Source organism: Gymnoscopelus braueri (assembly GCF_963280865.1).
Source record: "Gymnoscopelus braueri genome assembly, chromosome: 15".
Taxonomy (NCBI): domain Eukaryota; kingdom Metazoa; phylum Chordata; class Actinopteri; order Myctophiformes; family Myctophidae; genus Gymnoscopelus; species Gymnoscopelus braueri.
This window is the reverse complement of record NC_137620.1, coordinates 41,963,247-42,035,335: the sequence shown is the minus strand read 5'-3', so window position 1 is coordinate 42,035,335 and position 72,089 is coordinate 41,963,247. Positions and strand designations below refer to the sequence as shown.

The 72,089-nt window shown below is 39.3% G+C and overlaps 2 protein-coding genes across 2 annotated transcripts; both read right to left on the bottom strand.

Annotated features, from left to right (window-relative positions):
• Window positions 1–24,139: 24,139 nt before the first annotated feature.
• Window positions 24,140–31,091, bottom strand: LOC308102155 (E3 ubiquitin/ISG15 ligase TRIM25-like; the record flags this gene model as incomplete). Its single annotated transcript, XM_080451757.1, has 3 exons — window positions 24,140–24,379; window positions 28,545–28,913; window positions 30,852–31,091. The coding sequence occupies 3 exons, from the start codon at window positions 31,089–31,091 to the stop codon at window positions 24,140–24,142; spliced, it is 849 nt and encodes a 282-aa protein (XP_080307883.1).
• Window positions 31,092–37,538: 6,447 nt separating this feature from the next.
• Window positions 37,539–59,956, bottom strand: LOC308102154 (E3 ubiquitin-protein ligase RNF135-like; the record flags this gene model as incomplete). The annotated part of the gene is made up of 8 exons (XM_080451756.1): window positions 37,539–38,136; window positions 42,704–43,059; window positions 43,695–43,725; window positions 45,070–45,438; window positions 47,376–47,669; window positions 58,175–58,408; window positions 59,440–59,535; window positions 59,897–59,956. The coding sequence occupies 8 exons, from the start codon at window positions 59,954–59,956 to the stop codon at window positions 37,726–37,728; spliced, it is 1,851 nt and encodes a 616-aa protein (XP_080307882.1). The 3' UTR covers window positions 37,539–37,725.
• Between the last annotated feature and the right edge of the window lie 12,133 nt (window positions 59,957–72,089).

Genomic DNA, 72,089 nt, shown 5'->3' with positions numbered 1-72,089 from the left:
TAGGAGTTGAGGCATAACATTTTGTTTGACTTCATACAGATACCCTGTATACACTATACATACTGTATGTTGGTTTGTTTACTGTTGAGTAAGAAAACAATGTTGCACATTAAGCATACTGTATAATGATTGTCTGCAGCAGGCTTATTAAAGAAATGTAATGAGCGGAACACAATGGATTGATTGATCATGATGGTGTAGTATACTGTACACATCATTCTTACACCTAGAAGAGAAAATCTATCATCAAATGAAGAAAACAAAGTTTTCAACTGAATATCATCATCAGTATTCTTAACATGTCTACCATGTCTTACACAGCTCTGCTGTATCGCCATAGTTACCAACCCTTATCCCTGGATAGAGAGGTTGTGTGAACGTGGTTTGAACTGTGTGTAGGAGGGTCATTGTGTCAGAAACACTGTAGAAGGACAGAGTACCTGCCTTGTGGTCCAGGTACACCCCCACTCTGGAGGAGAGAGGCCCTGACACTTCAGCGTTAACACTGTTGTGTCTGAAACTGTAGTTTTTATCATAACACCCTAAACACCAGGATTTATCATTGTTTCCAAAGAGGGTTTGTCTGCTGACGTCTTTATAACTGACTGCTATATGAACCCTTTACCACTCCACTCTACTTCCCAGTAACAACGTTCAGACAGACCCTCTGTACACAACACATGACCGTACACAGTAAATCTCTCTGCATGATCAGGGTAAGGTTGTTGTTCATGTGTTCTAGTCACCTTCCTCTTCTCCTTTGACAGAGAGACCTCTGTGTTTATTGTGTTCATGTCCAGAGACAGAGGAGAGGAATCTGTGAGAAAACACGACAAAAGAACATTCAAACCTCATGAACCTTATTGTGTTTAGAGTTAGTCTCTCAGATCAAACTCATTAGAGCTTTAAATAACAACATATCAGAATGAAACTTCAACGTTCAGAACCTGCATCAACATGGACTCACATTGTAAAAAGTCCTTTCTGGTCTGAGGCTCCGCTGGATGTAAAACATCACCTGGAGACACAAGAAAACAGTAAAGGTCATCATGACATTGTAAAGGATTTCTATGTCCACACAAAGGGTCAAATCCAATAGACTTTACTGCTGACTTCGGGCATGTAAAACATACAGCGTGAGCCTACAGGAGGTCACAACATACGACTGACGTAAAAGACAACAGACCTGCTTTACGGCAGTGTCATAACGTAGCTCTCTTAAAGGCACAGTCACATATATAGCATATATGACAGACATCATACTGAAGAACGGATTAAACTGAAGTTCCAAGGGTTTTGTCAAAAGGTTCAAGCTATTAAAGCTTTATAGTCATTGCTATTATATAGTGTTTGTCTCCCCAGCTCTTCAGAAAATACATTTTCAGGTGGGTTTCACATTTCATTCAATCAGGAGAGAGATCTCCTCAAGATAATTTATTAAGAACGAAAATATAATAAAAATGATAATAAATAATAATAAATATTAAATGGTGCATTTATATACTGTAGCGGGTGACATGAAACACAGGTCACACTAATCTACTGCCCGCCATACTACAGGCTTTAGTAGCCTTCCCAGACATACTTCCACCTGTACAAACTGTTTCAACACTTACAATTGTACTGTACAGTATAGACCGCCGAAGTCTGACGTCATTTACACATCCTTTGTTTGTCTACCTGGTTCGCAGTTTTCCACCCCCGTTCTGAATCCCATAGACGTATTTAATATCGCGTCAAATAAGAACTGTGTTCCAAAAATAAACAAATGACCACGGCGGGTTGACTCTTATGGATATGAAGCATCAACTGACGGTGAGAAAACGCTAATGTTACTTCCGCCGAATTAGTTACATTTTCGCCAGAAACAGACTGTATCAAATATAAGTGACTGACTATCATAAACGATACAGAACCTCCTCCCTGACAATAACGCCGACACGCGGTGTTTATTTTTGGACCACAATTCTTATATGAGACGATTCTAAGATGACCCAATGTTATTCTCCATAGAGAAATTACTTCCGCAAACCTGGGGATGAACGAGTGACGTCAGGACTTCGGTGCTCTATAGGGGCCGGTTAAAACACAATAAAGACATTTAAATCTGACCCTAACCTCTCCTTTGAGAAATATTCTTGCTTAAATTCTTCAATGTTTCTGTCCAATCTGACAGACAGCCAACCTGTGTACCATCAGTCTGCTCCAGTTCAAATATCTCCAGTTGCTTTCTGACTTCATCAATCCATGTTTACTATGATGGCTGGTTAGAAAAACAAGAAACACATTTAAATCTCACCTCTCTTTGATATCTCTGTGCAAGTTGTCTTCAGGATGTTGTCTAGTTGGTCTCTCAGACCAGACACCACATCAATCACATCTGTGAAGGACCTCACAGGACAGATGACCACACTGGGTGAGACTGGAGATCCACTGGAACTGGAGAGAGACTGGAAACTCTGGAGAGAGACAAGTAAACCAGTATGGACAGGGATGGAAGATCATTAAACCAAGAGATCAATAAATTGGTACATTGACCACACACACACACACACACACGCGCGCGTGCGCGCACGCACACGCACACAAATGATGATTTAATTTGTCTCTAATTCTCATGCAAATAATTGCGATTAACAATGTGATTGTGTTTTTGGTATTGAGCATATCAATAAAAATATACATTTCCGTTCCAATCTATGAACACAAATTGTACAGGGCAGATATTGAATAATTTTATACTTTCAAAATATTTTACAAAATAGTGGAAATAGATAATCTACAAGCTCAGAAGCTGAACTTGTAGATCTGCTATTTTTGGAAAATGTTTACAATTATGACAATTGTGGAAAATAATTGTGATTATCTCTAATAATTGTGACAGGCCTAATTCTGACAATATTATTGTGGTCTGTACAACTACTGTATCTAGCAACTATATTAGTATTAGTAACTACCAGCATTAATAATGTCATGTTATGTAATATACTATGATGTAATAATAATATGACATGATGGAATGAGATGAAAGAGATGAAATATGAAGCTGATTTCTCCTAAATGAGTCAAAACCAAACAGTAAAATGCCATGTGTGGAACCTGAATGAAAGTGATGATGTCATCAGTGTTGGACAGCTCCTCCAGGTCAGCATGTCTCCTCTCCAGCTGCTCCATGTGGTCCTCCAGCTGCCTCAGGAGAGCCTCAGTCTGAGTCACTGCAGTCTGCTGCTGATCTCTGATCAGTTCTTTAAGCTCACTGCGTCTTCTCTCAATGGAGACCATCATCTCACTGAAGATCCTGTCACTGGCCTCCACTGCTGCTTCTGCAGAGCTCTGCTTAACACACACGCACACACACGCACACGCACACGCACGCACACGCCGAAAGGAAGAAAGAAACTCTTGGTTATAAGTTCTCATGTAAGTGTAGAACTTTGTGGGGAATACATTCAGTCACAACATAAGTATTGTTGGCCATTCCAGAAGTTCCATGATATGATGGATTCTTTACTGACACTGTTCTTTACTGTCATTCTGGGTACTTTAGTGCAGGGACCCCCAGGGGTCCTTCAGGGGGTTCCAGGGGGTCCCCCCAAAAATATGTTAATATACCATCAACATCTGTTTAACCAACCAAAAAATAATAATATCTGTTTAACCACTTAAAATAGCCTAAAATTCTACAAGTTCACAACACATGGCGAACTCGTCGTGACGCGTTGTGAGCTTGTAGATCTGCTATTTTCAAGAACATCTTGATAGAATGTGAAAACGTTTGAATAACACAAATCTTATATATTAAAATCTTAAATATTTTCAAATGTGGGTCTAAGGATAAGGATAAGGATAAGGATGAGGTCTGCAGCCAAATACATATTAATTGGGGGTCCTTGACATGAAAAGGCTTGAGAACCACTTCTTTAGTGCTTCTGATGACACAAGGCACTGTCTCATCCATATACAGTAGCATCACAGTAAGAACAAGAACTATTATCATAACATCAGCTCACGTTCAGGGCCTCCATGACCTGTCTCAGGTCTTTCAGCTCCTTCTTTTTCTCCTGGATCTTCTGCTGGACTTCCTCCTGAATTGTCACCAGCTGTTTCTTTAAGAAACAGGAAGAGACAGGTTGGCTTGTAAACAAAGCACATTTTCAAGTCGGGATACCAATTCTATCCAATCAGGAGAAAGAGAACTCATATACGAGGTAAAAGCTAGTGAGATTTGGATCCACACATCATCTTAAATCAACTTTGTAACTTCCTCAAAATACACTTTTGCAGGGGCAAGATGAATTAACTCATTCAATCTGGGAACACATCTGTGTCATTTTAGATTGTAGCTATAACCATTATTTTTTATAACTTGGCTATTAAAAAATAGCAGATCTACAAGCTTGTAGATCTGCTATTTTTTTTAAATCTTTAACATTTGTGCAAATCTTTGAATACATTTTTTGAAACAACATTTTTAACTCAAATCTTTGCTTCTGGGGGTCCCTGGAACAACATATTTTGATGGGGATCGGCGGCCTAAAACAACATTTTGGGGAGTCCTTGACAAGAAAAGGTTTGAGTGCCACTGATATAGCAACGATAGTTTTTCAGGAAATTAAGACATTTGTTGAGACATTTGACAGTTACAAATGTTCGCTTTAAGAAATATGTATTCAAAGATTTGCACAAATCTTCACGATTTTTCAAAATGAGCAGATCTACAAGCTCATAGCGCTGCACTCGGTGCCACGCTATGAGCATGTGTATCTGCTATTTTTTAATAGACAAAGAAATCTAAAATGACAGAGATAAATTCCCAGATTGAATGGGTTACCATATGAAAAGTGATCAATTGCGTCTGTTTTTCATTGGGTCCAAAAGGAGTGTACTTCATCCTTTAATACTTGTTATTGTACAACACCCTGGTTTGTGCTTTCATTGTCTCTGACATGGTCATTTAGTTCTGTTTCTATCTTTAAAACATGATCTCTCTCATGATTTGTCTTCAAGTGATGGTGGTCCTACCTGTTTCTCTGCCTCCTGTTTCAGGAAACAAGATTAAGTTCTTACTGATTAAGTGAGAGAAATACCAGCAGCATTGTCAAATTGAAGGATGATGAATGAATTACCTTCAGTATTGTGACCTCAGTGGACAGGACAGTGGTACAGTCGACTGGACCTTTGGTTTAACAGCTTTAACTGTCAGAGGACACGTGATCTCATGGACACACATGAACATGTAACCTATAGTTTAGTACACTTGACATTGGAAGCAAACTGGATTTTGCTCAAATTCATCTTCTGAGTTGCATTTCATCCTATCAAGTGTAGCCTATAGTTGATACTGTTAATGTAATTGTTGTACTTTGCACAATATTTTTTTAACAAGCATGATGCGTCTGCCATAATTTTGAGATATGTATTTCCCAGGGAATCATTTTTTGAAATATAATCATTAGTCTAATTCGCACATATAATGTCACATTCTGAGACATTATGGTTGAATGATGGACAAAATATGTTTTCCCCCAGATTATTTGGTTATTTATGTCTTGACTTCACTGTAAAAAACAACAACATCTATGACATTGTGTGCTATAAAACCTCTCCTACAGTAATTCATAACTGTGTTATGTACATGGTCCAGATGAAAAAGCTCAGAACACACAAGTTTCAAATTATACACACTTTTAGGCATTGGCTGTTGGTTTACATGGAAAAGAAAAGCATATAGGTGTAGAGACCAAATTATAGGCCTATAATCTTGTATTGTAATTAAAATACACTAGAAGGTAGACTGACAGACTGACAACTTACTGTATGACGAAGAAAAGGTCAGCATTAAAAGGGGAAATGGAATATAGTAAATCTCTGTTCAACAACGGAACGGTCAACACCTCATGTTCTTTCACAGCAAAGCAACAGGCACTATGCAAGCAGGCTACTGTATTCTGGAAGGAAAACAGGGAACCATTCATTAAAAACACTCTCAGACCTCGGAATAGGACCTCATAATAATCACTAGCTTTTCCCTTTCCAAGCCTCACTGTAGCAATCTTTTCCAGTGAGAATTGAATGTACGTATTTGTTAAACTTGTGGAATTCTAAAAACAAAACAAAAACCAAACAATACTGTGAATGCAAAGTTACATTATATGAGATTCTGTTTCAGGTTATGTTTCACTTTGGACACAAGGGGGCAGCGTTCACCATTCGTTTGCTTATAGCCATGCAGGATTTTGCTGTCAATACAAATGAAACAATTTTTTTCTCGAGCAAATATCAGAGTAAAGGCATAATGATTTTGTACAATATTTAGTTTGAGGACACTATCAACCCAACAGAGTAGTGTTTCATTAATCTCTTGGTTAAGGTCCACTGCTCTTGAAAAGGACTATGACATGAAAAGTACCACTTATTATATTAATGTTTTATTGGATAAACTTAGGCTTGTTCAAGCTCACATTCAAACTATCAAAAATACTGTATTGTCGCTGTTATGCAGAAAACCTTTATCTCCATATTTTCACTTTATATGATTTTCTTCTTAAAATAATAATGCCCTACTTTGTGGTGTGACACTGTTACACAAAGTTAGTGAAAACAACACATTTTGTTAAACATAGCAAAACATAAATCATATTTTTGTTTATTGGCCAAAATAGGGACAGCAGAACTATTTGGAGCGTACTGTGACGGCCCTGCCCCCTCTGCCTTCACTGATGGCTAGCCGGCAGCCTGAGTGAGTAGGGCGGAGTGAGGCAGGCCGTTAGACCAATTGGGTGCAGCTGGGTGAGGTGGTTTGGGAGAGTATATAGGGAGCTCTCCCACAACCTCTCATTCTCTCTCTCTCCTCCCTGAAAGCAGGATCTCTGCTACCTGGCCTGTGGGGCCTAACTCTTTTGTTTTCAGTTCCTTTACACACTTTATACAACACTCGCACAGCACATTCCACACATCCATACACTGCATTACATTACTGATTACTGACTTACTCACATCTCATACTTGTTTTGCTTTTGATTATAATTACATTGATTACATTCTTTAATTAATTCTGAATAATAAATATAATTTAAACGTTGACCTTGTGTGGACTCCCTCTTTTTGCCATGTGTTACCCTAGTGCATGACAAAATGGGGGCTCGTCTTAAAAGTCATTCGTTTGTTTGGAAATTTAGATTTTGATCAGTTGATTTGAAATTGCTTTGGAATTTGTTTGTTTGGGGAGCATTCCTCATGCTCGGGTGCCGACTGGTAGGTTAAGGTAGCTAGGTAGACTAGTACTGTATATTAGATAAGTTAGGGGGGGGTTTGTTCCTATTTTTGTGAAGTTCATCTGCACCTTGTGTTACACAGACCAGCACTGAGTTTTGTTTTGAGTACCTTGTGTTACACAGACCAGCACTGAGTTTTGTTTTGAGTAATCTGCACAAGAGTCATTCCACGAAACCGGTACGATTTGCGGTCCCTCTGACCTTTTTGAGTGTATTGTATCCAACGGGTCACCAAAATCAAATTTTAAAAGCTTTTTAGAATCAATTGAAATGTTACCTTGAATATTGTGTAAACAATTTACATACATTTTATCTTTATATCATAAATTATCTTGCTTTTTTCAGTAGACACCACCTATTTTGTCCATTTTTTCATGTCCCCCATGGCCTTCGATGAAAGTGGACTTGAGATATGACTATTAAAAATGTAAAAAATATATTACATTTTGTCATTGACATACAATTGTATCCATGCTTTATTGCTGGTCATGTTTTGTTTTTTAATAAATAGATGATTAATCATTAAAATTGCATTATATAGATCCGTCCCCCAGTCGCACTCAACCCCGTTACACAAGTCATTCCACCCTCCATAAAAATAATGAACTGGTCCTTTAGTGACATCACCAACAGGAAGTGACATTCTACAAGTCGTCTGAACAACATGCTGCAGAGAAAGGTAACTTCCCACCTTCTTTTACAATGTTTTATAGTCATTTAAACTTGCATAGTGTGGTCGTAAAGCTTAACAGCTCAACTCCGTTACATGTAATACATATAGAAAGCAATTGTTTTGGAAAATTATCTTTGTTATATCAACAATATATTGGATTTCTTACTATCATGCATGCCATGTGGTCTCCTCTTAATCAACACAGGTAGAGTAGTGGCCATCTTGAGTAAAAAATCACAACCCCGTTACACTCAACCCCGTTATTAATTTCATCGTAACAGGGTTGAGAGATTGTGACGGGGTTGCGTTTTTAACACTTTAGCTGTGAAGTTGAATATTATTTAAATGAATTATTATATTACATTAACATTCTTATTCTACATGCATATTATATACTTCATAATGTCTATGCTAAAGCTGGGTTTGCTGTTTTTTTTTTTTACTGTCATACAGTAATAGCTTATCAGAATCACATCATTGGAAAAGTTTTCTATTCTTCTAAAAGTTTCTGCCTATAGAATAGCTCTGGAAGTATATTTGATTTAATTATATCAATGTAATTATCTACAGACATCTATGAGTCCAAGATGGCACCAACAACAGCGGCAGAAAGGCAGAGGCAGTACCGTGCCCGCCTAAATGCTGATCCTGCAAGGAGAGAGCAATACCTGCAGAGAGAACGACAAAGATGGGAAAAACAATGTTGAGGGAAAGGGAAAAAAAGCAATCAATGACAGCGGCACCAGCGTTTATCCTGGAGATGAAAAAGGTGGTGAAAAACTAGCCAGACCAGTCGCCTTTGCGAGTAGAACCCTCTCTCATTCCCAACTGAACTACCCCGCACACCGGCTTGAATTTCTGGCCTTAAAATGGGCAGTATGTGACAAGTTCAGCCATTGGTTGAAAGGCAGACACTTCACCACATGGACTGACAATAACCCCTTGACATACATTCTGACCAAACCCAGACTTGATGTGTGTGAACAGCGGTGGGTGGCGAAGCTCACTGCATACGACTTTGACTTGAAGTACATCCCCGGCCCAAAGAACATCGTAGCCGACGCCTTGAGCCGTGAGCCGTTTGTCCAGTCGTGTGTCAGTCATCGCCTTGTGACCGAGCCTTATACCTCGCTGTTGGACCAGGTCAATGACGTGAACGACAGAACCGTGCAAGAGGTGTTCAGAGTGTCCAACAACTGTCAGGCTGTTGTGGATGAAGGCGGTGAGACATCGAACATGCCAGTGCAAGAGGCAGTTCCACCAGACACAAGATGCTCAGTCGCATCAGAGCCATCCTCAATGCTCAGTCCACTGGGGGTCTGAGTCACGTGATGGGAACAGATGCTGACTTCAATCTTCTGCAGTAGGAAGACCAGTCCACTGCACTCCCGCAGAGCCAGCTTGTCAGTCAACAAGAGAATGACAAAACAATAAGCAGGGCCATGTACTTTGTACAGAGGCACAAGAGACCTACCAAGCTTGAGAGAGCTGTTGAGTCACGTAGCGTGATCAAGCTGCTGAAGCATTGGAGTAGACTCACCATACAGAATGGCATACTGTACAAGACAAAGAAAGATCCCCACATGAACAAGAAGATCTTCCACTTCATAGTGCCCAACTCCACGGTCTCCATGACACAGCGGGTCACCAAGGCCAGCACTGTACCTTGTCTCTGGTGAGGCAACGGTTCTTCTGGAGTGGCATGGAACGTGATGTTGTGTACTATGTTAAGTCCTGTCAGCGCTGCATAGTAGGGAAGACACCTGAGCCACACAGCCGTGCACCACTCAAGAACATAGTCACCTCTGAGCCTATGGAATTAGTCTGCATAGACTTTTGGACTGCTGAGCAAGGAAGCAAGTCTGTGGATGTTCTAGGCGTGACTGATCATTTCTCCAAGATGGCACACACCTTCCCATGCAAGAATCAGACTGCCAAGCAAGTCGCTCGTCGTCTCTGGAATGACTTCTTTCTCATTTATGGTTTTCCCCGTCGCCTGCATTCGAATCAGGGAGCCAACTTTATGAGCAAGCTGATTAAGGAGCTTCTAGAGATGGCCGGGGTGCAGAAATCCCATACAACTCCGTATCACCCCATGGGAAATGGTGTCACAGAGCGATTTAACAGAACGCTGGGAGATATGATCAGGTCCCTTCCCCCTCTATCCAAAGCAAAGTGGCTGCAAATGCTGCAGTTGCTCACCTTCTGCTATAACTGTATGGAGCATGAGACAACAGGGTTTGCACCGTTCTACCTTGTGTTCAAGAGAATCCCTCGTCTTCCCGTCAACGTCATGTTTCAGCATGCTCTCACCAATGACGCTGTTGTGCAGAGGAACAGTCTCAAAGAACAGACTCGCCATGCTAAGCTGTACAATCGCAAAGTCAAGGGCTCACCCCTCGTCGTTGGAGACAGAGTGTTGATCGCCAACAGAGGTGTGCCAGGGAAACGCAAAGTTACAGACAAGTGGGAGTCGACTCCTTATGAGGTCATGTCAGTCAAGCCTGAGATCAATGTCTACAGAGTCAAGGATTGCCTGACAGGCAGAGAGAGAGAGTCGTCCACAGGAATCTACTACTCTCTGTTAGCTTCTTGCCCTGTGAGGGTGAAGTGGACAGTGGATCTGCACACTCAGAATGTGATGCTGCTGCACATGGAAGTGATCTGTGCCCTGAAGTGCCTGACGTGATGGAAGACAGTGATGTCCGTACAGTCAACTGGCTGATGCAGGCAGGTGATGATGAAGTTCATTCAGAAGAGGATGACGACTCACTTGACCAAGGGTCTGATGTTGCCCAGTCTGACTCTCTCACAGTCTGACTTTCTCCAGCCCCTGAACAGGATGTTGTCCATTCTGCTGTTGACAGTGCGGAAGGCCCACCACAGTGCTCTGAAGACATGGTCCCCCCGGACTTTGACTGCCCGGACACAGACTTGGCCCCTCCCGAACCTGTCCATCCAGACATGTCCCCTCCTGTCAAAATCCCCATGGACATAGCCCCTCCTGACAGTAACCCTCCAGACAAGAGTCTGGATTAAGTGGATCTTTAGATCATTAGCAAACTGCTAGTAGAACTGCTACAGTATATTACATATCATTAAGACCCTGGATTAAGAGTGTTAATAAAATTCAGTTAAATTAAAAGGGATGTCTATTGTTCTTCTTAAATGGTTGCATAATGAAATACAATGTTTATAGAAAATATTACATTGAATTTGAGATTAAAAACAACTATTTATGTTAAGCTGTATTTGTCTCTTCAACCCCGTTTACCACCTTCAACCCTGTTATCCTAGTCTCAACCCTGTCACGCCTATATTTTCTGTGATTATTTCTTTAATATTTTATGAAAATGTATGTGATGTTTGTTGAACTCTGTCAGAAATGTTCAGAGCAATCATAACAATACCTTGTTTAGTTAAAAGTCAGATGCTAAAGTAGATTTATGATAAAAAAGCATCAAAGAATTTTAAAAAATGGCACATTTAAGCCTTTAGTATAACAAAAGTGGGAGAATTGATGTACTTTTTATATTTCCAATTATTGAATTAGTGTGAGGGACATTTTATGAATAGGAAAATGTTTGTTTAATTACAAATACAGTTCATAATCATATTCAAACGGCTTCCAGAGTGTCCATAACGGGGTTGAGAAAATATAGTGCCGTATCATATAATAATGACCAATAATAATATGGATTTAATGCCTGAGATGGGAAAATAGTTTTTTCTGCAAGTTAAATATGTCCGTAATGTTGTGGGGTATTCAGAAAAGTGAAACATTTGGGTCATTTAAAAAAAAAAAAAAAGTGCAAATCGTACCGGTTTCGTGGAATGACTCACAAACAAATTTTAGTCATGGAAAATTTTGTTAAAACTCCATCAGTGGAACTGTTGAACCTCTGTACCAAGGAACAGTTAATGTTGGTAGCCGCTTATTATGACATTCCTGTGACAGAAAAGCTCAAGGCACCTGTGAAGGCCAGTATATTGACAGGCTTAGTGGCGAAGGGGATCCTTCAGCCAGTTGAGGAAGATGAGGAGGAAGATGATGAGGAAGATGGAGCTGTGGGAGAATCCAGTATGGGGTTCAAAGAGAGAAAGGAGCTTTTATTGTTAAAACAGCAGCATGTGTTGGAAGTGGAAAAAATTAAACAGCAAATTGAGACGGCTAGGTTGGATGTGGAATACAAAAAGCTAGACATGATCCAACAGGGTATATTATCATCAGACGCACTGTTCACTGGTAATACTGAAAGGAGAGGGAGTGTAAAAACTTCTGACATTGGCATTAACCTCAGACTACTTCCCAAATTTAACGAAAAGGATCCCTGATAGAGTCATTTCATTTGATCTCTTATCTGAATTATCATAATGTGTCTAGGGTCCTTAACATTACTAAAATGTCATATTAATTATGGTCTCATTATGGGCCTGTACTTTGTCATGGTAAAAGTACTCTGTACTCTCAGTCTCTCTGTCTGCCAACCAAGGTCAAATCCAAGCTACAGGCTTTCTCTGCGGCAATCTTGTTTTGGGAACACAGTATCTGGGTGTTCTTTTCTCTACAGCTGTCTCCCTTTAGTGTCACCAAATCTCCACTGACCAGTGACAGGTCAGAGATGTCAAACGTGTTTGACCCAGACATGGGGACGCTGTTGTCCAGAGATACTGTCACACAATCATAATCTACCATCATCTACCATCATCAGACGACGACGTAACCATCAGTCTCATCCAATCCGAGAAGTCCACCTTCGACCGGAACCTCATCGATGTCACATCCTATGATGTCATATGTTTATGTTACTGGACAATGTTAAAAGCTCGTGCTTGCTCTGTTACACGGCGGAGAGACGCGACCGATGATGCGGACACCTGTGATATACTGTAACCTTCTAATGTCTCTCTGATCTGAATACAATCAATTGTTTCATTATACCCAATGGCTGCCTGTCTGAGTTTGGTTTTTTCCTTATTGTCTCCGTGCTACAAGTATCTGTACTTTGTGTGGGTCATGAGGTGAAATTAAATTCCAACAATTGGTCCATTTCGAGCCAGGATATGTTTGAAATATGGTGTACGGGGGGGGAACTGAGCTATTATCAGACTCTCTTTCCCCGGCAGACCATATTTTAATACGTATCAAACGAACCAGCCTTGGGTGTAACGACTTATCACTTCTATTCAGATGAAGGTTAACTTTGAACAGTATCACAATTTATTTTGTTTTGGACCTGGACGCGATCGCTGGACCTTTGGACTGGACCCTCGACATGTCTCAAATTCCACATGGTCCAGCCATCGGGGTCGGGATCCCTGAACCAACATCAGATTTGATGAGTATATATTTTTATTTTTATTGTACCATGATCCAGTGATTGGGATCTCCATGTAACTTCTCCCTGTGAACCTTGATCTGATGAGTATACCTTTTTCTTTATTGTCTTTACCGAACCATTTGTCTCATAATTATCAGCCTGTTTGTAAATTACTGTTTAACACAACTCCGCTAGGGAGTGAGTCAAGTAAAAATGTTTTATCACCTTTTATCCCTGGGAGAACATTCCTGAATGTCTCATAAATTCTCTTATCTACCTGGGTCATTATATAGTTTGTCTTTGTCTCTGTATATGTTTATGAGACCACCGGAGATACCCCGACGTTTTTTTACACAGATGTTTGACTATCAGCTGTTACTATCAGTTATTTGTCTTTATTTATATATATATTTATGTCAAGGCTCTAGAATAACCCACGATTCAACTTGGGTGTTCGAGCAATGCATGGCTATATATATAAATATATGGATTTATTTTTTTTGTACCTCGAAATACCACTTTTTCACGCTTTGGTTTTCGGTGCGGGTGAATTTATCTAATATTAGTTTTACACTAGGTACGGGGGGTTTGTCTGTGTGCCTGCATGAATATATATTACCTTTGTTACAATTGTCATAATGTACTAATTTTCCTTCTATACTGATATTTGACCTAAGATTAACCCCTGCCCTCCTTTTTCTAACACTGCCTATCGGCTGTATGTGGGTTAATGTTCTAGTCTTAGCGATAGACAGGCATAATACGACCAATTTATCGGGTCTCAAATCAGGTCAACGAGAAGAGTTCTCCAGTGTGACTCTTCAACAGTTAACTATCCCCTGGCTACATGTAGTCTTCGCGCTACAGGTATGCAGCTGTATTTCAATGCCGATACAGCTGCATAATGGACATTGCTATGTTTGAATGTCCAAGCCAGGTTATCTCCCATTTAATTCAGAAACTTCTGTGAAGTTTGTGTTTTACTTACTTGTCAGTACATTTTTTTGTTTTGTCTTATATGTTTGTTTTATTTTGACCACTGTAGTTAAATCATCCATCCATTTAATATATTGAGCTTTAACAATAACTTTTAAATCCCTCTTCCCTACAGCCTCTCACTTCTCCCATGTCTTATCTGTTTACATTCTCTTGTTCCGAGCTGGTATCATAACAAGGCTATGCCCACAGAAGAATACATTCACACACTATAACTATGAAGGCTTGTTTTAAAAGTTTAAAATATATATATTTTTATCTGTTCTAAATTCATTGAACCATCAGTATAATTATTTTTGCCTTAATAATACATTTTAATTTATTTAAAATATTTTGAATATAATTTAAAATAATAAGTAAACCAATCAGGTTAAAATCTTTTTCATTCCAAAATTAGTTTGTTGCTGGAAGATATCTATGTTCGGTATGTTTGTATGTCTGTCTGTGTGTAGTAATGAACGGTTTCTCTCTCTATCTCTCTCTCTCTCTCTCTATGGGTCAGCAAGCTGTCGTACGGTGTGTGTGTCCGGGCGAGCGAGGGAGCTAAGGAGGGAAAGTTTCTCTCTTTATCTTTTTCTCCCTTCTATCTATGTGAGTGATATGCAGGCATGCGTGAATGTTTGAATGCGTGTGTCTGTCTCGCTAGTTCTAACCATTTTAGTCCAAATTTCATTAATTCTCCAGTCAGTTAGAACAAAGTAAAAACTCAATTTCCCATAATTCCTTCTGGTCTCTTAAAACTCAATTTCCCATAAATCCTTCTGGTCTCTTAAAACTCAATTTCCCATAATTCCCTCTGGTCTGAGACTCCATTTCCCATAATTCCTTCAGCAGGAAGTGTTAGTGGTATGTTAGACACGTTTCTATGGCAACGTAATCCTGTAGCTGAGTCACTATTGAATTCCATTTAAAACATAGATCAGTTAAATTAACACACAATAAGATTCAATTTGTTCTATATCAATATTGGGAAACATTAACTATAATATTAAGTTTATTATAAAGTCATTTTGATTTATTTTAAAAGTTTTGAAAATATTTTATCATTTTAACTTAAGATTTTTTATGAGCTTGTAGATTTGCTAATTTGCAGATTTGCTATTTTTCTGTACTTATCTAATTTCAATATACTCTTCAGAACAAAGATGTTTATTATTATTATTGTTATATTTTAATTTTAAAAGTTTTAATTATAACTTTTTAATTTTATTTTTTTTGATTTTTTTTATCCCCTTTCTCATCAACAAATCATCTGACACACATTATATTATAGATATATGGGTGTCAAATAGAGGGGAGTTTGATGAATATCTGATTTAAATATTTGATTTAAATGTTTAATTGCTGTGTTTTGTGTTTCATTTTCATTTTGTGTTTCATTTTAGAAGCCACCCCATTAAATCCAATTCCTGGACAACTATAAGGTCACATTACCTGCTAATTGTACATACAATTGTACATACAGGGCTAAACTTTAATTTTATATTTGATTACAAACTGTTTTAAACTCTGCCAAACAGTAAATTTGATTTCCATTCTGTCTTACAGATTTCAACTTGTGTCTTGGATAGACAGATGTTTGATGCCCACATGCCAAAGAGGAAAAGTAGGTCCTATACGTCTGTGTGAGTAAAGGGGCATCACGTGAGTTTTTCCCGCCATAAATTATTTTGCTTAGGGTTAACATATCTACCCACAGTATTGCTTCAAGGAGAAGTAGGGCTAAAATTCGAATGAGCCTATACACACTTGGGGGCGGGACCTGAAACAACAGCTTCTTGGAAACAAGACTATGCTGGCTAAAGTTCCTGGTGGTACATACATTGTGGGATTTTCAGGAAAAGTTAAAAGTTAAAAAATTCAGATCCTGCCAAGGGATGGCCTTCAAAATAAAATAAAATAAAGAAAGGTTTGACAGATCTGTTCATAATTATAATACCTTATTCTGGGAACTTATGAGGTGATGTCATTTTTCTCATTTAACAGCATATAGAACCCACTTACCATTTTAATTATTCTATAGTCTATGTAAGATTTCATCCTACTAACGCTGATTATTTACTCATGAACTATAAACCCTGTTTTGCTTCCTATTTGAATAAATAAATTATACAGTCCTTTTGAAGAAGTATAAATGTGTATGTTATCTAACTAAGCATTTATTTTTACCTTAAGTCCTTTAAATCTTTGCCTGTCTGATTTGATTTTGAATAATGTCACAAGGTACAATCAGCTTGACCTTTGACCCTATCCAAATCATGATAAGATGTAGGCTTGATAGAGTCATTTCATTTGATCTCTTATCTGAATTATCATAATGTGTCTAGGGTCCTTAACATTACTAAAATGTCATATTAATTATGGTCTCATTATGGGCCTGTACTTTGTCATGGTAAAAGTACTCTGTACTCTCAGTCTCTCTGTCTGCCAACCAAGGTCAAATCCAAGCTACAGGCTTTCTCTGCGGCAATCTTGTTTTGGGAACACAGTATCTGGGTGTTCTTTTCTCTACAGCTGTCTCCCTTTAGTGTCACCAAATCTCCACTGACCAGTGACAGGTCAGAGATGTCAAACGTGTTTGACCCAGACATGGGGACGCTGTTGTCCAGAGAAACTGTCACACAATCATAATCTACCATCATCAGACGACGACGTAACCATCAGTCTCATCCAATCCGAGAAGTCCACCTTCGACCGGAACCTCATCGATGTCACATCCTATGATGTCATATGTTTATGTTACTGGACAATGTTAAAAGCTCGTGCTTGCTCTGTTACACGGCGGAGAGACGGACGGCCGATGTTGCGGACACCTGTGATATACTGTAACCTTCTATTGTCTCTCTGATCTGAATACAATCAATTGTTTCCTTACACCCTTCGCTGCCTGTCTGAGTCTGGTCTTTCCTTATTGTCTCCGTGCTACAAGTATCTGTACTTTGTGTGGGTCATGAGGTGAAATTCAGCTCCAACAATCCCGATACATTCTTTTTATTATTTGACAGAGTTGCGGATGCACGTAACTGGCCAGACACCGATCGCGCTTTAATGTTACAGTCTATTCTCACAGGGAAAGCTCAGGAAGCATTCGCTGCTTTAAGTCCTATGGATAGTAGGAGCTATGTAAAAGTCAAGGCAGCAGTGTTAAAAATTTATGAGTTAGTGCCAGAGGCATACAGGCAGCGATGTCGTACCTGGAGAAAACGTGACAAACAGAGTCATGTAGAATTTGTAAGAGATTTGACTACACAATTTACACGCTGGTGTTCTTCATCAGAGGTTGAGAACTTCGAACAACTATTTGACCTAGTGGTAATGGAACAGTTCAAGAACACTCTACCTGCTAATGTTGCTACGTACGTTACTGAGAGGAAGGTAAAAACTCCAGCCGAGGCAGCAGTTTTAGCAGATGAGCACGTTTTAATTCACAAGAGTAATTACAGTGGTCAAAGTACAGAGAACGTGTACAGAGAGATTTCCCCGGGTAAAGACCGGAACAGAGTTTCATGGCCACAGGTTCGAGAACAGGTTCGACAACCGAGTTGAAAACAGAGTTGACAACAGGGTGACACCAGGCACGAATGACAAAGCAGTGGGCTTATGTCATTATTGTAAAGAAAACGGACATTGGAAAAAGGAATGTCCAGTCCTTAAATCTAAGGAGAGGTTCACCGGCTCACAGGTTAAACCATCTGCCTTGACCAACTCACTCAGCCCAGTGGCTTTGCCGGTAGGACAGCAGAGTGCGCTATTGAAGCCTAAGACTGCTAATGCATATTTGCCATTCATTTCCAAGGGGTTCATATCAGTAACAGGAAGTGACAAACAGGTGCCAGTGAGGGTGCTACGAGACTGTGGCTCATTGGATTCCTTTGTAAGAGAGGGTGTTATACCTTTTACATCGGAAACTGATACGGGGGAGAGCATTTTGATTCAGGGAATGGGCATGTTTGTGTTTCCAGTTCCAGTGCATAAAATGTCTCTCATTTCAGACTTGGTTAAGGGAGAAGTTCACATGGGGGTGCGGCCAGAGTTGCCTGTGGCAGGGGTGGACATCATTCTCGGTAACGACCTCTGTGGGGAACGAGTATGGGCAGATCAGGTACCGAATGTAGTAACTAGAAAGTGGCCTGGGTCTGTTCAACAGGACAATGTGTCTGATGTGGCAGCCCCTAAAAGTCTTCTTGACTATGTCAATGGGTTTCGACACAGGTTGATTTTGGCGGTGGAAAGTGCAAAAGAGAAGTTAGGACAGTCACAGAGGAAAATGAAGTCCCTTTATGACAGGCGTACAGAGCCTAAGCAGTTTAAAGCTGGAGATCAGGTTTTGCTCCTTCAACCTATAGTGAGTTCTCCTTTCCAGGCAAAATTCAGTGGGCCTTACACTGTTGTGAGACAGGAGACAGAGCAGAATTACATCATAGCTACTCCAGACAACAGAAAGAAGACTAAGCTGTGTCATGCAAATCTGCTAAAATCATATTACTCCAATCAAGCTGATTGGGAAACAGTGAATGCATGTCTTTGTACAACCAGGGTAGCTGGGTCTTCATCTCTGGTAGTTAGTCCAGAGGAGGGCGAGACTCCTGAGGTCATTTTACAGGGTCGGTTGAACAATACTGAGTCCTTGAGGAAACTTGATTCTAATTTGGCCTATTTGGATGATGACAAACGTTCTGAGTTGTTGGCTCTTATTAACGGTTATCCTACTCTGTTACAAGATGTCCCCACGGTTACGCATCTCATTAAGCATGATGTGGAGTTGGAGGATACAGTACCTATAAGACAGCGTTTTTATCGGGTGTCACCTGAAAAACTTAGACAATTTGAACAAAGAGGTCCAGTATATGCTGGACAACCATATTGCTGAACCATGCAGCTCAAGCTGGGCATCGCCTTGCCTATTGGTTGGTAAGCCTGATGAGACCTATAGACTGTGCACAGACTATCGGAAGGTCAATAATATCACAAAGCCAGATGCTTTTCCCCTTCCACGAATGGAAGATTGTATAGATGAGGTGGGATCAGCTACTTATGTGAGTACATTTGACCTTTTAAAAGGATATTGGCAAGTCCCTCTGTCGAAGCGAGCACAGGAAATATGCGCTTTCATTACACCATCTGGTTTATACAAATACACTGTTATGCCTTTTGGTCTGCGCAATGCGCCCGCAACTTTTCAGCGCCTCATGAATCGAGTGGTGGCTGGTTTAGAGGGATGCGCCGTATACCTTGACGATGTGGTAATCTACAGCGATACCTGGTCTGAGCACGTGCAACGTACGAAAGCCCTCTTTGAGAGGTTGGTCTGGGCACGATTGACAATCAATTTGGCTAAATGTGAGTTTGCAAGAGCAACTCTAACTTATTTGGGCAAGGTGGTCGGGCAAGGAAGTGTGCGCATGGTTCAGGATAAGGTAAAGGCAATCATTGAATATCCTCCTCCTACGAAGAAAGAGTTGCTCCGTTTTATGGGACTTGTAGGATATTATAGGAGTTTCTGTAGAAACTTTTCGTCCGTGGCTGAGCCATTAACCAGATGTTTAAAAAAGATGCAAAATTTATCTGGTCAACTAGATGTCAGTTGGCGTTCAAGAATCTCAAGGCTCTGTTGTGTTCAACTCCTGTACTGGCCGCTCCACGGTTGGAGGAGTCCTTTTCATTACAAGTAGATGCTTCAAATGTGGGTGCTGGAGCTGCGCTTTTGCAAGCAGATGAGCAGGGTTTGGACTGAGTGGTGGCTTTCTTTTCACGAAAGTTCAATACGTATCAACTCAACTATTCAGTTATTGAGAAGGAGGCTTTGGCCCTAATATTAGCTGTGCAACACTTTGATGTATATTTGGGTTCTGGTCTAACTCCACTGGTGGTCTACACAGATCACAATCCACTGACATTTTTGAAGTCTCTGCAAAATCCAAATCAGAGGTTAATGCGATGGGCATTATTTTTGCAGCCCTACAACATGGATATTCGCCATATTAAAAGGTTCACAAAACGTGATGGCTGATGCACTGTCACGTGTACATTAGGTTTATGTGTTGAACTGTCATGCTTATGTATCCTAAATGTCTTGTTTTTTCTCCACTAGAGACTATCCTGTCTTCGGCGCTCTTAATTCGCTCCTGTATACAAGGTTGCTGACGCTGGAGGCAGGATGGTGTGGCAATAGCGGAGTAACAGGTAATTATGGATAGATAGCATACAGTTGCAAATTTGTTTTGGTAAAACCTTAGTTATGGTGAGTTTGAAAATTGATATTTTAGGCTGTAGGGGCTTTGTTACAATAATTGAAAGATAGTGAGGTGGCTATTTTGCTTTAATAGAAAAGTATAGTGTAAAATGTTGTCACTTTGATTTTGTTGGTTGCTAATTGTTTTTTTGTATTTCTTTAGTTAATGTGGTGGAACCACATTCTTATGGAGGGGGGTGTGACGGCCCTGCCCCCTCTGCCTTCACTGATGGCTAGCCGGCAGCCTGAGTGAGTAGGGCGGAGTGAGGCAGGCCGTTAGACCAATTGGGTGCAGCTGGGTGAGGTGGTTTGGGAGAGTATATAGGGAGCTCTCCCACAACCTCTCATTCTCTCTCTCTCCTCCCTGAAAGCAGGATCTCTGCTACCTGGCCTGTGGGGCCTAACTCTTTTGTTTTCAGTTCCTTTACACACTTTATACAACACTCGCACAGCACATTCCACACATCCATACACTGCATTACATTACTGATTACTGACTTACTCACATCTCATACTTGTTTTGCTTTTGATTATAATTACATTGATTACATTCTTTAATTAATTCTGAATAATAAATATAATTTAAACGTTGACCTTGTGTGGACTCCCTCTTTTTGCCATGTGTTACCCTAGTGCATGACAGTACACACATGAGAAGATGTAGTCACACAGGACTCCAGCTGATAGTAGTATAGTTCCGACTGGAACAACAGTATACAGGAAACACTGTAGTCCAAGTAGTCTATAGGAGGAACTGAGATTCACCCTGTGATGTCACAGAGTAAACATTCCAAATTCAAAATAAAAACATAGAAGCACTGCCAAATCATCTTTATTTTGTCCTCGACTTCATGAAAACAGGATTTGGGTTCAAAATCAGGGAAGTGGCCCTTTAAGTCTGTCTGTGATTTTCATAAATGTTTAACTGATGAAAAGCATTAAAGAGAGCTTGTGACTAAATAAACAAAACAAAATGATACAGCAAATGTACTTAGGACTTCTATATTCAATATTATTTTTAACCACTTAAAAATCCCAGTATCCGTATTGTGGAAAATAGCCGATCAACAAGCTCACAACGCGTCGCGCTGCGACGCGTTGTGAGCTTGTCGATCTGCTATTTTCAGCGAAAGCTTTCCCCACAATAACCCAAAACAGAAAATACACTAGTATTGAGCCCTGAGGGACTCTGGTTACCCATATGGGGTTTAAGTGGTTAATAAACATGATATGCGTCTCCCATCATTTTTGAAATATGTATTTCCCAAGGAATCAGTTTCTGAAATATAATCATTCAGTCTACTGTGCATGCATAATATGTCACATTCTGAGATATTATGATTGAATGATGTTTTTAGAAAAACATGATTTTTTCCCCCAGATGTTTTGGTTTTGTAGGTCTCGACTTCACTGGACATAAAAAACAGGGTTTGTTTTCTATAGGGGGCCAAACTGACTTTGATAAAGTGAGTGAAGGGCCACACATTGGATTTTTGTATTGAAACTTGAAACACATAGTGGTGAATTATGTTAAAACTGCATGAATTTGATAGACACGATAGACTCATTTATAATAGGGTCAACTATTTAAAAAAGAAAATAGCTGTGCTGTCTGTATCACTCACTTTATCAAACATATTCCCTATTTTGCACGCCGTCTTATGACTTATCTTATCTTTTATTTTGAAAACCATTTTAAAATAGCGAAAATAGCTTCACTGCAGATCAGCTACCGTATTTTGTAATGTGCAGTTTTACCGCTTTGCTAAATTAACCAATTTAAAGGCCTATAATCTTTCATTGTACAGTCTGTTACCAGTTCAATTATGATTATTTTTGGGGGCCACAGCCTGAACAGGTTGAGAACCACTGGGTTATAGATAAACAACAGCCTATTGACTGACTTAGTGACTACTAATTCTCCACTACATCTCAGAGGCAATTAAGGGGTATTTGAGTGATGGGATGTATTTTTAAGATAGTCAAAGGGTCAATGCCCCCAGTACCTAGAACCCCAATGGAAACAAGACCGCAAGGACTTTTGTGGTGTTATCCTTTTAGACAAAGTGTTTGACTGTACTCGTGCCGTTTTACATTTCTGTCCAATAAAATGTTCAGTATTGAAAATGGGAAGTACTAAGGTAAAGTAAAAATACCTCTGAATTGTACTTAAGTACAGTACTTGAGTACATGTACTTAGTTAGTTTACACCACTGGTCTATTGTACTATTGAGGAAGTGATGTGAACTTGAAAACTGTTGTTCTATTTTGCTGAAGAAGTTGTAATAAACTGACTGAAGAAAAGAGACTGTTCATTCATCATTGTGCAACGGGAAAATAAGTAATAAATGATACAAAGTCCAGTTGTAATCCAAAGTTAATGAGTTATTAACCCATGATATGTCATGTCAATGATGTCATTCATTATGAATCTATGTGTGGAAGCCTCTGATGGAAAGTAATTACATGTATATAGAACATGTATTGAAGATTACTGGCAACATTGTTTAAGTGTACAATTAGTAAAACATAGAAAGTGGATAAAAGCAAACTCAGCATTATATTTAAACTATGTATATGTAATTATTATCATTGTGCAGGGAACAATGTAGCATAGACACAAGTTTGACTTTTACACAAATATTTTTATAAATGATTAAATCGAATAACCGTTGACACACAATACCCTATTGACACATTGAGGAGTAAGACCTTACACCAGTGGTTCTCAAACTTTTCAGGCCTCGACCTCCCAGAATAATCCTATTTGAACTGGGGACCCCCCCAAAATAATATTTGAACTGGGGACCCCCCAAAATAATATTTGAACTGGGGACCCCCCAAAATAATATTTGAACTGGGGACCCCCCAAAATAATATTTGAACTGGGGACCCACCAAAAATCATATTTGAACTGGGGACCCCTGAAAAGCATCATATTTGAACAGGGGACCACCCACCCTTACAAGCACTTGGAATTGCAGGAGTGGAAGCATTACATTTAGTGTAACTCCATTGATATTGTGAAAATAGCAGATCTACAAGCTCACAAAGCCTCGCGTTGCAAGGCGTTGTGAGCTTGTAGATCAGCTATTTTCACATTTTCTGTCTCTAAGTCAGGTAATATTTGGCCAATGTTTGACCAGTTTTTATAGTATAGTTTGTTGATTACTTTTGATGCAGTAATGGCATGATTCATATATATTTTTTTAGAGGTATTGAATAAGTCTTAAAAGTCCTTAAATTGTCACTTTAGAAATGTGCAGATATCCTGTATACACTATACATACTGTATGTTGTTAACTGTTGAGTGAGAAAACAATGTTGCACATTAAGCATATCATCATCATTTGGGGACCCCCTGGGGGTCCAGACCCACAGTTTGAGAACCACTACATTCAGTATAACCAATCTACACTGACTGACAGAGGGCTCTGTAGTAATATCAACAAGATAACAGAGCATACTGTATAATGATTGTCTGCAGCAGGCTTATTAAAGAAATGCAATGAGTGGAACACAATGGATTGATTGATCATGATGGTGTAGTATACTGTACACATCATTCTTACACATGCTTTATCTAGAAGAGAAAATCTATAATCAAATGAACTGAATATCATCATCAGTATTCTTAACATGTCTACCATGTCTTACACAGCTCTGCTGTATCTCCATATTCCCATGCAAGCGTTACCCCTGGATAGAGAGGTTGTGTGAACGTGGTTTGAACTGTGTGTAGGAGGGTCATTGTGTCAGAAACACTGTAGAAGGACAGAGTACCTGCCTTGTGGTCCAGGTACACCCCCACTCTGGAGGAGAGAGGACCTGACACTTTAGTGTTAACACTGTTGTGTCTGAAATTGTAGTTTTTACCAATGCACTGTAAACACCAGGATTTATCATCGTCTCCAAAGCGTGTTTGTCTGCTGATGTCTTTATAACAGACTGCTATCTCAACCCCTTTACCACTCCACACTACTTCCCCGTAACAACGTTCAGACAGACCCTCTGTACACATCACCTGACAGTACGAAGCAGTAAATCTCTCTGCATGATCAGGGTAAGGTTGTTGTTGTGTTGTTAAAGTCACCTTCCTCTTCTCCTCTGACAGGGAGAGATATGTGTTTATTGTGTTCATGTCCAGAGACAGAGGAGAGGAATCTGTGAGAACACACGACAAAAGATAAATCAAACCTCATGAACCTTATTGTGTTTAGAGTTAGTCTCTCAGATCAAACTCATTAGAGCTTTAAATAACAACATATCAGAATGAAACTTCAACGTTCAGAACCTGCATCAACATGGACTCACATTGTAAAAAGTCCTTTCTGGTCTGAGGCTCCGCTGGATGTAAAACATCAACTGGAGACACAAGAAAACAGTAAAGGTCATCATGACATTGTAAAGGATTTCAATGTCCACACGAAGGGTCAAATCCAATAGACTTTACTGCTGACTTCGGGCATGTAAAACATACAGCATGAGCCTACAGGAGGTCACAACATACGACTGACGTAAAAGACAACAACAGCTTTACGGCAGTGTCGTAACAAAGCTCTCTTAAAGGCACAGTCACATATATAGCATATATGCTAGACATCATACTGAAGAATGGATTAAACTGAAGTTCCAAGGGTTTTGTCAAAAAGTTAAAGCTATTATAGCATCATTGCTATTATATAGTGTTTGTTCAGTAACAGCTGTCTCCCCGTCTCTCATTTTACATTTATAATACATTTTCAGGTGGGTTACAAATTTCATCGAATCAGGAGAGAGAACTCCTCAAGATCATTTATTGAGCACAAAAATATAATAATACTAATACATGGTAAATGGTGCATTTATATACTGTAGTGGGTGACATGAAACACAGGTCACACTAATTTATTGCCCCCCATACAACAGGCTTTAGTAGCCTTCCCAGACATACTTCCACCTGTACAAACTGTTTCAACTCTTAGAAATGTACTGTACAGTATAGGGGCCGGTTAAAGCACAATAAAGACATTTAAATCTAACCCTAATCTTTCCTTTGAGGAATAGTCTTGCTTAGATTCTTCAATGTTTCTGTCCAATCTGACAGACAGCCAACCTGTGTACCATCAGTCTGCTCCAGTTCAAATATCTCCAGTTGCCTTCTGACTTCATCAATCCATGTTTACTATGATGGCTGGTTAGAAAAACAAGAAACACATTTAAATCTCACGTCTCTTTGATATCTCTGGCCAAGTTGTCTTCAGGATGTTGTCTAGTTGGTCTCTCAGACCAGACACCACATCAATCACATCTGTGAAGGACCTCACAGGACAGATGACCACACTGGGTGAGACTGGAGATCCACTGGAACTGGAGAGAGACTGGAAACTCTGGAGAGAGACAAGTAAACCAGTATAGACAGGGATGGAAGATCATTAAACCAAGAGATCAATAAATTGGTACATTGACCACACACACACACACACACACACACGCACACGCACACGCACACGCACACGCACACGCACACAAATGATGATTTAATTTGTCTCTAATTCTCATGCAAATAATTGCGATTAACAATGTGATTGTGTTTTTGGCATTGAGCATATAAATAAAAATATACATTTCCGTTCCAATCTATGAACACAAATTGTACAGGGCAGATATTGAATAATTTTATACTTTCAAAATATTTGACAATAGTGGAAATAGACAATCTACAATCTACAAGCTCAGAAGCTGATCTTGTAGATCTGCTATTTTTGGAAAATACTTACAATTATGACAATTGTGGAAAATAATTGTGATTATCTCAAATAATTGTGATTAGGCAATTATGTAATAATTGTGATTAGGCAATTATGTAATAATTGTGACAGGCCTAATTCTGACAATATTATTATGGTCTGTACAACTACTGTATACTAGAACTATATTAGCATTAGTAACTACCATCATTAATAATGTCATGTTATGTAATATACTATGATGTAATAATAATATGACATGATGGAATGAGATGAAATATGAAGACGATTTCTCCTAAATGAGTCAAAATCAAACAGTAAAATGCCATGTGTGGAACCTGAATGAAAGTGATGATGTCATCAGTGTTGGACAGCTCCTCCAGGTCAGCATGTCTCCTCTCCAGCTGCTCCATGTGGTCCTCCAGCTGCCTCAGGAGAGCCTCAGTCTGAGCCACTGCAGTCTGCTGCTGATCTCTGATCAGTTCTTTAAGCTCACTGCGTCTTCTCTCAATGGAGACCATCATCTCACTGAAGATCCTGTCACTGGCCTCCACTGCTGCTTCTGCAGAGCTCTGCTTCACACACACACACACACACACACACACACACACACACACACACACACACACGCACACGCACACGCACACGCACACGCACACGCACACATGCACAAAGGAAGAAGGAAACTCTTGGTTATAAGTTCTCATGTAAGTGTAGAACTTTGTGGGGAATACATTCAGTCACAACATAAGTATTGTTGGCCATTCCAGAAGTTCCATGATATGATGGATTCTTTACTGTCACTGTTCTTTACTGTCATTCTGGGTACTTTAGTGCAGGGACCCCCAGGGGTCCTTCAGGGGGTTCCAGGGGGTCCCCCCAAAAATATGTTAATATACCATCAACATCTGTTTAACCAACCAAAACAAAAGAAAATCTGTTTAACCACTTAAAATAGCCTAAAATTCTACAAGTTCACAACACATGGCGAACTCGTCGTGACGCGTTGTGAGCTTGTAGATCTGCTATTTTCAAGAACATCTTGATAGAATGTGAAAACATTTGAATAACTTTGTAACATTTTAACAACACAAATCTTATATGTGGATTGCTGGCACATAAATATTTTCAAATGTGGGTCTGCAGCCAAATACATATTAATTGGGGGTCCTTGACATGAAAAGGCTTGAGAACCACTTCTTTAGTGCTTCTGATGACACAAGGCACTGTCTCATCCATATACAGTAGCATCACAGTAAACACAAGATCAAGATCTATTATCATAACATCAGCTCACGTTCAGGGCCTCCATGACCCGTCTCAGGTCTTTCAGCTCCTTCCTTTTCTCCTGGATCTTCTGCTGGACTTCCTCCTGCATTGTCACCAGCTGTTTCTTTAAGAAACAGGAAGAGACAGTTTGGCTTGTCAACAAAGCACATTTTCAAGTCGGGATACCAATTCTATCCAATCAGGAGAAAGAGAACTCATACAGGATACAAGGTAAAAACAAGTGAGGTTTGGATCCACACATCATCTTAAATCAACTTTGTAACTTCCTCAAAATACACTTTTGCAGGGGCAAGATGAATTAACTCATTCAATCTGGGAACACATCTGTGTCATTTTAGATTTTAGCTATAACAATTATTTTTATAACTTGGCTATTAAAAAATAGCAGATCTACAAGCTTGTAGATCTGCTATTTTAGAAAAATCTTTAACATTTGTACAAATCTTTGAATACATTTTTGGAAACAACATTTTTAACTCAAATCTTTGCTTCTGGGGGTCCCTGGAACAACATATTTTGATGGGGATCGGCGGCCTAAAACAACATTTTGGGGAGTCCTTGACAAGAAAAGGTTTGAGTGCCACTGATATAGCAACGATAGTTTTTCAGATAATTAAGACATTTGTTGAGACATTTGACAGTTACAAATGTTTGCTTTAAGAAATATGTATTCAAAGATTTGCACAAATCTTCACGATTTTTCAAAATGAGCAGATCTACAAGCTCATAGCGCTGCACTCGGTGCCACGCTATGAGCATGTGTATCTGCTATTTTTTAATAGACAAAGAAATCTAAAATGACAGAGAAGCATTCCCAGATTGAATGTGTTACCATATGAAAAGTGATCAATTGCGTCTGTTTTTCATTGGGTCCAAAAGGAGTGTACTTCATCCTTTAATACTTTTTATTGTACAACACCCTGGTTTGTGCTTTTAATGTCTCTGACATGGTCATTTAGTTCTGCTTCTATCTTTAAAACATGATCTCTCTTATGATTTGTCTTCAAGTGATCGTGGTCCTACCTGTTTCTCTGCCTTCTCTGCAGCAGCTGACACCGTGTCATGGCCCTTATGTTCATCCATGGTGCACAGATAGCAGATACACTGGCGGTCTGTGCGACAGAACACCTCCATCAGCTTGTCATGACTGGAGCACATCTTCTCCTGCAGTTTGTTGGTGGCTGGGACCAGCTTGTGCTTCTGCAACGCAGGAACATTGTAGTGAGGCTGGAGGTGAGTCTCACAGCAAGAGGCCAGACACACCAGACAAGACATGAGAGCTTTGTGACGTCTGGCTCCGGTGCAGAAATCACAGGCCACGTCTGCTGGACCGGCGTACAGCAGAGCAGCAGAGACAGAAGACTGCTGACCTCCTGTACTGCTCAGCTTCATCACAACCTGGAAGTAAAGAGAAGAGGAGGGGAGGTCACTCACTGATGACAAATACAACACAGTCATTGTGAGGTTCATGGTGATAAACACAGTGAGACATTACAGGCATTAGTTCATCTAGTAAGATCATTGTAACATTATCTGAACACTGTGGTTCTGAACTTTGCATTCCATAAAGTTGATTGCTTTACAGTATGTTGTAAAAATGTAAGCATTTAGTAGACGCTGTTAGAACTAGAAGATGAATGACATGGCAAGAATAGGGACGCTAGAGTTTAATGATTAACCAGTGACTAACAAAGTCAAAGATCAGAGTAAATTACCCTAGTCAACAAAATGACACGATAAGGTAAGTACTGTAGACCAGTAGTTCTCAAACTTTTTCATGTCAAGGACCCCCTAATTGACACTTATTAGCCCACAGAGCCCCATTTGAAGAGATATGCCAGGGACCCCCATAAGAGAAGATCTTTACGGCTCTAGCAGTGTTTCTCAACTATTTTAATTTCAAGGACCCCCTGTTTGACATGCATTAGACTACGGACCCCCGTTTAATGGCATTTCTATCTCTGGGACCCCAATTTATATTGTAAAATCAATGCTAATGTAACTCTTAGAGTGTACAAATGGAACCAAATGGACCCGTAAGGGTTCATTTGGTTCCATTTGTACACTCTCAGAGTTACAGACCCATATAAGGGTTCATTTGGTTCCTAACTATCCATCATTTAGCTGGGGACCCCCTGGAACTCCCTCAAGGTCCCCTTGGGGTCCCCGGACCCCACTTTGAGAACCAATGCTGTAGATTGTAAAGAAACTAAGATACCATCAAACCTAGTATCTGTTTAAACCAGTGGTTCTCAAACCTTTTCATGTCAAGGACCCCCAAATTAATATTGTATTTGTCCACGGACCCCCATCTGAAAATAATTAATACCAGATTTATGTTATTAAAATGTTTTAAAAAATATACATGCATTGTGAGCTTGTACATCGGCAATTTTCAAATAGTGGATGTATAGGGTTACAGTGGTTAAACAGACTGTGATGCTCTATTAACACATTTTGTTGGGGACCCCCTGGAACCCCCTTATTGACCCTTGGGGGTCCCTAGACCCCACTTTGAGGACCACTGGTCTAACATGCTATCTAAATAACATTGTTAGTATTATATCATTATCAACATCAACGTACATAACATAATGTGTAGTAAATAAGCAACATATAGAATAACTACCATCTATCACAATAGTCAACAAGGAGTTTGCTGTAGCAGAACATGTAGTTTAATGTGTGGTTGTAGCTGTAGAATACAACTCTCGTAGACGTATTTATGATTCTGACGTTTTCAATCTATGAGAGTTGTAGGGTTCACCCCCCATGGAAACAGGGACTTTCAGCACTATACCCCGTAGACACTCCAAACATGTACAAATTGAAAATAAAGGTGCTTACCCCCACGCCTAAAATGTTAGCTCTCGCTACGCGGTAGTAGTTTAATGTAATAATCCATATCTTTCAACAAAGAAGTGTTTTAATGCCGTCTGTGGCTGAACGCCATTTCCATTTTCACCCTCGTTTACTTCCCGTTTACATTGAGTGTAATTCCGGGTTTCACCAGATGGGCGCATCACTACCGCCCATTGGGAACTTCCGACAGAATCGGCCACAGACGGCATTAAAAAACTTCTTTATTGAAAGATATAGATTATTACATTAAACTACTACCCTGTAGCGAGAGCTAACATTTGGACCGTGGGGGTAAGCACCTTTATTTTCAATTTGTATATGTTTGGAGTGTCTACGGGGTATAGTGCAGAAAGTCCCTGTGTCCATGGGGGTGAACTCTACAACTCTCGTAGATTGAAAACGTCAGAATCATAAATACGTCTACGAGAGTTGTATTCTACAGCTATGTGGTTGTAACGTGTAAGGTCATCTCACCTCAGCCAGCATGTTGTTCTTCCCCAGAACAGGTCTGGGACTGAAGCTCTCTCTGCACTGGGGACAGCTGTAGACTCCCGTCTCCTCATACTGGTCCCAGTAACCCTCAATACAGCTTCTACAGTAACTGTGTCCACACTGTAGAGTCACTGGTTCCTTTAGAAGGTCCAGACAGACAGAACAGCAGAACTGGTCCTGGTCCAGATCACATCCCTGTTGCTTCTCCTGCTGTTGTGCCATTTGACCGACAACCACACTCACACTGAGAGAAAAGACACAACACTTTGGTTTACTCTGAAGAGAGACAGAGAGAAAAACACTCAACAGCTCTGAGTTTCGTTTCTTCTGAAGAAAAGACCAGTGTTCCGTGAGCAACTATAAGACTTCTGGTGGACGATCTCTTCAGAATAAGAGTACCCTCTAGAGCAAAAAGGAGCCATTGAAAAACGGTTAATTTGCACATTAAAACTATAAATTAAGCATTTAAACGACATATTATGTTTCTATACAACACATATTATGTTTCTGTGTAACAATAAGGGATTTAAAACATTAATAATTTATCTAAATGGATAAATGCTGTTCAAAGGAGTGCATAGCCTATACAAATTGGACACTGGACAGGAGACGGCTCCGCGAGGCAACACTTTGGACATATGCACGCGTTCAGGGAGACCTCCTCTACAACACCACACTGTCCACTAAACCGGAGAGGTGTAAAATAAAAAGTGGCGGGCCGTCCAGTGAGGTCAGAGGTCAGAAAAGTGCCACTCTCAGACAATAGTGGGCGCTGCACAGGAGACGGCTCCACGAGGCAACACTTTGGACATACGCACGCGTTCAGGGAGACCTCCTCTACAACACCACACTCTCCGCTAAACCGGAGAGGTGTAAAATAGAAAGTGGCGGGCCGTCCAGTGAGGTCAGAGGTCAGAAAAGTGCTAAAAAGTGCCGCTTTCAGACAATAGTGGGCGCTGCACAGGAGACGGCTCCGCGAGGCAACACTTTGAACGTACGCACGCGTTCAGGGAGACCTCCTCTACAACACCACACTCTCCGCTAAGCCAGACGTGTGTAAAATAAAAAGTGGCGGGTACTAAAATGTTTTACTTAAGTAAAAGTATCAATACTGCAATGTAGAAATACTCTGCACAAGTAAAAGTCCTGAATTCTAAATGTAATTGAGTAAAAGTACTGGTATCAAAATGTAATTAAATATAAAAATATTTTGCTTGTAGATCGGCTATTTTCAAATTGTCAAAGTTTAAATAGGGCTGAAGTGGTCTTGTATAAATATAAAAATCTTTTGCATGTAGATGGTCTATTTTCAAATTTCCAAAGTTTAAATAGGGCTGAAGTGGTCTTGTAATAATAATCAAAAATATACAAAGTAACAAGTAACTAGTTTTCAAATAATTGTAGTGGAGTAAAAGTATAATATCTGCCTCTGAAATGTAGTGGAGTAGTACTTAGTTACTTTCCACCACTGTATAAATGTATTTTTCAAAATGCATAGTACAGTAATTGATTACATGTACTTAGTTACTTTCCACCACTGTATAAATGTCTTTTTCGAAATGCATTTATGTCTTTCATAAAACATTAAATGCTTACTTTGAAGGCAACCGGAAACCTTATTGTTGCTAGCTCAAAAACCGGATGTCCTATCGTTGCTCCCGGAACGGGGGTGAAGAAAAGTAGGAGAGGCAAAGGGAGGGACTTCCTGCATGTTTGCAGATATGCAAATATATCATGGCAAGACAGGTGAACTTGATCATAATAAAGGGGAAACCTGAAAATTACACGGGGGGGGCAATTCAATGATGCCTTATTGCTGTTGTGTCATTGCTTGTCATCTGCATTCTTTTGTTGTCCTCTCACAACCATATAGAGTAAAAAGTAGCTAACTGGAGTTGCACCTGAAGTGTTCATAGAATTATTCATTGTGTGTTATTTCAGGAAACAAGATCAAGTTCCTACAGATTAAGTGAGAGAAATGCCAGGAGCATTGTCAAATTCAACTGTTTTATTTTTCATGTTTTTTTGTTTTTCTGTCTGTATCTCTCACTTTATCAAACATATTCCCTATTGTGCACGGCGTCTTATGTAGTATGACTTATTTTTATTATATAGTAGCATCACTGTAGATCAGCTATAGTATTTTGTAACTTGCCGATTTAATACTTTCCTAGGTGTAAAGACCAATTTAAAGGCCCATAATCTTTCATTGTACAGTCTGTTACCTTCTAGTGTATTTTAATTACAACTTCATTAATGACTAAGAAAAGGTCAGCATTAAAAGGGGAAATATAGTAACTCTCTGTTCTACAACAGAACGGTCAACACCTCTTGTGCTTTGACAGCAAAGCAACAGACAATATGCAAAAATAGGCTACTGTATTCTGGAAGGAAAGCAAGGAACCATTCATTAAAAACACTCAGACCTCTGAATAGGACCTCATAATAATCACTAGCTTTCCCTTTCCAAGCCTCACTGTGTCAATCTTTTCCAGTGAGAATTGAATGTAGTATTTGTTAAACTTGTGGAATTCTAAAAACAAAACAAAAACAAACAATACTGTGAATACAAAGTTACATTAAATGAGATTCTGTTTCAGGTTATGTTTCACTTTGGACACAAGGGGGCAGCGTTCACCACTCGTTTGCTTATAGCCATGCAGGATTTTGCCGTCAATACAAATTAAACTATTTTTTTCTTGAGCAAATATCAGAGTAAAGGCATAATGATTGTGTACAATATTTAGTTTGAGGACACTATCAACCCAACAGAGTAGTGTTTCATTAATCTCTTGGTTAAGGTCCACTTGAAAATGACTATGACATGAAAAGTACAGCTTATTATATTAATGTTTTATTGGATAAACTTAGGCTTGTTCAAGCTCACAATCAAACTATCAAAAATACTGTATTGTCGCTGTTATGCAGAAAACCTTTATCGCCATATTTCCACTTTATATGATTTTTTTCTTAAAATAAATAATGCCCTACTTTGTGGTGTGACACTGTTGCACAAAAGTAGTGAAAATAACACATTTTGTTAAACATATAGCAACAAATTAATCATATTTTAGTTTAATTACATGGCCAAAATAGGGACAGCAGAACTATTTGTGGATGGGAAAGAGATTATTTGAAATTGTCATCCTATGACCTGAAAGAATAATGGACAGAAGTATGTGTTCCACTGGATTGATTCCCACTGTATATTAATTCATATTCAACTAGAGCAGCAACTAGCAGCAGCAACTAGCAGCAGTAACTAGCAGCAGCAACTAGCGCACCTCCCTTCCAAAACTCCACTCCTAGCCAGGGCTCCCTCACTAAAGTGAAAACACACACATGCATGTTGACTGTTGTTGGACAAAAACAGGCTAATACAGGAAGTTCATTTGGGTTAATTTGAAAACACACACACACACACACACACACATGCATGTTGACTGTTGTGTAAAGTTGGACAAAAACAGGCTAATACAGGAAGTTCATTTGGGTTATGTTGAGCTTTTATTTTATTTTAATCACTCTCTCTTTGAGGTCTACTTCCGGGAGGCATGTGTTCTTAGAGCGTACACACATGAGAAGATGTAGTCACACAGGACTCCAGCTGATATTTGTATAGTTCCAACTGGAACTACAGTATACAGGAAACACTGTAGTCCAAGTAGTCTATAGGAGGAACTGAGATTCACCCTGTGATGTCACAGAGTAAGCGTTCCAAATTCATAATAAAAACATAGAAGCACTGCCAAATCATCTTTAGTTTGTCCTCGACTTTATAGAAACAGGATTTGGGTTCAAAAGCAGGGAAGTGGCCCTTTAAGTCTGTCTGTGATTTTCATAAATGTTTAACTGATGAAAAGCATTAAAGAGAGCTTGTGACTAAATAAACAAAACAAAATGATACAGCAAATGTACTTGGGACTTCTATATTAAATATTCTTTTTAACCACTTAAAAACCCCAGCATCCGTATAGCGGTCACAGAAAATAGCAGATAGACAAGCTCACAACGCGTCGCGCTGCGACGCGTTGTGAGCTTGTCGATCGGCTATTTTCAGCGAAAGCTTTCCCCACAATAACCCAAAACAGAAAAGACACTAGTATTGAGCCCTGAGGGACTCTGGTTACCCATATGGGGTTTAAGTAGTTAATAAACATCATATGCGTCTGCCATCATTTTGAAATATGTATTTCCCAGGGAATCAGTTTCTGAAATATAATCATTAGTCTACTGTGCATGCATAATATGTCACATTCTGAGATATTATGATTGAATGATGTTTTTAGAAAAACAATCATTTTTTCCCCAATGTTTTGGTTTTGTAGGTCTTGACTTCACTGGACATAAAAAACAGGGGTGCAAACATTTTTTCTATAGGGGGCCAAACTGACTTTGATAAAGTGAGTGAAGGGCCACACATTGGATTTTTGAATTGAAACTTGAAACACATAGTGGTGAATTATGTTAAAACTGCATGAATTTGATAGACATGATAGACTCATTTATAATAGGGTCAAGTGTTTTTTTTAAAGATCTTTTTGGGGGCTTTTTCTGCCTTTATTGATAGGATAGTAGGCTGACAGGAAATGGGGACTGAGATGGGGGGATGACATACAGCAAAGGTCGTCGGGACCAGGAGTCGAACCCGCCACACGCTGTCAAGCTGGACTACCAGCATATGTGGTATGCGCCTGGACCGCCAGGCCAGCGGACGCCCCTATTTTTTTTTTTACAGCTGTCCTGTTTCTATCACTCACTTTATCAAACATATTCCCTATCTTGCACAGCGTCTCTTATGACTTATCTTATTTTTTATTTTGAAAACCATTTTAAAATAGGGAAAATAGCTTCACTGCAGATCAGCTACCATATTTTGTAATGTGCAGTTTTAACGCTTTGCTAAATTAACCAATTTAAAGGCCTATAATCTTTCATTGTACAGTCTGTTACCAGTTCAATTATGATTATTTGTGGGGGTCACGGCCTGAACAGGTTGAGAACCACTGGGTTATAGATAAACAACTGCCTATTGACTGACTTAGTGACTATTAATTCTCCACTACATCTCAGAGGCAATTAAGGGGTATTTGAGTGATGGGATGTAGGTTTAAGATAGTCAAGGGGTCAATGCCCCCAGTACCTAGAACCCCAATGAAAACAAGACCGCAAGGACTTTCGTGGTGTTATCCTTTTAGACAAAGTGTTTGACTGTACTCGTGCTGTTTTTACATTTCTGTCCAATAAAATGTTCAGTATTGAAAAGGGTAAGTACTACAGTTAAGTAAAAATACCTCTGAATTTTACTTAAGTACAGTACTTGAGTACATGTACTTAGTTACTTTACACCACTGGTCTATTGTACTATTGAGGAAGTTAGGTGAACTTGAAAACGTCTTCTATTTTGCTGAAGAAGTTCTAATAAACTGACTGAAGAAAAGAGACAGTTCATTCACCATTGTGCAACGGGAAAATAAGTAATAAATGATACAAGTCCAGTTGTAATCTAAAGTTAATGAGTCATTAACCCATGATATGTCATGTCAATGATGTCATTCATTATGAATCTATGTGTGGAAGCCTCTGATGGAAAGTAATTACATGTATATAGAACATGTATTGAAGATTACTGGCGACATTGTTTAAGTGTACAGTTAGTAAAACAAAAAGTGGATAAAAGCAAACTCAGCATTATATTTACACTATGTATAATATTTAAATATTATCATTGTCCAGGGAACAATGTAGCATAGACAAAAGTTAGACTTTTCACACACACACACACACACCAACTTTCACAGAGACAGAGACACAGAAACAGAAAGAGAAACATTCTTCAAAATAAGACTAAAACACTCTGAGCCACAGTGCTCACATTTATTTTGAAAAAACAAGTCAGTGTAAATTAAGTAAAGTTAATGAAATAATTATGATTACCTGACGGTCTCAAACTCCTTTATATGAATTGAAACATTTTGTTCATTTACCAGATAAGTTGTGAGCTTGTAGATCGGATATTAAAGAAATTACAGAAGCTTTTCCCCCCTCTTTTGTTTTTGTTAACATGGCAGGTTTTAAGTGTGTAACTGTTTGAAGGACTCAAACGTTCCTACTGTTTTTACAGAATGGAAAAATAAGAAAAAAAGATAAAAAACATATTGAAATATATTTTTAAAAGCGATAAATCAATTAACTTTTGACACTCAATACCCTATTGACACCATGAGGAGTAAGACCCCCCCCCCCCCCACCCTGACAAGCACTTGGAATTGCAGGAGTTGAGGTATTATATTTAGTTGGACTTCATAAATATTGTGGAAAAAAGCAGATCACAAGGCTATTTGTCAGGTAATATTTGGCCAATGTTTAACACATTTTTAGTATAGTTTGTTTTTTACTTTTAACGCAGTAATGCCAGGTTTTAATTTTAATTTAGGAGGTATTCAATAGGTCTTAAAAGTCCTTAAATTGTCACTTTAGATATGGACAGATACCCTGTATACATTATACATACTGTATGTTGGTTTGTTTACTGTTGAGTGAGAAAACAATGTTGCACATTAAGACAATTATCATCATTTGGGGACCTCCTGGGGTTCCGACACACAGTTTGAGAACCACTACATTTAGTATAACCATGAATCTACACTGACTGACAGAGGGCTCTGTAGTAATATCAACAAGATAACAGGGCATACTGTATAATGATTGTCTGCAGCAGGCTTATTAAAGAAATGCAATGAGAGGAACACAATGGATTGATTGATTGATCATGATGGTGTAGTATAGTGTACACATCATTCTTACACAAGCTTTAGCTTTCAACTGAATATCATCATCAGTATTCTTAACATGTCTACCATGTCTTACACAGCTCTGCTGTACCTCCATATTCCCATCCAAGCAATATCCCTGGATAGAGAGGTTGTGTGAACGTGGTTTGAACTGTGTGTAGGAGGGTCATTGTGTCAGAAACACTGTAGAAGGACAGAGTACCTGACTTGTGGTCCAGGTACACCCCCACTCTGGAGGAGAGAGGCCCTGACACTTTAGTGTCAACACTGTTGTGTTTGAAACTGTAGTTTTTATCATGCCACTGTAAACACCAGGATTTATCATTGGATCCAAAGTAGGTTTGTCTGCTGACGTCTTTATAACAGACTGCTATACGAACCCCTTTACCACTCCACTCTACTTCCCAGTAACAACGTTCAGACAGACCCTCTGTACACATCACCTGAGCGTACTGAGTAAATCTCTCTGCATGATGAGGGTAAGGTTGTTGTTGTTGTGTTCTAGTCACCTTCCTCTTCTCCTCTGACAGGGAGAGATATGTGTTTATTGTGTTCATGTCCAGAGACAGAGGAGAGGAATCTGTGAGAACACACGACAAAAGAAAAATCAAACCTCATGAACCTTATTGGGTTTAGAGTTAGTCTCTCAGATCAAACTCATTAGAGCTTTAAATAACAACATATCAGAATGAAACTTCAACGTTCAGAACCTGCATCAACATGGACTCACATTGTAAAAAGTCCTTTCTGGTCTGAGGCTCCGCTGGATGTAAAACATCAACTGGAGACACAAGAAAACAGTAAAGGTCATCATGACATTGTAAAGGATTTCTATGTCCACACAAAGGGTCAAATCCAACAGACTTTACTGCTGACTTCAGGCATGTACAACATACAGCGTGAGCCTACAGGAGGTCACAACATACGACTGACGTAAAAGACAACAGGCCTGCTTTACGGCAGTGTCGTAACGTAGCTCTCTTAAAGGCACAGTCACATATATAGCATATATGACAGACATCATACTGAAGAATGGATTAAACTGAAGTTCCAAGGGTTTTGTCAAAAAGTTCAAGCTATTATAGCTTGATAGTAATCATTGCTATTATATAGTGTTTGTTCAGTAACAGCTTTCTCCCAGCTCTTCAGAAAATATATTTTCAGGTGGGTTTCACATTTCATTCAATCAGGAGATAATAATAATAAATATTAAATGGTGCATTTATATACTGTAGCGGGTGACATGAAACACAGGTCACACTAATCTACTGCCCGCCATACTACAGGCTTTAGTAGCCTTCCCATACATACTTCCACCTGTACAAACTGTTTCAACACTTAGAAATGTACTGTACAGTATAGGGGCCGGTTAAAACAATAGACATTTAAATCTGACCCTAACCTCTCCTTTGAGGAATATTCTTGCTTAAATTCTTCAATGTTACTGTCCAATCTGACAGACAGCCAACCTGTGTACCATCAGTCTGCTCCAGTTCAAATATCTCCAGTTGCCTTCTGACTTCATCAATCCATGTTTACTATGATGGCTGGTTAGAAAAACAAGAAACACATTTAAATCTCACCTCTCTTTGATATCGCTGGCCAAGTTGTCTTCAGGATGTTGTCTAGTTGGTCTCTCAGACCAGACACCACATCAATCACATCTGTGAAGGACCTCAGAGGACAGACGACCACACTGGGTGAGACTGGAGATCCACTGGAACTGGAGAGAGACTGGAAACTCTGGAGATAGACAAGTAAACCAGTATAGACAGAGATAGATTAGAATATTGATCACAATTGGTGGAGTTGAGCTGATGTCCTTGTTGTTCAACCAGCACATACTACGAACACAAATTGTACAGGGCAGATATTGAATAATGTTATACTTTCAAAATATTTTACAAAACAGTGGAAGAAGCCAATCTACAAGCTCAGAAGCTGATCTTGTAGACCTTCTATTTTTTTTTTATGTTTATAATTATGACAATTGTAGAAAATAATTGTGATTATCTCAAATATTTGTGATTAGGCCATTATGTAATAATTGTGACAGGCCTAATTCTGACATTGTTATTCTGGTCTGTACAACTACTGTATACTAGAACTATGTTAGTATTAGTAACTACCAACATTAATAATGTCATGTTATGCCATGTCATGTAATATACTATGATGTAATGTAATATAATATGACATGATGGAATGAAATGAAATATGAAGCTGATTTCTCCTAAATGAGTCAAAACCAAACAGTAAAATGCCATGTGTGGAACCTGAATGAAAGTGATGATGTCATCAGTGTTGGACAGCTCCTCCAGGTCAGCATGTCTCCTCTCCAGCTGCTCCATGTGGTCCTCCAGCTGCCTCAGGAGAGCCTCAGTCTGAGCCACTGCAGTCTGCTGCTGATCTCTGATCAGTTCTTTAAGCTCACTGCGTCTTCTCTCAATGGAGACCATCATCTCACTGAAGATCCTGTCACTGGCCTCCACTGCTGCTTCTGCAGAGCTCTGCTTCACACACACACACACACACACACACACACACACACACACACACACACACACACACACACACACACACACACACACACACACACACACACACACACACACACACACACACACACACACACACACACACAGTGTTGTTAAAATGTTTCAAAAACAATCTACAATAATGTTGTTTCTTTTTTTTCTTTTTTTTATAGCAGATCTATAGACAGATCTGCTATTTTCAAATCATCAAAGATCAAAACCATCCCAACCACAGACTTTTTGAGATGTTGCCGCATGGAAAACGCCTACGCAGTCTCACAAATATTATATGTGGGTTGCTGGCACACAAGTATTTTCAAATGGGGGTCCACAGCCAAATACATATTAATTGGGGGTCCTTGACATGAAAAGGTTTTAGAACCACTGCTTTAGTGCTTCTGATGACACAAGGCACTGTCTCATCCATATAGCATCACAGTAAACACAAGAACAAGAACTATTATCATAATATCAGCTCACGTCCAGGGCCTCCATGACATGTCTCAGGTCTTTCAGCTCCTTCTTTTTCTCCTGGATCTTCTGCTGGACTTCCTCCTGAATTATCACCAGCTGTTTCTGCAAGAAACAGGAAGAGACAGCTTGGCTTGTAAACAAAGCACATTTTCAAATCGGGATACCAATTCTATCCAGTGGTGTAAAGTAACTAAGTACATTTACTCAAGTACTGTACTTAAGTACAATTTTGAGATGTTTTTACTTTATTTGAGTATTTCCAGTTTTCAGTACTTTTACTTCTAATCCACTACATCTCAGAGGCAAATATTGTACTTTTACTCCACTACAATTATGTGAAAACTTTAGTTACTAGTCACTTTGTAGATTTACGTAAAACAATTGATTACTTTTTCCACCACTGATTCTATCCAATCAGGAGAAAGAGAACTCATATAGGATACAGGGTAAAAACTAGTGAGATTTGAAACAGTTTAGTTTGGATCCAATCATCTTAAATCAACTCTGTAACTTCCTCAAAATACACTTTTACAGGGGCAAGATTAATGGACATTAAATACCATTCATGAACAGTTATAAATCGCCTCTGTTTTTCATTGGGTCCAAAATGAGTGTTCTTCATCCTTTAATACTTTTTATTACACCCTGATTTGTGCTTTTTATGTCTCTGACATGGTCATTTATTTCTGCTTCTATCTTGAAAACATGCTCTATCTTATGATTTGTCTTCAAGTGATGGTGGTCCTACCTGTTTCTCTGCCTTCTCTGCATCAGCTGACACCGTGTCATGGCCCTTATGTTCATCCATGAGGCACTGATAGCAGATACACTGGCGGTCTGTGCGACAGAACACCTCCATCAGCTTGTCATGACTGGAGCACATCTTCTCCTGCAGTTTGTTGGTGGCTGGGACCAACTTGTGCTTCTTCAACACAGGAACATTGTAGTGAGGCTGGAGGTGAGTCTCACAGCAAGATACCAGACACACCAGACAAGACATGAGAGCTTTGTGAGGTCTGGCTCCGGTGCAGAAATCACAGGCCACGTCTGCTGGACCTCCTGTACTGCTCAGCTTCATCACACCCTGGAAGTAAAGAGAAAGAGGTAACACAAACAACAACACAACGACAAATTACTGACATGAGATATACACACACAACTATAAAACATATCAGAAATATAAACATTTATCGCTGTGTAAACACGCTCTCAATTCTTACCGTCAGTCCCTCGGCGCTCATAATGGAAAATGACAAACACAGCAATAACACCCTGGTCACAAGTAACACTGATGCATGCAGAACACACTCCTGTTCAGCAAGCATCCACTCTATTTATATGGGTTGGTCTACCCATGTGGGTGAAACCTTCCGTTGAATAATCATGTGACTTGTGTATTGGAAACACAGGCTTTAGCACTATTCTATAACAATGGCCACTGTACCCCAGCTCCTTATCTGACCTAATCAATCAACCCTCTCAACACTCTCAAGTGACTCTCATGTGACATGTGCAAAGTCCCCTGATTTCAACACAGTAGGTCAGAGCTGTAGTTTTTAGAATTGTATATATTTGTACTTATTATTATGACTAAATATCCTTCTGAAAATAAGATACAGGAAGGTGCTAGAAGGCCACATGTGCAGGTAACATGTCAATACAAACGCCACCGTTACATCATAATAATAGATTATTCTACAGACACGCTGTGAACTTGTAGATCGGCTATTTACGACATGCCCAGAAAGGGGACGCTAGGGTTCATGTGGTTAATGTCTCTGAGGGCAAATGTTAGCCTTTTCCTTCTCCTTCCTTTTTGTCTTTCTCTTCACTATGCACGCATGCACGCTCGTGCACACACACACACACACACACACACACACACACACACACACACACACACACACACGCACACACGCACACACACACACACACACACACGCACGCACGCCGAACACGCACGCACACTCTCTCTCTCCCCCTCTCCCTCTTTCTCTCTCTTCCTTCATCCTCTCCCTCTCCATAATACGATGGTCTCGGACCCGGACAAGCCCTTCCCGGTGAAAAAGTCCCAGAAGTTGGTGATGGCTGAGGAGGAGGGCTTACTCTCCTCCTCCTCCTGGGGCGTCGCCTGCTTGATCCAGATGCTGTTCTCGGCGGCGGAGCAGCCCCCGCCGCCCACCAGGGAGAAGCTCAGCGTGGAGCCCATGGGGGGCCTCCCGTCCTGGGGCTGGCGCTCCGAGTCTGGGGCCCGGAGACTGGAGGAGCTGCCGCTGCTGTCCGAGGGGGGGGGGGGGGGCTGAGCCAAGCTCAGCAGGTTATGGTGGGAGTGGAACTGACGCATGTGATGGATGGACTTGCCCGGTGCCGGCTCTGCAGCGCCACCTGGAGGGCGATGGAGAGACAAATAGTTTTTAATAGTCACACACACACACACACACACACACACACACACACACACACACACACACACACACACACACACACACACACACACACAGTCAGTCCTTTCATGTCAGATTTTAACATCTATCTTCACATCCTGTATCAAACATCATCTAAACATGGAGACAACGTTTACAGAGACAGAAACAGAAGGATAAACATTCTTCAAAATAAGACTAAAACACTCTGCAATAGAGATTGCAGCCACAGTGCTCACATTTATTTTGAAGAAAAAACGAGTCGGTGTAAATGAAGTAAAGTTAATGCAAATAATTATGATTCAACTCCCGCCTGGGGGACAAGCAGATCTACAAGCTCACAACGCCTTTCTGAGCTTGTAGATCGACTATTTTCACATTTTCTGTCTCTTTGTCAGGTAATATTTGGCCAATGTTTGACCATTTTATACGGTATAGTTTGTTGATTACTTTTGACGCAGTAATGCTATGTTTTAATTTTCATTTTAGAAGTATTTAAAAGGTCTTTAATGTCCTTAAATTGTCACTTTAAAATGGACAGATACCCTGTATAAACTATACATAGGGGAGGGCCGCTTCAATTGTAACATTTTTCACCTTTCGGTCTTTTACTCGGCGATCGTTTTACCTGTAATATTTTCAAGCAAAGAACCTACACATGTCTGCTATCATAAAACACTTAAAGTTTTTCAATTGATAAAACAGGTCGTGAGTTATTAAACCGAAAGTGGACGCTGTTCCGACGTTACATTTTAAGCGCTTATCAGACTAATTGTAACAGCCATAGTTGCAAAAGTAACACTGCTAAAAAACGGCCTTAATTGGGGGTCCTTGACATGAAAAGGTGTGAGAACCACTTCTTTAGTGCTTCTGATGACACAAGGCACTGTCTCATCCATATACAGTAGCATTACAGTAAGAACAAGAACTATTATCATAACATCAGCTCACGTTCAGGGCCTCCATGACCTGTCTCAGGTCTTTCAGCTCCTTCTTTTTCTCCTGGATCTTCTGCTGGACTTCCTCCTGAATTGTCACCAGCTGTTTCTTTAAGAAACAGGAAGAGACAGTTTGGCTTGTAAACAAAGCACATTTTCAAGTCGGGATACCAATTCTATCCAATCAGGAGAAAGAGAACTCATACAGGATACGAGGTAAAAACTAGTGAGATTTGGATCCACACATCATCTTAAATCAACTTTGTAACTTCCTCAAAATACACTTTTGCAGGGGCAAGATGAATTAACTCATTCAATCTGGGAACGCATCTGTGTCATTTTAGATTGTAGCTATAACCATAATTTTTTATAACTTGGCTATTAAAAAATAGCAGATCTACAAGCTTGTAGATCTGCTATTTTTTTTAAATCTTTAACATTTGTGCAAATCTTTGAATACATTTTTTGAAACAACATTTTTAACTCAAATCTTTGCTTCTGGGGGTCCCTGGAACAACATATTTTGATGGGGATCGGCGGCCTAAAACAACATTTTGGGGAGTCCTTGACAAGAAAAGGTTTGAGTGCCACTGATATAGCAACGATAGTTTTTCAGGAAATTAAGACATTTGTTGAGACATTTGACAGTTACAAATTCGCTTTAAGAAATATGTATTCAAAGATTTGCACAAATCTTCACGATTTTTCAAAATGAGCAGATCTACAAGCTCATAGCGCTGCACTCGGTGCCACGCTATGAGCATGTGTATCTGCTATTTTTGAATAGACAAAGAAATCTAAAATGACAGAGATGCATTCCCAGAATGAATGGGTTACCATATGAAAAGTGATCAATTGCGTCTGTTTTTCATTGGGTCCAAAAGGAGTGTACTTCATCCTTTAATACTTTTTATTGTACAACACCCTGGTTTGTGCTTTTAATGTCTCTGACATGGTTATTTAGTTCTGCTTCTATCTTTAAAACATGATCTCTCTCATGATTTGTCTTCAAGTGATGGTGGTCCTACCTGTTTCTCTGCCTTCTCTGCAGCAGCTGACACCGTGTCATGGCCCTTATGTTCATCCATGAGGCACAGATAGCAGATACACTGGCGGTCTGTGCGACAGAACACCTCCATCAGCTTGTCATGACTGGAGCACATCTTCTCCTGCAGTTTGTTGGTGGCTGGGACCAGCTTGTGCTTCTTCAACACAGGAACATTGTAGTGAGGCTGGAGGTGAGTCTCACAGCAAGAGACCAGACACACCAGACAAGACATGAGAGCTTTGTGACGTCTGGCTCCGGTGCAGAAATCACAGGCCACGTCTGCTGGACCGGCGTACAGCAGAGCAGCAGAGACAGAAGACTGCTGACCTCCTGTACTGCTCAGCTTCATCACAACCTGGAAGTAAAGAGAAGAGGAGGGGAGGTCACTCACTGATGACAAATACAACACAGTCATTGTGAGGTTCATGGTGATAAACACAGTGAGACATTACAGGTATTAGTTCATCTAGTAAGATCATTGTAACATTAACTGGACACTGTGGTTCTGAACTTTGCATTCCATAAAGTTGATTGCTTTACAGTATGTTGTAAAATGTAAGCATTTAGTAGACGCTGTTAGAACTAGAAGATGAATGACATGGCAAGAATAGGGACGCTAGAGTTTAATGATTAACCAGTGACTAACAAGTCAAAGATCAGAGTAAATTACCCTAGTCAACAAAATGACACGATAAGGTAAGTACTGTAGACCAGTGGTTCTCAAACTTTTTCATGTCAAGGACCCCCTAATTGACACTTATTAGCCCACAGAGCCCCATTTGAAGAGATATGCCAGGGACCCCCATAAGAGAAGATCTTTACGGCTCTAGCAGTGTTTCTCAACTATTTTAATTTCAAGGACCCCCTGTTTGACATGCATTAGACTACGGACCCCCGTTTAATGGCATTTCTATCTCTGGGACCCCAATTTATATTGTAAAATCAATGCTAATGTAACTCTGAGAGTGTACAAATGGAACCAAATGAACCCTAACGGGTCCATTTGGTTCCATTTGTACACTCTCAGAGTTACAGACCCATATAAGGGTTCATTTGGTTCCTAACTATCCATCATTTAGCTGGGGACCCCCTGGAACTCCCTCAAGGACCCCTTGGGGTCCCCGGACCCCACTTTGAGAACCAATGCTGTAGATTGTAAAGAAACTAAGATACCATCAAACCTAGTATCTGTTTAAACCAGTGGTTCTCAAACCTTTTCATGTCAAGGACCCCCAAATTAATATTGTATTTGTCCACGGACCCCCATCTGAAAATAATTAATACCAGATTTATGTTATTAAAATGTTTTAAAAAAAATACATGCATTGTGAGCTTGTAGATCGGCAATTTTCAAATAGTGGATGTATAGGGTTACAGTGGTTAAACAGACTGTGATGCTCTATTAACACATTTTGTTGGGGACCCCCTGGAACCCCCTTATTGACCCCTGGGGGTCCCTAGACCCCACTCTGAGGACCACTGGTCTAACATGCTATCTAAATAACATTGTTAGTATTATATCATTATCAACATCAACATACATAACATAATGTGTAGTAAATAAGCAACATATAGTATAACTACCATCTATCACAATAGTCAACAAGGAGTTTGCTGTAGCAGAACATGTAGTTTAATGTGTGGTTGTAGCTGTAGAATACAACTCTCGTAGACGTATTTATGATTCTGACGTCTTCAATCTACGAGAGTTGTAGGGTTCACCCCCCATGGAAACAGGGACTTTCAGCACTATACCCCGTAGACACTCCAAACATGTACAAATTGAAAATAAAGGTGCTTACCCACACGCCTCAAATGTTAGCTCTCGCTACGCGGTAGTAGTTTAATGTAATAATCCATATCTTTCAACAAAGAAGTGTTTTAATGCCGTCTGTGGCTGAACGCCATTTCCATTTTCACCCTCGTTTACTTCCCGTTTACATTGAGTGTAATTCCGGGTTTCACCAGATGGGCGCGTCACTACCGCCCATTGGGAACTTCCGACAGAATCGGCCACAGACGGCATTAAAACACTTATTTATTGAAATATATAGATTATTACATTAAACTACTACCCCGTAACGAGAGCTAACATTCGGACCGTGGGGGTAAGCACCTTTATTTTCAATTTGTATATGTTTGGAGTGTCTACGGGGTATAGTGCAGAAAGTCCCTGTGTCCATGGGGGTGAACTCTACAACTCTCGTAGATTGAAAACTTCAGAATCATAAATACGTCTACGAGAGTTATATTCTACAGCTAGTGTGGTTGTAACGTGTAAGGTCATCTCACCTCAGCCAGCATGTTGTTCTTCCCCAGAACAGGTCTGGGACTGAAGCTCTCTCTGCACTGGGGACAGCTGTAGACTCCCGTCTCCTCATACTGGTCCCAGTAACCCTCAATACAGCTTCTACAGTAACTGTGTCCACACTGTAGAGTCACTGGTTCCTTTAGAAGGTCCAGACAGACAGAACAGCAGAACTGGTCCTGGTCCAGATCACATCCCTGTTGCTTCTCCTGCTGTTGTGCCATTTGACCGACAACCACACTCACACTGAGAGAAAAGACACAACACTTTGGTTTACTCTGAAGAGAGACAGAGAGAGAAACACACAACAGCTCTGAGTTTCGTTTCTTGTGAAGAAAAGACCAGTGTTCCGTGAGCAACTATAAGACTTCTGGTGGACGATCTCTTCAGAATAAGAGTACCCTCTAGAGCAAAAAGGAGCCATTGAAAAACGGTTAATTTGCACATTAAAACTATAAATTAAGCATTTAAACGACATATTATGTTTCTATACAACACATATTATGTTTCTGTGTAACAAAAAGGGATTTAAAACATTAATAATTTATCTAAATGGATAAATGCTGTTCAAAGGAGTGCATAGCCTATACAAATTGGACACTGGACAGGAGACGGCTCCGCGAGGCAACACTTTGGACATATGCACGCGTTCAGGGAGACCTCCTCTACAACACCACACTGTCCGCTAAACCGGAGAGGTGTAAAATAAAAAGTGGTGGGCCGTCCAGTGAGGTCAGAGGTCAGAAAAGTGCCACTCTCAGACAATAGTGGGCGCTGCACAGGAGACGGCTCCACGAGGCAACACTTTGGACATACGCACGCGTTCAGGGAGACCTCCTCTACAACACCACACTCTCCGCTAAACCGGAGAGGTGTAAAATAAAAAGTGGCGGGCCGTCCAGTGAGGTCAGAGGTCAGAAAAGTGCCAAAAAGTGCCGCTTTCAGACAATAGTGGGCGCTGCACAGGAGACGGCTCCGCGAGGCAACACTTTGAACGTACGCACGCGTTCAGGGAGACCTCCTCTACAACACCACACTCTCCGCTAAGCCAGACGTGTGTAAAATAAAAAGTGGCGGGTACTAAAATGTTTTACTTAAGTAAAAGTATCAATACTGCAATGTAGAAATACTCTGCACAAGTAAAAGTCCTGAATTCTAAATGTAATTGAGTAAAAGTACTGGTATCAAAATGTAATTAAATATAAAAATATTTTGCTTGTAGATCGGCTATTTTCAAATTGTCAAAGTTTAAATAGGGCTGAAGTGGTCTTGTATAAATATAAAAATCTTTTGCATGTAGATCGGCTATTTTCAAATTTCCAAAGTTTAAATAGGGCTGAAGTGGTCTTGTAATAATAATCAAAAATATACAAAGTAACAAGTAACTAGTTTTCAAATAATTGTAGTGGAGTAAAAGTGTAATATCTGCCTCTGAAATGCAGTGGAGTAGTACTTAGTTACTTTCCACCACTGTATAAATGTATTTTTCAAAATGCATAGTACAGTAATTGATTACATGTACTTAGTTACTTTCCACCACTGTATAAATGTCTTTTTCGAAATGCATGTATGTCTTTCAAAAAACATGAAATGCGATGATCTTACTTTGAAGGCAACCAGAAACCTTATTGTTGCTAGCTCAAAAACCGGATGTCCTATCGTTGCTCCCGGAACGGGGGTGAAGAAAAGTAGGAGATGCAAAGGGAGGGACTTCCTGGATGTTTGCAGATATGCAAATATGTCATGGCAAGACAGGTGAACTTGATCATAATAAAGGGGAAACCTGAAAATTACACGGGGGGGGGGGCAATTCAATGATGCCTTATTGCTGTTGTGTCATTGCTTGTCATCTGCATTCTTTTGTTGTCCTCTCACAACCATATAGAGTAAAAAGTAGCTAACTGGAGTTGCACCTGAAGTGTTCATAGAATTATTCATTGTGTGTTATTTCAGGAAACAAGATCAAGTTCCTACAGATTAAGTGAGAGAAATGCCAGTCAAATTCAACTGTTTTATTTTTCATGTTTTTTTGTTTTTCTGTCTGTATCTCTCACTTTATCAAACATATTCCCTATTGTGCATGGCGTCTTATGTAGTATGACTTATGTTATTAGGCATTTTTTATTATATAGTAGCGTCACTGTAGATCAGCTATAGTATTTTGTAACTTGCCGATTTAATACTTTCCTAGGTGTAAAGACCAATTTAAAGGCCCATAATCTTTCATTGTACAGTCTGTTACCTTCTAGTGTATTTTAATTACAACTTCATTAATGACTAAGAAAAGGTCAGCATTAAAAGGGGAAATGGAATATAGTAACTCTCTGTTCTACAACAGAACGGTCAACACCTCAATGCTTTGACAGCAAAGCAACTGACAATATGCAAAAATAGGCTACTGTATTCTGGAAGGAAAGCTAGGAACCATTCATTAAAAACACTCAGACCTCTGAATAGGACCTCATAATAATCACTAGCTTTCCCTTTCCAAGCCTCACTGTGTCAATCTTTTCCAGTGAGAATTGAATGTAGTATTTCTCTGCTGTTCGGCCGGAACCAGCTAAATCCAAAATGGTAATTGTTCAGGAAATGAAAAACAAAATATCAATTTTTCAGAAAATGAAGAAAACCTTATATTTTTAAAACAAAGCAATACTGCCTCATCAAACTTGGTATTGTGACTTTATATATTATCAGATACTTGCATGTGTCATTATATTATCACCACTTTACCCAAATCCAGTGCAAGTGGAGTTAGGAGGTTTTGTCCATCATTGATAAGAACAGCTGGCAATGGATCTCAAAGCTCACAACACATCACAACGCATTGTGAGCTTGGAGATCAGCTATTTATGGTGAGCGCCATCCTCATATACTATAGATCAAGCTGAATTCTGTACTTAAACAACTTTTATTTTAACATGCATTGTAAACAACCATGGATCTAACTGTTACCACTGTTGTTCTTCTACAGTTGAGTGCAACAAACAATTCTGCCTCAATACTCAATCATGTATTTAACAAAAGCGATCATGGCACACCAACAATAAAAAAAATGGCATATAAATACAAAATACATTCATGAAAAACAGAATCTTTAGCCTATCAAATCTGTAGCCTACTGCACTAACAATAACAACCACAGTTGAATTTACCTATCATATACCTATCAACATTTTATTATCACACTGTTGTGTGTTGTGTTGCATGTGTGTGGTGGGTGTTTCTTAGTGCTTTAGATTGTCATAAAAGCTGTGAAAGTCTTTTGGCATGATCTCCTTGAGCTCTTGGAGATGTTTGTAACAAACTCCTGCACACACTCATTCTCTGTCCATTAACATTTAAAAAGAAAACACGAGCAGATGACCTTTGTGAAGACACCCTTCTCCTCTTTACTGGGGTGACATCTATCAAACCTTGCACATACATTCTCTTCTCTTCCCAGTTTATGTTCTCCCAAAAGCATTGAAAAATCTTCTCCCTGTCTGCCTCATACAGAGCAGAGCTTCTCGAGAGCCTGAGAGGAGGGGGGAGTTGTTTGTTTTTGACGGACAGTTTGAGGGTCCAATGGAGTTAGGAGTTTTCGCCAGAGGCGCTTTTTAATACTTTTCATCTGTTATTATTAAAAAAAAAATTACACAGATGTAGAGGGGGTTCAATAGCATTGATTTATGAAAAAAAAAAAAAAAACTGAAAAAGGAGTTAGCTGGTCCTGGCTGGACACTGACGATTTGTTAAACTTGTGGAATTCTAAAAACAAAACAAAAACAAAACAATACTGTGAATGCAAAGTTACTGTACATTAAATGAGATTCTGTTTCAGGTTATGTTTCACTTTGGACACAAGGGGGCAGCGTTCACCACTCGTTTGCTTATAGCCATGCAGGATTTTGCCGTCAATACAAATTAAACTATTTTTTTCTTGAGCAAATATCAGAGTAAAGGCATAATGATTGTGTACAATATTTAGTTTGAGGACACTATCAACCCAACAGAGTAGTGTTTCATTAATCTCTTGGTTAAGGTCCACTGCTCTTGAAAATGACTGTGACATGAAAAGTACAGCTTATTATATTAATGTTTTATTGGATAAACTTAGGCTTGTTCAAGCTCACATTCAAACTATCAAAAATACTGTATTGTCGCTGTTATGCAGAAAACCTTTATCTCCATATTTCCACTTTATATGATTTTGTTCTTAAAATAAATAATACCCTACTTTGTGGTGTGACACTGTTGCACAAAAGTAGTGAAAATAACACATTTTGTTAAACATAGCAACAAATAATCATATTTTAGTTTAATTACATGGCCAAAATAGGGACAGCAGAACTATTTGTGGATGGGAAAGAGATTAATATTTGAAATTGTCATCCTATGACCTGAAAGAATAATGGACAGAAGTATGTGTTCCTCTGGATTGATTCCCACTGTATATTAATTCATATTTCAACTAGAGCAGCAACTAGCAGCAGCAACTAGCAGCAGCAACTAGCAGCAGCAACTAGCAGCAACAACTAGCACACCTCCCTTCCAAAACTCCACTCCTAGCCAGGGCTCCCTCACTAAAGTGAAAACACACACATGCATGTTGACTGTTGTTGGACAAAAACAGGCTAATACAGGAAGTTCATTTGGGTTAATTTGAAAACACACACACACACACACACACACATGCATGTTGACTGTTGTGTAAAGTTGGACAAAAACAGGCTAATACAGGAAGTTCATTTGGGTTATGTTGAGCTTTTATTTTATTTTAATCACTCTCTCTTTGAGGTCTGCTTCCGGGAGGCATGTGTTCTTAGAGCGTACACACATGAGAAGATGTAGTCACACAGGACTCCAGCTGATATTTGTATAGTTCCAACTGGAACTACAGTATACAGGAAACACTGTAGTCCAAGTAGTCTATAGGAGGAACTGAGGTTCACCCTGAGATGTCACAGAATAAGCGTTCCCAATTCATAATAAAAACATAGAAGCACTGCCAAATCATCTTTAGTTTGTCCTCGACTTTATAGAAACAGGATTTGGGTTCAAAAGCAGGGAAGTGGCCCTTTAAGTCTGTCTGTGATTTTCATAAATGTTTAACTGATGAAAAGCATTAAAGAGAGCTTGTGACTAAATAAACAAAACAAAATGATACAGAAAATGTACTTAGGACTTCTATATTAAATATTCTTTTTAACCACTTAAAAACCCCAGCATCCGTATAGCGGTCACAGAAAATAGCAGATAGACAAGCTCACAACGCGTCGCAGCTTGTCGATCGGCTATTTTCAGCGAAAGCTTTCCCCACAATAACCCAAAACAGAAAAGACACTAGTATTGAGCCCTGAGGGACTCTGGTTACCCATATGGGGTTTAAGTAGTTAATAAACATCATATGCGTCTGCCATCATTTTGAAATATGTATTTCCCAGGGAATCAGTTTCTGAAATATAATCATTCAGTCTACTGTGCATGCATAATATGTCACATTCTGAGATATTATGATTGAATGATGTTTTTAGAAAAACAATCATTTTTTCCCCAATGTTTTGGTTTTGTAGGTCTTGACTTCACTGGACATAAAAAACAGGGGTGCAAACATTTTTTCTATAGGGGGCCAAACTGACTTTGATAAAGTGAGTGAAGGGCCACACATTGGATTTTTGAATTGAAACTTGAAACACATAGTGGTGAATTATGTTAAAACTGCATGAATTTGATAGACACGATAGACTCATTTATAATAGGGTCCAGTGTTTTTTTTAAAGATCTTTTTGGGGGCTTTTTCTGCCTTTATTGATAGGATAGTAGGCTGACAGGAAATGGGGACTGAGATGGGGGGATGACATACAGCAAAGGTCGTCGGGACCAGGAGTCGAACCCGCCACACGCTGTCAAGCTGGACTACCAGCATATGTGGTATGCGCCTGGACCGCCAGGCCAGCGGACGCCCCTATTTAATTTTTTTACAGCTCTCCTGTCTGTATCACTCACTTTATCAAACATATTCCCTATTTTGCACAACGTCTCTTATGACTTATCTTATTTTTTATTTTGAAAACCATTTTAAAATAGCGAAAATAGCTTCACTGCAGATCAGCTACCGTATTTTGTAATGTGCAGTTTTAACGCTTTGCTAAATTAACCAATTTAAAGGCCTATAATCTTTCATTGTACAGTCTGTTACCAGTTCAATTATGATTATTTGTGGGGGTCATGGCCTGAACAGGTTGAGAACCACTGGGTTATAGATAAACAACTGCCTATTGACTGACTTAGTGACTATTAATTCTCCACTACATCTCAGAGGCAGTTAAGGGGTATTTGAGTGATGGGATGTAGTTTTAAGATGGTCAAAGGGTCAATGCCCCCAGTACCTAGAACCCCAATGGAAACAAGACCGCAAGGACTTTTGTGGTGTTCTCCTTTTAGACAAAGTGTTTGACTGTACTCGTGCTGTTTTTACATTTCTGTCCAATAAAATGTTCAGTATTGAAAAGGGTAAGTACTACAGTTAAGTAAAAATACCTCTGAATTTTACTTAAGTAGGCTACAGTACTTGAGTACATGTACTTAGTTAATTTACACCAATGGTCTATTGTACTATTGAGGAAGTTAGGTGAACTTGAAAACGTCTTCTATTTTGCTGAAGAAGTTCTAATAAACTGACTGAAGAAAAGAGACAGTTCATTCACCATTGTGCAACGGTAAAATAAGTAATAAATGATACAAAGTCCAGTTGTAATCCAAAGTTAATGAGTCATTAACCCATGATATGTCATGTCAATGATGTCATTCATTATGAATCTATGTGTGTAAGTCTCTGATGGAAAGTAATTACATGTATATAGAACATGTATTGAAGATTACTGGCAACATTGTTTAAGTGTACAGTTAGTAAAACAAAAAGTGGATAAAAGCAAACTCAGCATTATATTTACACTATGTATAATATTTAAATATTATCATTGTCCAGGGAACAATGTAGCATACACAAAAGTTAGACTTTTCACACACACACACACACACACACACACACACACACACACCAACTTTCACAGAGACAGAGACACAGAAACAGAAAGAGAAACATTCTTCAAAATAAGACTAAAACACTCTGCTATAGAGGTTGCAGCCACAGTGCTCACATTTATTTTGAAAAAACAAGTCAGTGTAAATTAAGTAAAGTTAATGAAAAAAGTATGATTACCTGACGGTCTCAAACTCCTTTATATGAATTGAAACATTTTGTTCATTTTGCCAGATAAGTTGTGAGCTTGTAGATCGGATATTAAAGAAATTACAGAAGCTTTTCTTTTGTTTTTGTTAACATGGCAGGTTTTTAAGTGTGTAACTGTTTGAAGGACTCAAACGTTCCTACTGTATTTACAGAATGGGATATAAAATAAGAAAAAAACATAAAAAACATATTGAAATATATTTTTATAAGCGATAAATCAATTAACTTTTGACACTCAATACCCTATTGACACCATGAGGAGTAAGACCCCCCCCCCCCAACCCTGACAAGCACTTGGAATTGCAGGAGTTGAGGTATTATATTTAGTTGGACTTCATAAATATTGTGGAAAAAAGCAGATCACAAGGCGTTGTGATCTGCTTGTGATCTGCTTGAGAGCTTGTAGATCGGCTTGTAGATCGGCTATTTGTCAGGTAATATTTGGCCAATGTTTAACACATTTTTAGTATAGTTTGTTTTTTACTTTTAACGCAGTAATGCCAGTTTTAATTTTCATTTTAGAGGTATTCAATAGGTCTTAAAAGTCCTTAAATTGTCACTTTAGATATGGACAGATACACTGTATACATTATACATACTGTATGTTGGTTTGTTTACTGTTGAGTGAGAAAACAATGTTGCATATTAAGAAAATTATCATCATTTGGGGACCCCCTGGGGTTCCGACCCACAGTTTGAGAACCACTACATTTAGTATAACCATGAATCTACACTGACTGACAGAGGGCTCTGTAGTAATATCAACAAGATAACAGGGCATACTGTATAATGATTGTCTGCAGCAGGCTTATTAAAGAAATGTAATGAGAGGAACATAATGGATTGATTGATCATGATGGTGTAGTATACTGTACACATCATTCTTACACAAGCTTTAGCTTTCAACTTACTGAATATCATCATCAGTATTCTTAACATGTCTACCATGTCTTACACAGCTCTGCTGTATCTCCATAGCTCTTCCAAAGCCTTATCCCTGGATAGAGAGGTTGTGTGAACGTGGTTTGAACTGTGTGTAGGAGGGTCATTGTGTCAGAAACACTGTAGAAGGACAGAGTACCTGCCTTGTGGTCCAGGTACACCCCCACTCTGGAGGAGAAAGGCCCTGACACTTTAGTGTCAACATTGTTGTGTCTGAAACTGTAGTTTTTATCAATACACTGTAAACCCCAGGATTTATCATTGTCTCCAAAGCGTGTTTGTCCGCTGATGTCTTTATAACAGACTGCTATATGAACCCCTTTACCACTACACTCTACTTCCCAGTAACAACGTTCAGACAGACCCTCTGTACACAACACCTGATACTGAGTAAATCTCTCTGCATGATCAGGGTAAGGTTGATGTTGTTGTGTTAAAGTCACCTTCCTCTTCTCCTCTGACAGGGAGAGACGTGTGTTTATTGTGTTCATGTCCAGAGACAGAGGAGAGGAATCTGTGAGAACACACGACAAAAGAAAAATCAAACCTCATGCACCTTATTGTGTTTAGAGTTAGTCTCTCAGATCAAACTCATTAGAGCTTTAAATAACAACATATCAGAATGAAACTTCAACGTTCAGAACCTGCATCAACATGGACTCACATTGTAAAAAGTCCTTTCTGGTCTGAGGCTCCGCTGGATGTAAAACATCAACTGGAGACACAAGAAAACAGTAAAGGTCATCATGACATTGTAAAGGATTTCAATGTCCACACAAAGGGTCAAATCCAATAGACTTTACTGCTGACTTCGGGTATGTAAAACATACAGTGTGAGCCTCAAGCCCCCAGAGTTGCTGAGAAACATTGAAGCTGCCAAAAGCTGGAACTGCAGGCGGGGAGAAATACATGCACGCGCAAAACATACTGACAGATATTTATATTTATACATATAAATATGTAAACATATTATACATACATACATATGCATTTACATATAAATATGCATCTCGAGTGTATTTAATAAATATCTCGCGTTCAATCCTTGACACACGGGCTGCCGTAGAACGCAAAAAGGACACTAGTGCGCATGCTCATAACTCTACGGGGGGTCAAAATCGAACAAATAATTCTACTTCCGGTTTCCGGGTGCTTCAAAACGCCACTGAGCACATTCATTGAAATGATAGCTGGGGGCGGGGCAATCCGCCCTCTAGTTATATTATACCTCTATGGTGAGCCTACAGGAGACAACAACAGACCTGCTTTACGGCAGTGTCGTAACGTAGCTCTCTTAAAGGCACAGTCACATATATAGCATATATGACAGACATCATACTGAAGAATGGATTAAACTGAAGTTCCAAGGGTTTTGTCAAAAAGTTCTAGCATCATTGCTATTATATAGTGTTTATTCAGTAACAGCTGTCTCCCCGTCTCTCATTTTACATTTATAATACATTTTAAGGTGGGTTACACATTTCATCCAATCAGGAGAGAGAATTCCTCAAGATCATTTATTGAGCACAAAAATGAAAAAATAATTTTAAAAAATGGTAAATGGTAGATTTATATACTGTAGCGGGTGACATGAAACACAGGTCACACTAATTGATTGCCTCCCATACTACAGGCTTTAGTAGCCTTCCCAGACATACTTCCACCTGTACAAACTGTTTCAACACTTATAAATGTATTGTACAGTATAGGGGCCGGTTAAAACACAAAAAAATACATTTAAATCTGACCCTAACCTCTCCTTTGAGGAATATTCTTGCTTAGATTCTTCAATGTTTCTGTCCAATCTGACAGACAGCCAACCTGTGTACCATCAGTCTGCCCCAGTTGCCTTCTGACTTCATCAATCCATGTTTACTATGATGGCTGGTTAGAAAAACAAGAAACACATTTAAATCTCACCTCTCTTTGATATCTCTGGCCAAGTTGTCTTCAGGATGTTGTCTAGTTGGTCTCTCAGACCAGACACCACATCAATCACATCTGTGAAGGACCTCACAGGACAGATGACCACACTGGGTGAGACTGGAGATCCACTGGAACTGGAGAGAGACTGGAAACTCTGGAGAGAGACAAGTAAACCAGTATAGACAGAGATAGATTAGAATATTGATCACAATTGGTGGAGTTGAGCTGATGTCATTGTTGTTCAACCAGCACATACTACGAACACAAATTGTACAGGGCAGATATTGAATAATGTTATACTTTCAAAATATTTTACAAAACAGTGGAAGAAGCCAATCTACAAGCTCAGAAGCTGATCTGTAGATCTTCTATTTTTTTTAAATGTTTACAATCAAGACAATTGTAGAAAATAATTGTGATTATCTCAAATAATTGTGATTAGACCATTATGTAATAATTGTGACAGGCCTAATTCTGACATTGTTATTGTGGTCTGTACAACTACTGTATACTAGAACTATATTAGTATTAGTAACTATCAGCATTAATAATGTCATGTTATGTAATATACTATGATGTAATAATAATATGACATGATGGAATGAGATGAAAGAGATGAAATATGAAGCTAATTTCTCCTAAATGAGTCAAAACCAAACAGTAAAATGCCATGTGTGGAACCTGAATGAAAGTGATGATGTCATCAGTGTTGGACAGCTCCTCCAGGTCAGCATGTCTCCTCTCCAGCTGCTCCATGTGGTCCTCCAGCTGCCTCAGGAGAGCCTCAGTCTGAGCCACTGCAGTCTGCTGCTGATCTCTGATCAGTTCTTTAAGCTCACTGCGTCTTCTCTCAATGGAGACCATCATCTCACTGAAGATCCTGTCACTGGCCTCCACTGCTGCTTCTGCAGAGCTCTGCTTCTCACACACACACACACACACACACACACACACACACACACACACACACACACACACACACACACACACACACACACACACACACACACACACACACACACAGTGTTATCCTTGACATGAAAAGGTTTTGAGCACCACTCATATAGCAATAGCAATATTTTGACAACAAATTTTGAATTAGTTTTAGTCATAGTCTTTTGAATAAAATTCCATTTAGTTTTAGTCATATTTTAGTCATCTGAAATGTTTTAGTTTTTGTCTAGTTTTAGTCGACTAAATATCATAAGATTATAGTCGACTAAATCTACAGTTGATTCAGTCGACTAAAGTGTATTTTGGTGGTGCCTTGATGGCGTCGTAATGACTGATTTTACACTTGGTTGCATGCTGAAAATAGTCGATCTAAAAGCTCACAACGCGTCACGATGCAAGCTTGTAGATCTGCTATTTTCAGAACACAACACCCGAGCACAACCAATAATAATAAAATGACTCGTCTTTTAGTTCTACTGGATCTTTTCTCCACTAGTCCCGCCCTTACATCTTTGTCTAGTTTTTATTTGTTGACCAAATTGTCAATATATTTAGTCTTTGTTTTCGTCAGTGAAAAAAGGTAGTCGATGAACATGTTTCGTCATAGGTTTAGTCGACGGAATCAACACTGCTCAGGACATCAGCTACAGTATTTGAAAATAGCCGTTCTACAAGTTCCCAACACATGGCGAATGCATCGCGGCACGTTGTGAGTTTGTAGATCTGCTATTTTCTAAAGTTTGTGAGAGAATGTGAAAAATAATGAATCATTTTAACAACACTAATCTTATGCGTGGGTTGCTGGCATAAAATATATTCAAATGGGGGTCTGCAGCCAAATACATATTAATTGGTTTAAGAACCACTGCTTTAGTGCTTGTGCTTCTGATGACACAAGGCTCTGTCTCATCCATATTATAAGTAGCATCACCATCTTTCCTCTTTCCACAGTAAACACTAGAACAAGAACTATTATCATAATATCAGCTCACGTTCAGGGCCTCCAAGACCTGTCTCAGGTCTTTCAGCTCCTTCTTTTTCTCCTGGATCTTCTGCTGGACTTTCTCCTGAATTGTCACCAGCTGTTTCTGCAAGAAACAGGAAGAGACAGTTTGGCTTGTAAACAAAGTACATTTAAGTTGGGATACCAAGTCAATCTAATCAGGATGCAGGACAAAAACAAGTGAGATTTGAGACAGTTTAGTTTGGATCCACATCTTAAACCAACTGTATAACTTCTCCAAAATACAGGGGCAAGATTAATGGACATGGAATATGATTCATGAAAAGTTATCAATCGCCTATGTTTTTCATTGGGTCCAAAATGAGTGTACTTCATCCTATAATACTTTTTTATTGTACATGTCTCTGACATGGTCATTTAGTTCTGCTTCTATCTTTAAAACATGATCTACCTTATGATTTGTCTTCAAGTGATCGTGGTCCTACCTGTTTCTCAGCCTTCTCTGCATCAGCTGACACTGTGTCATGGCCCTTATGTTCATCCATGAGGCACTGATAGCAGATACACTGGCGGTCTGTGCGACAGAACACCTCCATCAGCTTGTCATGACTGGAGCACATCTTCTCCTGCAGTTTGTTGGTGGCTGGGACCAGCTTGTGCTTCTGCAACGCAGGAACATTGTAGTGAGGCTGGAGGTGAGTCTCACAGCAAGAGACCAGACACACCAGACAAGACATGAGAGCTTTGTGACGTCTGGCTCCGGTGCAGAAATCACAGGCCACGTCTGCTGGACCGGCGTACAGCAGAGCAGCAGAGACAGAAGACTGCTGACCTCCTGTACTGCTCAGCTTCATCACAACCTGGAAGTAAAGAGAAGAGGAGGGGAGGTCACTCACTGATGACAAATACAACACAGTCATTGTGAGGTTCATGGTGATAAACACAGTGAGACATTACAGGTATTAGTTCATCTAGTAAGATCATTGTAACATTAACTGAACACTGTGGTTCTGAACTTTTCATTCCATGAAGTTGATTGCTTTACAGTATGTTGTAAAATGTAAGCATTTAGTAGACGCTGTTAGAACTAGAAGATGAATGACATGGCAAGAATAGGGACGCTAGAGTTGAATGATTAACCAGTGACTAACAAGTCAAAGATCAGAGTAAATTACCCTAGCCAACAAAATGACACGATAAGGTAAGTACTGTAGACCAGTGGTTCTCAAACTTTTTCATGTCAAGGACCCCCTAATTGACACTTATTAGCCCACAGAGCCCCATTTGAAGAGATATGCCAGGGACCCCCATAAGAGAAGATCTTTACAGCTCTAGGAGTGTTTCTCAACTATTTTAATTTCAAGGACCCCCTGTTTGACATGCATTAGACTACGGACCCCCGTTTAATGGCATTTCTATCTCTGGGACCCCAATTTATATTGTAAAATCAATGCTAATGTAACTCTTAGAGTGTACAAATGGAACCAAATGGACCCGTTAGGGTTCATTTGGTTCCATTTGTACACTCTCAGAGTTACAGACCCATATAAGGGTTCATTTGGTTCCTAACTATCCATCATTTAGCTGGGGACCCCCTGGAACTCCCTCAAGGACCCCTTGGGGTCCCCGGACCCCACTTTGAGAACCAATGCTGTAGATTGTAAAGAAACTAAGATACCATCAAACCTAGTATCTGTTTAAACCAGTGGTTCTCAAACCTTTTCATGTCAAGGACCCCCAAATTAATATTGTATTTGTCCACGGACCCCCATCTGAAAATAATTAATACCAGATTTATGTTATTAAAATGTAAAAAAAAAAATACATGCATTGTGAGCTTGTAGATCGGCAATTTTCAAATAGTGGATGTATAGGGTTACAGTGGTTAAACAGACTGTGATGCTCTATTAACACATTTTGTTGGGGACCCCCTGGAACCCCCTTATTGACCCCTGGGGGTCCCTAGACCCCACTTTGAGGACCACTGGTCTAACATGCTATCTAAATAACATAGTATTATATCATTATCAACATCAACATACATAACATAATGTGTAGTAAATAAGCAACATATAGTATAACTACCATCTATCACAATAGTCAACAAGGAGTTTGCTGTAGCAGAATCCATTTTCACCCTCGTTTACTTCCCGTTTACATTGAGTGTAATTCCGGGTTTCACCAGATGGGCGCGTCACTACCGCCCATTGGGAACTTCCGACAGAATCGGCCACAGACGGCATTAAAACACTTCTTTATTGAAAGATATAGATTATTACATTAAACTACTACCCCGTAGCGAGAGCTAACATTTGGACCGTGGGGGTAAGCACCTTTATTTTCAATTTGTATATGTTTGGAGTGTCTACGGGGTATAGTGCAGAAAGTCCCTGTGTCCATGGGGGTGAACTCTACAGAATCATAAATACGTCTACGAGAGTTGTATTCTACAGCTATGTGGTTGTAACGTGTAAGGTCATCTCACCTCAGCCAGCATGTTGTTCTTCCCCAGAACAGGTCTGGGACTGAAGCTCTCTCTGCACTGGGGACAAGCTGTAGACTCCAGTCTCCTCATACTGGTCCCAGTAACCCTCAATACAGCTTCTACAGTAACTGTGTCCACACTGTAGAGTCACTGGTTCCTTTAGAAGGTCCAGACAGACAGAACAGCAGAACTGGTCCTGGTCCAGATCACATCCCTGTTGTTGCTTCTCCTGCTGTTGTGCCATTTGACCGACAACCACACTCACACTGAGAGAAAAGACACAACACTTTGGTTTACTCTGAAGAGAGACACACAACAGCTCTAAGTTTCGTTTCTTCTGAAGAAAAGACCAGTGTTCCGTGAGCAACTATAAGACTTCTGGTGGACGATCTCTTCAGAATAAGAGTACCATAAAAAGGAGCCATTGAAAAACGGTTAATTTGCACATTAAAACTATAAATTAAGCATTTAAACGACATATTATGTTTCTATACAACACATATTATGTTTCTGTGTAACAAAAAGGGATTTAAAACATTAATAATTTATCTAAATGGATAAATGCTGTTCAAAAGAGTGCATAGCCTATACAAATTGGACACTGGACAGGAGACGGCTCCGCGAGGCAACACTTTGGACATATGCACGCGTTCAGGGAGACCTCCTCTACAACACCACACTGTCCGCTAAACCGGAGAGGTGTAAAATAAAAAGTGGCGGGCCGTCCAGTGAGGTCAGAGGTCAGAAAAGTGCCAAAAAGTGCCGCTTTCAGACAATAGTGGGCGCTGCACAGGAGACGGCTCCGCGAGGCAACACTTTGAACGTACGCACGCGTTCAGGGAGACCTCCTCTACAACACCACACTCTCCGCTAAGCCAGACGTGTGTAAAATAAAAAGTGGCGGGTACTAAAATGTTTTACTTAAGTAAAAGTATCAATACTGCAATGTAGAAATACTCTGCACAAGTAAAAGTCCTGAATTCTAAATGTAATTGAGTAAAAGTACTGGTATCAAAATGTAATTAAATATAAAAATATTTTGCTTGTAGATCGGCTATTTTCAAATTGTCAAAGTTTAAATAGGGCTGAAGTGGTCTTGTATAAATATAAAAATCTTTTGCATGTAGATCGGCTATTTTCAAATTTCCAAAGTTTAAATAGGGCTGAAGTGGTCTTGTAATAATAATCAAAAATATACAAAGTAACAAGTAACTAGTTTTCAAATAATTGTAGAGGAGTAAAAGTGTAATATCTGCCGCAGTGGAGTAGTACTTGGTTACTTTCCACCACTGTATAAATGTATTTTTCAAAATGCATAGTACAGTAATTGATTACATGTACTTAGTTACTTTCCACCACTGTATAAATGTCTTTTTCGAAATGCATTTATGTCTTTCATAAAACATTAAATGCGATGATCTTACTTTGAAGGCAACCGGAAACCTTATTGTTGCTAGCTCAAAAACCGGATGTCCTATCGTTGCTCCCGGAACGGCGGTGAAGAAAAGTAGGAGAGGCAAAGGGAGGGACTTCCTGCATGTTTGCAGATATGCAAATATGTCATGGCAAGACAGGTGAACTTGATCATAATAAAGGGGAAACCTGAAAATTACACGGGGGGGGGGGCAATTCAATGATGCCTTATTGCTGTTGTGTCATTGCTTGTCATCTGCATTCTTTTGTTGTCCTCTCACAACCATATAGAGTAAAAAGTAGCTAACTGGAGTTGCACCTGAAGTGTTCATAGAATTATTCATTGTGTGTTATTTCAGGAAACAAGATCAAGTTCCTACAGATTAAGTGAGAGAAATGCCAGGAGCATTGTCAAATTCAACTGTTTTATTTTTCATGTTTTTTTGTTTTTCTGTCTGTATCTCTCACTTTATCAAACATATTCCCTATTGTGCACGGCGTCTTTATAGTATGACTTATGTTAGGCATTTTTCATTATATAGTAGCGTCACTGTAGATCAGCTATAGTATTTTGTAACTTGCCGATTTAATACTTTCCTAGGTGTAAAGACCAATTTAAAGGCCCATAATCTTTCATTGTACAGTCTGTTACCTTCTAGCCTCGGAAACCCAGGATTTTTTTTTTGTTACAGTTACCTTCTAGTGTATTTTAATTACAACTTCATTAATGACTAAGAAAAGGTCAGCATTAAAAGGGGAAATGGAATATAGTAACTCTCTCTGTTCTACAACAGAACGGTCAACACCTCTTGTGCTTTGACAGCAAAGCAACTGACAATATGCAAAAATAGGCTACTGTATTCTGGAAGGAAAGCAGGAACAATTCATTAAAAACACTCTCAGACCTCTGAATAGGACCTCATAATAATCACTAGCTTTCCCTTTCCAAGCCTCACTGTGTCAATCTTTTCCAGTGAAAATTGAATGTAGTATTTGTTAAACTTGTGGAATTCTAAAAACAAAACAAAAACAAAACAACACTGTGAATGTAAAGTTACATTAAATGAGATTCTGTTTCAGGTTATGTTTCACTTTGGACACAAGGGGGCAGCGTTCACCACTCGTTTGCTTATAGCCATGCAGGATTTTGCCGTCAATACAAATTAAACTATTTTTTTCTTGAGCAAATATCAGAGTAAAGGCATAATTATTGTGTACAATATTTAGTTTGAGGACACTATCAACCCAACAGAGTAGTGTTTCATTAATCTCTTGGTTAAGGTCCACTGCTCTTGAAAATGACTATGACATGAAAAGTACAGCTTATTATATTAATGTTTTATTGGATAAACTTAGGCTTGTTCAAGCTCACATTCAAACTATCAAAAATACTGTATTGTCGCTGTTATGCAGAAAACCTTTATCTCCATATTTCCACTTTATATGATTTTTTTCTTAAAATAAATAATGCCCTACTTTGTGGTGTGACACTGTTGCACAAAAGTAGTGAAAATAACACATTTTGTTAAACATAGCAACAAATTAATCATATTTTAGTTTAATTACATGGCCAAAATAGGGACAGCAGAACTATTTGTGGATGGGAAAGAGATTAATATTTGAAATTGTCATCCTATGACCTGAAAGAATAATGGACAGAAGTATGTGTTCCTCTGGATTGATTCCCACTGTATATTAATTCATATTTCAACTAGAGCAGCAACTAGCAGCAGCAACTAGCAGCAGCAACTAGCAGCATTCTAGCGCACCTCCCTTCCAAAACTCCACTCCTAGCCAGGGCTCCCTCATTAAAGTGAAAACACACACATGCATGTTGACTGTTGTTGGACAAAAACAGGCTAATACAGGAAGTTCATTTGGGTTAATTTGAAAACACACACACACACACACACACACACACACACACACACACACACACACACACACACACACACACACACACACACACACACACACACACACACACACACACACACACACACACACACATGCATGTTGACTGTTGTGTAAAGTTGGACAAAAACAGGCTAATACAGGAAGTTCATTTGGGTTATGTTGAGCTTTTATTTTATTTTAATCACTCTCTCTTTGAGGTCTGCTTCCGGGAGGCATGTGTTCTTAGAGCATACACACATGAGAAGATGTAGTCACACAGGACTCCAGCTGATATTTGTAGAGTTCCAACTGGAACTACAGTATACAGGAAACACTGTAGTCCAAGTAGTCTATAGGAGGAACTGAGGTTCACCCTGTGATGTCACAGAGTAAGCGTTCCAAATTCATAATAAAAACATAGAAGCACTGCCAAATCATCTTTAGTTTGTCCTCGACTTTATAGAAACAGGATTTGGGTTCAAAAGCAGGGAAGTGGCCCTTTAAGTCTGTCTGTGATTTTCATAAATGTTTAACTGATGAAAAGCATTAAAGAGAGCTTGTGACTAAATAAACAAAACAAAATGATACAGTAAATGTACTTAGGACTTCTATATTAAATATTATTTTTAACCACTTAAAAACCCCAGCATCCGTATAGCGGTCACAGAAAATAGCAGATAGACAAGCTCACAACGCGTCGCGCTGCGACGCGTTGTGAGCTTGTCGATCGGCTATTTTCAGCGAAAGCTTTCCCCACAATAACCCAAAACAGAAAAGACACTAGTATTGAGCCCTGAGGGACTCTGGTTACCCATATGGGGTTTAAGTAGTTAATAAACATCATATGCGTCTGCCATCATTTTGAAATATGTATTTCCCAGGGAATCAGTTTCTGAAATATAATCATTCAGTCTACTGTGCATGCATAATATGTCACATTCTGAGATATTATGATTGAATGATGTTTTTAGAAAAACAATCATTTTTTCCCCAATGTTTTGGTTTTGTAGGTCTTGACTTCACTGGACATAAAAAACAGGGGTGCAAACATTTTTTCTATAGGAGCCAAACTGACTTTGATAAAGTGAGTGAAGGGCCACACATTGGATGTTTGAATTGAAACTTGAAACACATAGTGGTGAATTATGTTAAAACTGCATGAATTTGATAGACACGATAGACTCATTTATAATAGGGTCAAGTGTTTTTTTGTTTTTTTTAAAAGATATTTTTGGGGGCTTTTTCTGCCTTTATTGATAGGATAGTAGGCTGACAGGAAATGGGGAGAGATGGGGGGATGACATACAGCAAAGGTCGTCAGGACCAGAAGTCGAACCCGCCACACGCTGTCAAGCTGGACTACCAGCATATGTGGTATGCGCCTGGACCGCCAGGCCAGCGGACGCCCCTATTTTTTTTTTTTTACAGCTGTCCTGTCTGTATCACTCACTTTATCAAACATATACCCTATATGCACAGCGTCTCTTATGACTTATCTTATTTTTTATTTTGAAAACCATTTTAAAATAGCGAAAATAGCTTCACTGCAGATCAGCTACCGTATTTTGTAATGTGCAGTTTTAACGCTTTGCTAAATTAACCAATTTAAAGGCCTATAATCTTTCATTGTACAGTCTGTTACCAGTTCAATTATGATTATTTGTGGGGGTCACGGTCTGAACAGGTTGAGAACCACTGGGTTATAGATAAACAGCAGCCTATTGACTGACTTAGAGACTATTAATTCTCCACTAATTAAGAGGTATTTGAGTGATGGGATGTAGTTTTAAGATGGTCAAAGGGTCAATGCCCCCAGTACCTAGAACCCCAATGGAAACAAGACCGCAAGGACTTTTGTGGTGTTATCCTTTTAGACAAAGTGTTTGACTGTACTCGTGCTGTTTTTACATTTCTGTCCAATAAAATGTTCAGTATTGAAAAGGGTAAGTACTACAGTTAAGTAAAAATACCTCTGAATTTTACTTAAGTACAGTACTTGAGTACATGTACTTAGTTACTTTACACCAATGGTCTATTGTACTATTGAGGAAGTTAGGTGAACTTGAAAACGTCTTCTATTTTGCTGAAGAAGTTCTAATAAACTGACTGAAGAAAAGAGAGTTCATTCACCATTGTGCAACGGGAAAATAAGTAATAAATTATACAAGTAATGTAATCCAAAGTTAATGAGTCATTAACCCATGATATGTCATGTCAATGATGTCATTCATTATGAATCTATGTGTGGAAGCCTCTGATGGGAAGTAATTACATGTATATAGAACATGTATTGAAGATTACTGGCAACATTGTTTAAGTGTACAGTTAGTAAAACAAAAAGTGGATAAAAGCAAACTCAGCATTATATTTACACTATGTATAATATTTAAATATTATCATTGTCCAGGGAACAATGTAGCATACACAAAAGTTAGACTTTTCACACACACCAACTTTCACAGAGACAGAGACACAGAAACAGAAAGAGAAACATTCTTCAAAATAAGACTAAAACACTCTGCTATAGAGGTTGCAGCCACAGTGCTCACATTTATTTTGAAAAAACAAGTCAGTGTAAATTAAGTAAAGTTAATGAAAAAAATATGATTACCTGATGGTCTCAAACTCCTTTATATGAATTGAAACATTTTGTTCATTTTGCCAGATAAGTTGTGAGCTTGTAGATCGGATATTAAAGAAATTACAGAAGCTTTTCCCCCCTCTTTTGTTTTTGTTAACATGGCAGGTTTTAAGTGTGTAACTGTTTGAAGGACTCAAACATTCCTACTGTATTTACAGAATGGGATATAAAATAAGAAAAAAACATAAAAAACATATTGAAATATATTTTTATAAGCGATAAATCAATTAACTTTTGACACTCAATACCCTATTGACACCATGAGGAGTAAGACCCCCCCCCCCCCCCACCCTGACAAGCACTTGGAATTGCAGGAGTTGAGGTATTATATTTAGTTGGACTTCATAAATATTGTGGAAAAAAGCAGATCACAAGGCGTTGTGATCTGCTTGTGATCTGCTATTTGTCAGGTAATTTAATTTTGGAGGTATTCAATAGGTCTTAAAAGTCCTTAAATTGTCACTTTAGATATGGACAGATACCCTGTATACACTATACATACTGTATGTTGGTTTGTTTACTGTTGAGTGAGAAAACAATGTTGCATAGTAAGAAAATTATCATCATTTGGGGACCTCCTGGGGTTCCGACCCACAGTTTGAGAACCACTACATTTAGTATAACCATGAATCTACACTGACTGACAGAGGGCTCTGTAGTAATATCAACAAGATAACAGGGCATACTGTATAATGATTGTCTGCAGCAGGCTTATTAAAGAAATGTAATGAGAGGAACACAATGGATTGATTGATCATGATGGTGTAGTATACTGTACACATCATTCTTACACATGCTTTAGCTTTCAACTGAATATCATCATCAGTATTCTTAACATGTCTACCATGTCTTACACAGCTCTGCTGTACCTCCATAGTTCCCCCAAACCATTATCCCTGGATAGAGAGGTTGTGTGAACGTGGTTTGAACTGTGTGTAGGAGGGTCATTGTGTCAGAAACACTGTAGAAGGACAGAGTACCTGCCTTGTGGTCCAGGTACACCCCCACTCTGGAGGAGAAAGGCCCTGACACGTTAGTGATAACACTGTTGTGTTTGAAACTGCAGTTTTTACCATTGCACTGTAAACCCCAGGATTTATCATTGTATCCAAAGTAGGTTTGTCTGTTGACGTCTTTATAACAGACTGCTATACGAACCCCTTTACCACTCCACTCTACTTCCCAGTAACAACGTTCAGACAGACCCTCTGTACACAACACCTGATACTGAGTAAATCTCTCTGCATGATCAGGGTAAGGTTGTTGTTGTTGTGTAAAAGTCACCTTCCTCTTCTCCTCTGACAGGGAGAGATCTTTGCTTATTGTGTTCATGTCCAGAGACAGAGGAGAGGAATCTGTGAGAACACACGACAAAAGAAGAATCAAACCTCATGAACCTTATTGTGTTTAGAGTTAGTCTCTCAGATCAAACTCATTAGAGCTTTAAATAACAACATATCAGAATGAAACTTCAACGTTCAGAACCTGCATCAACATGGACTCACATTGTAAAAAGTCCTTTCTGGTCTGAGGCTCCGCTGGATGTAAAACATCAACTGGAGACACAAGAAAACAGTAAAGGTCATCATGACATTGTAAAGGATTTCTATGTCCACACAAAGGGTCAAATCCAATAGACTTTACTGCTGACTTCAGGCATGTAAAACATACAGCGTGAGCCTACAGGAGGTCACAACATACGACTGACGTAAAAGACAACAGACCTGCTTTACGGCAGTGTCGTAACGTAGCTCTCTTAAAGGCACAGTCACATATATAGCATATATGACAGACATCATACTGAAGAATGGATTAAACTGAAGTTCCAAGGGTTTTGTCAAAAAGTTCAAGCTATTATAGCTTGATAGTAATCATTGCTATTATATAGTGTTTGTTCAGTAACAGCTGTCTCCCCAGCTCTTCAGAAAATACATTTTCAGGTGGGTTTCACATTTCATTCAATCAGGAGAGAGAACTCCTCAAGATCATTTATTAAGAACGAAAATATAATAAAAATGATAATAAATAATAATAAATATTAAATGGTACATTTATATACTGTAGCGGGTGACATGAAACACAGGTCACATTAATTTACTGCCCGCCATACTACAGGCTTTAGTAGCCTTCCCAGACATACTTCCACCTGTACAAACTGTTTCAACACTTAGAAATGTACTGTACAGTATAGGGGCCGGTTAAAACACAATAAAGACATTTAAATCTGACCCTAACCTTTCCTTTGAGGAATATTCTTGCTTAAATTCTTCAATGTTTCTGTCCAATCTGACAGACAGCCAACATGTGTACCATCAGTCGGCTCCAGTTCAAATATCTCCAGTTGCCTTCTGATTTCATCAATCCATGTTTACTATGATGGCTGGTTAGAAAAACAAGAAACACATTTAAATCTCACCTCTCTTTGATATCTCTGGCCAAGTTGTCTTCAGGATGTTGTCTAGTTGGTCTCTCAGACCAGACACCACATCAATCACATCTGTGAAGGACTTCACAGGACAGATGACCACACTGGGTGAGACTGGAGATCCACTGGAACTGGAGAGAGACTGGAAACTCTGGAGAGAGACAAGTAAACCAGTATAGACAGAGATAGATTAGAATATTGATCACAATTGGTGGAGTTGAGCTGATGTCCTTGTTGTTCAACCAGCACACACTACGAACACAAATTGTACAGGGCAGATATTGAATAATGTTATACTTTCAAAATATTTTACAAAACAGTGGAAGAAGCCAATCTACAAGCTCAGAAGCTGATCTGTAGATCTTCTATTTTTTTTAAATGTTTACAATCATGACAATTGTAGAAAATAATTGTGATTATCTCAAATAATTGTGATTAGGCAATTATGTAATAATTGTGACAGGCCTAATTCTGACATTGTTATTGTGGTCTGTACTCTACAACTACTGTATCTAGCAACTATATTAGTATTAGTAACTACCAGCATTAATAATGTCATGTTATGTAATATACTATGATGTAATAATAATATGACATGATGGAATGAGATGAAAGAGATGAAATATGAAGCTGATTTCTCCTAAATGAGTCAAAACCAAACAGTAAAATGCCATGTGTGGAACCTGAATGAAAGTGATGATGTCATCAGTGTTGGACAGCTCCTCCAGGTCAGCATGTCTCCTCTCCAGCTGCTCCATGTGGTCCTCCAGCTGCCTCAGGAGAGCCTCAGTCTGAGCCACTGCAGTCTGCTGCTGATCTCTGATCAGTTCTTTAAGCTCACTGCGTCTTCTCTCAATGGAGACCATCATCTCACTGAAGATCCTGTCACTGGCCTCCACTGCTGCTTCTGCAGAGCTCTGCTTCACACACACACACACACACACACACACACACACACACACACACACACACACACACACACACACACACACACACACACACACACACACACACACACACACACACACACACACTTTGTGTTATCCTTGACATGAAAAGGTTTTGAGCACCACTCATACAGCAATAGCAATATTTTGACAACAAATTTTGAATTAGTTTTAGTCACAGTCTTTTGAATAAAATTCCATTTAGTTTTAGTCATATTTTAGTCATCTGAAATGTTTTAGTTTTAGTATAGTTTTAGTCGACTAAATATCATAAGATTATAGTCGACTAAATCTACAGTTGATTTAGTCGACTAAAGTGTATTGTGGCGGTGCCTTGATGGCGTCGTAATGGCTGATTTTACACTTGGTTGCATGCTGAAAATTGCCGATCTAAAAGCTCACAACGCGTCACGATGCAAGCTTGTAGATCTGCTATTTTCAGAACACAACACCCGAGCGCAACCAAGCATAAAATGACTTGTCTTTTAGTTCTACTGGATCTTTTCTCCACTAGTCCCGCCCTTACATCTTTGTCTAGTTTTTATTTGTTGACCAAATTGTCAATATATTTAGTCTTAGTTTTAGTCATCGTATTGGTTTTTATTTTGTTTTCGTCAGTGAAAAAAGGTAGTCGATGAACATGTTTCGTCATAGTTTTAGTCGACGGAATCAACACTGCTCAGGACATCAGCTACAGTATTTGAAAATAGCCGTTCTACAAGTTCCCAACTCATGGCGAATACATCGCGGCACGTTGTGAGTTTGTAGATCTGCTATTTTCTAAAATTTGTGAGAGAATGTGAAAAATAATGAATCATTTTAACAACACTAATCTTATACGTGGGTTGCTGGCATAAAATAATATATTCAA